This window comes from Lissotriton vulgaris, unplaced genomic scaffold (assembly GCF_964263255.1).
Source record: "Lissotriton vulgaris unplaced genomic scaffold, aLisVul1.2 SCAFFOLD_611, whole genome shotgun sequence".
NCBI lineage: Eukaryota > Metazoa > Chordata > Amphibia > Caudata > Salamandridae > Lissotriton > Lissotriton vulgaris.
The window spans coordinates 721,754-793,842 of NW_028254370.1; the positions used below are offsets into that span (position 1 = coordinate 721,754).

Below are 72,089 nucleotides of genomic sequence, written 5' to 3' on the forward strand. Positions count from 1 at the left end.
TCATGAAGAGACCGACACGTAGCCTTGAGTTTATGATATGAAAACAGTTCGGAAAAAGGCACTTGCCGCTCTTCCATGGGCGACGGAGGCGGTCGGAAAGATCCTTCTGGCTAGAGGTCAGCGAAAGTGTGTAGTTTCTTATTATGTGCAAAGTCTTTTCCAAACCCCTCTCCCATGGGGAACAGCATTGGGTAAATTGCTATGGGCATTGCAGGGGCATATAGGATGAAGCGCCTGCTCTCTTCCACAATTCGTTCCAGGCCTAACGCATAGTCTCTACCGTATCAATATCTTCCCTGGGGCGCGTGTACTCCTTATACAGGGCAAACTGTAGGGGAAGGGGTGCCGCAACAGCAGCTTCCACTGCCACATGGGGCTGAAAAGGAGTGGGATTTGCCCAGTAATGTAAGAACTGCGCTTGTGCGCTCCACGCATATATTTGCATGACTGGAGCTCCAAGTCCACCCTGTCGCAAGGGAAGTGACAAAAGTTCCCAGGAAAGTCTAGCTTGTCTACCTGCCCATATCAGGGAAATTAACAGGGACCGTAGGTTTTAAAAAAGGCTTGCATAAGGGGGAGTGGAATATTAACAAATAAATAAAGACATTTGGGAAGTACCACCATCTTACCCAATGCTATCCTCCCGGCCATGTAAAGGGGAACTCAGATGGAGCTTGAACATTGGTGTCAGTCCAAGGGAAAATCACAGGTTGAGCCCAATTGATTTATATACCGGAGAGGCCACCGAATTTGATGAACTCCCTCAATAACGGATCTAAATTTGCTTCTGGATCTGACACATACAGGGTGACGTCATCTGCATAGAGTGAAATTAGAAGACTACGGGCACTAAATCCAATCCCCTTGGCAGTATCCCCGGGAGATCAACATCCCAAAATCTCAGGACCTTATTCTCGGTGCTACATTATTTGCACCCAGAGTTCCAGGCAGCCGCTGTATTTTTAGATGCCACAAATGCATTTGATACTTTGGAATGGGAATACTTATTTGCAATACTTGGTCGTATGGGCTTTAGTTCGTTGCTTATAAATTTAATACGTCTGCTATACACACAACCGACGAAACGTGTGAGAGTGAATGGTCTCCTCTCTGCACCCTTTAACATTTCGCGAGGCACCAGACAGGGATGCCCACTATCCCCCTTACTCTTTGCCATTGAGATGGAACCACTAGCGGTGCGTATACAGCAACATCATACCCGATTGGTCCGGACGGGCCATCAGTGGGAGAAAGGGCTGCAGCCTATTAGCGACCGGCCTGTCTTGCTATGCAGTTCCCTCTTACTACAGTTTTAAAAGCTTCCCATAGTGTAGCCACTGTGTCCACAGCACACCTGTTGAGGGACAAATAGTCATTTATGTCTCCTCTAATTTCATCTTTAAAAGCTTTGTCTAAGAGGGCGTCTTGGGGCAATCTCCAGGTATACATCCTTGGTATGGAATGTGGTAATTCCAAGCGCAATATACAGGGTGCATGATCTGATAGGGATCGGGGAAGATGTTGGACCTCCCTCGTTCATGTAGCTACATCTCCAGAAACCAACCAATAATCCAGCCTTGACCACGCCTTATGATATTCTGAAATGCATGTTCCCTCCCTAACCACTGGATGCACACTCCTCCAGATGTCTACCAAGTCTCCATCTGATAGTATGGCTTGCAGCGTACCGCTAGCTAAAGGATGTAGTGTGCAAGATACCCCTTTCCTATCCAGTACATCATCTAGAAAGGCATTAATGTCCCCTCCCCAAATAATAGTGTCGCAATTTGTCGCTCTCACTTTAGCTAATACATTTTGAAAAAATTCAGGTGTGTCAGCATTGGGTCCATATACTGCGACTATCACCAAGGGACTGCCAGCTAGAGTACCTTGTAATATTACATATCTACCTTCTGGGTCTAGTTGCTGGTCGCCTACCTTCCAATCCAAGCCGCGTCTGAGCAATACAGTGACTCCTCTAGCATAGTTGAAATAAATAGAGGAGTACACCAATCCTCATCTGCTGTGGCGCAATCTAGGTGAGGTGGGAATACTTAGATGTGTCTCCTGCAGCAGGCAAATATCCATCTTATGTCTAAGCAAACAAGAATGCACCAACCTGGCCTTCCTACCATCATTTAACCCTCGAATGTTCCAGGTAAGAAAATTTAAAGAGGTCATCGGGCGGCTACATCAATATAATACAATGATTCATTAGGAGCGGAGCATAATGGCGTATACATTTCCATATGACACGTAGCATAAAAATTGTAAAGCATAGATATGGCAAACAATAAAACATCCCCAACCCACCACCCACTCCAACCACCAATCAGGTTGCAGAATACTGTAGTAATCTTGTCCACGCAGGTAGGTGTGATTCAAGATAATTTATTTAAGTTGGTTACAAGATCAATATTACAGCCCCACCAGGAGCAGCCATCAAGGCGCTCAGCCCTTCTCCAACTGTGGATTTCATCCATCAACATTCTATGTTACATCATATCTAGAGTGTTCCACTGGTGGAGCAGTGGATGACATGTAAAGCATAACAACCAAGATACTACATATCCTCCTTTCTCTAGAAAGAGAACAGAAAAGAGAAATATGTATAAGATGTAGAAGCTAGTAGAACAAAATAGAGAGGAGAGTACTAGAGAGAAACAAAGCAAAAGTAGAGACAAAGAAAGCAACCAAAAATCTTAAAGAAACAGATAAACATAACCAGTTTCCCATTCACCTTTCTATTAAATGAGAGAAATAAAGAAAAGAAAAAGAAACCATCAATGAGTACTCTCTGTACACCAACTGGCCAGGTAAGTATGCAAGAGAGCAATCCACATCAGGAGAATAGAAGATGACAGAGAAGAAGAGAAATACATTATAAAACTCATTCTTCTCAATAATATAACAAACAATGAAGTTAAAACAAAATAGAAAAGTACTGGGCTACAGTGTTGAGCATACAAAGGAAAACAGAGTAGAGACAAAAACGCCCAGTCTAACGTGAACCAATGCACTATAGTTAATGGACAAGAACCAAAACTATACACCCATGTGGGTAACAATATGAACGTGCAGAGGAAACAACAAAAGGAGATCAAAATATTGTTCACTGTAGAATAAAACAAACCACCCACACTAGACACCTTAAGAAAGGTAAGAGCGTGCACTGTAGTGAAGGTATAAAACATGTAATGTCATGTGTAATGACATGTCCGTGTAAGGACGCACCTCGACTGAAGGTCATTTGTTATGCACAGGATGATGGGAAGACCCAACAAACACACCTCACGGAGAGGTCAAACACACCTCGCGGAGAGGTCAAGAGACAATGTTCATTGTAAATGCAGGACAAAAATCCTTCGTAACATGTGAGCCATGAAGTGTAGGTGTGCACTGTAATTAAATAAACAAACCTCAGGGAGAGATCAGTGTTGTGCACTAAAAAAAAAAGAAAATACAACTCACGTGAAACCCCTTGGGAAGAGGTAAAAACATTGTGCACTCTACGAAAAGACACATCCCTCATGAGGAGGACAACTGAAACCTAGAAATTGTGCACTGTTGAAGGTAAAAACCTTAGACACCCTAAGTAGAGTGCATTGTAAACGTGAACCAAGACTGAAACCTAGACATTGTGCACTGTGTAGAGGTAAAATAGATTGTGCACCATACAGCACTTAAAATTATTGTGCACAATTAACTAAGTAAGACATTGTGCACTGTAGTGAAGGTAAGATTATTGTGCAACATACTATACTAAAAATATTGTGCACAGTGCAAAAGGGACGACACCCAAGAAACACACCCCATGTGGAGGTAGGAAACGTTGTGCACTGATCAGGAAACTAAGCAACTGAAAAGAAAACAAAAGCTAAGTTGTAAACCTAACATATACAAAGAAGCTTGTGGACCAATATCATTGTTAAAAAACATGCCTTTTCCCATGACAAACGTTTTTTTTAGTTTTTTTTTTAGTAACTGAATGCCATGCGTGGTCTGAGATGTCCGGTAAATAAAATGAAAAGTCTCAAAACCAATTAGCCCACAAGATGACAGCATAACTCTGGCAATAAATACAGAATAATGATAAAATAAGTCCTTGTCCATGTCGTCCATATCGTAACGTCACCATCGCTCATTCCCATTGGTTCATGTTTGAAATACACAACTTTATTTCCCAGACAGGAACGTGGTTGGCAGAACACAGAATCGTGGTTGGCAGAGCACAGAATAATACTCACCGTTGACTGTACACCACTAAAGTCTGGAATATGTGAGCCACAATCCAGAAAAATAAATCTTTCGTTTCTTTAGGAAGCTGAAAACAGAATTGCACCAGAGTCTCATTAGGAAATATGAAAAAGGCTGCATAAAATGATCCAGTGAAAGACAACGACATTTCAATTAGCTGTGTTGTGGTTGTGGTTGGCAATGAAGCGTGGTTGTCAGAACACAAATGCAAAATTCCAAAATGGCGGCACACAAACTCACGGCGAGCCGGATGGCTCTGGGCACGTCTGTGCAGCAGAGTGTCCGTAAGCAGCAGCCCGGAACGAAGAAGCAAAGACATCATGGGGAGAACACTGAGGAACCAGGAGACACGTGTAGCCAAGTGAGTGGCACGTGCAGTGTGTATGTGTGCAGCAGGCAGCTCGTGCCAGGTTTGAAAAAGGCAGAACGGCTCAACTGCCAAGATTTAAAAGGCAAAAAAAATAATGTAAAGTACTCACAGCCCAGCATGGAAAAGCGTGTGTGAGTCAGTGGTCGAAGTGGGAAAAAAAAAGTAGGGGAACTGTGGGTGGAGAATCAGGGGGCGGGAATAACTGAAGATTGAATCAGTGGGCGGAGTCAGGGGTGTGGCTAGAAATAGCAAAACATACCAATTTTTAGTACGTTTAGCATTTCACTGACCAGTTACAGCTTATAACGTTATTTAATTAAAACAATGGATAAACATGTTTATTGAGGTTTAATTCAGGAAAAAGCAAACACTCATAGCGAATACAGGTTTATGTAAAGCTTGTGAAATATAAGCAGGAACAACATGTTACCTTAATGCTTTTACTCTCATTGATCAGAAATCCATGATTATTTTTTGTCTCAAACATTGAGGTCATGAATACAGGGCTCCTCCTGTACACATGTGTTAAGCAGGGCTCAGAAGAGAAAGGGACTTTTCAGGAGAATCTAGACTCACGGAAACCCACAAAGACTCCTTCATATTCATGTCAGCCAGCTAGCTGCTCAATAATAATATAGCAAAAAGAACAACTGGTGGACAGAATGCAGAACAATATCATACATTCACCCCAGTACAGAGATCTAGGCCTAAATCCATTGTTTCTTTGCTCACCATGCCATTCCAGTTTGGAGCCAGCCATATTCAAATCAGCCTTGATCCTGCACCCAATGGGAACAGTCCAGCCCGAACTGCCAGGCCAGGTCCTCCCTGGACTGGAAACAAGCATCCTGGGACCGGTTTCGGGCTTTCAGCCTTCATCAGCCAGGATAGCTTGATTCCAGTGGCATGGAGAGCACGGGACTCATGTCTGAGCATACCTGTCCCATTCGGGGTGACAAATGCAAAAAGAACAATTGATGGACAGAATGCAGAACAATGTCATACATTCACCCCAGTACAGAGATCTAGGCCTAAATCCATTGTTTTTTGGCTCACCTTGCCATTCCAGTTTGGACCCAGCCATATGCAAATCAGTCTTGATCCTGCGCCCAATGTGAACAGTCCAGCCCGAACTGCCAGGCCATATGTATTCAGGTGTCCTTTAATTCGGGAAGTGAACACAAAGCAGTACCCACTGAACTATGCACATAACATATTGCTCTTTGATATGCATGGTACATGTTCTTGCAGCAGGCATATTACCCCTCTGCACTACTGTACCGAGGAATGAGAGGCTGGAGGCAGAAAGTCTTCAGTTTAAAGTAGAGACTTTTATTTAAGTCTTATCACGGACCCACAGCAGAGCCGTCCATCTCAGTAGCAGAGCAGATAAGAATGATAGAATAAGAGTTCTAGAATAGAAGGGGTAGAAAGAGTAAGATAGAAATAGAAGAAAGAAGAGAGAGACAGTAAAAGAGAATATTACACATCTTCCCTTTTTTGGGGAATATGAAATAATACTTTGAATTAAACAATGTAATAGAATACAACATAAAAGGAAATAAATATTAAGATAAAACAAAATCTTTAAAACGAACAGGTAATTTACAAATCCTTTTTGAGGGTACTTTTAAAGTAGAAACAGAAACCACATCAGAAGCATCAACAACATTTTCTGAAGTTGAGACATCAACAACATTTTCAGAAGTTGGAATGGAGACCACATTTCCTCCCGGAGTAGAAGATGTGGAGGCGACAACATTACAATGCAAATTAGATGATGTAACATTTGAGGAAGAACCAGCAGCTTCAAACAAAATATAATCATCCAAACTCCGAGTAATATCAGTTTTGTTATAAATCGCAGCTTGCTCATCAGAAATAGGAACAAGTCTATTCTTGTTCCACCATCTCCCATCATGAAGTAAACAAGAACTGAGACCAACCTTTGAAATTTTATAAGGAGAAGAAAAAGAAGATTCCCCTTTCTTGACAAGAAAAGGTTTCTTGATGAGGACATACGAACCAGAATTAACCCATTCCCAGCGTCGAACGTTCAGCGCCCAGTGCTGAACGTTCGGAGAACGAATGCTGGCCCGTCGGCCAACGGTCGCACGCAGCACTGGGGAGGTAGCGCTCGTGACGACCGTTGGCCGACGGCAGCAATTAAAGGGTTAAATTGTGTTAATTTAGCATGTTTGCGAATATCAAAATGATATTTTTGTTTGCTTTGAGCTAAAGCAACAGTTTGACCTAAAACAGCCTTGTCATTACTGGTTATACAACTTGAAGAAGAGCTAGGAGAATGTCGCTCCAACCAAGAAGGAAGAAGCAAAGTGCGACATTTTCTACCTCTTAACAACTCAAAAGGAGTAACATTAGTTGCTGAATGAGGTGAGTTGTGATATGCATTAACCTTGTTTTTAAGAAAAAGATTCACATCTAATCCAGAGGATAGAGCAGTCTGAACCCCTTCTTTGAGAAAACGATTCGCTCTCTCAACAAGTCCATTAGCAGCAGGACTGTACAAAGCTACTTGAACATGTTTGATATCCATGAGTTTTAAGAAATCTTGCATAGAATTTGATACAAAATGAGTACCATTGTCCGTAACAAGCTCTCTTGGAGGACCTTCAGCAGAAAAACAATTTTTAAGGAATTGCAAAACAGAATTGGTCGAGGCTGATTCAACAAAAGAAAAATAAATCCAGTTGGAGAAATAATCAATCAGGACCAATAAAAATCTTGATGATATAGGTAGTAGAATAAAAGGTCCAGCAAAATCCAAGGCTACTTTTATCCAGGGACCATCAGGTAAAGAAACAGGACGTAGAGGATTTTGTGTCGTCTTCCAATGTTTGTCAGAGACAGCGCATTGAGGACACAAATCAACAAAGGAATTAACTTGGGCATTTAGAGAAGGCCACCAGTAATTTTCTCTCAGTTTCTTACAAGTAGCAGTAACTCCTAAATGTCCTGTGTGTGCAATTGAGATTAATTTATTCCTAAGAGAAATTGGAGGAATAATATAGCCATTCCTAGTGCAAATACCATTTTCTAGTGACAACTCCGAAGAAATTTGTGCAAAAGGTCTTAAATTATGTTGAACATTCCGAATTGGAGGCCATCCCTTGACAATAAAATCAGAAACTTTCATTAAATCATGATCTGTAGAGGTGGCTTCAAACCAATCTTTCTCAGATATGACACCATTGGATGAAGAGGAAACATCCATGGAGGCTACAACACAGTCAAATTCATCAATAACATCATCAGTTGAAGGTAAACGGAGTCGAGAGAGACAATCCGCTCTGAAATTCTTACCACCTTGGATATATTTAATGGTAAAATTGTATTCCTGTAATTTAGATAAAATGCGTACTAGTCGAGCAGAAGCTTTGCCCAAACCATCTCCTTGTAAAAGATAAACAAGAGGTTTATGATTTGTGTATAATGTAAAAGAATTACCCCAAAGATAAGTTTTAAATTTGGACACAGCCCAAACACAGGCCAAAGCCTCCCTTTCAATTGTCGAATATTTGGACTCCGCACTGGATAAGGATCTTGAAGCAAAAGAAATTGTATGATCCTTTCCTAAATTTTGTTGTCCAAAAATTGCACCAAGACCATTCAAACTGACATCAACAGTAATTGTGCAATAATGCCCATGAACAATTGGACTGAGCGCAGGAGCATTTACAACCAATTTCTTAATATTTTGAAAAGCAGTATTGGCATCATTTGACCAAACAAAGGTAGTACCTTTCTTGAGCAGATTCCTCAAAGGCTGGACACAAGTAGAATATTCAGGAACAAAACGAGCATAGTACTCGCAAAGACCCAGGAAAGATCTAAGGGTATCTTTATCAGATGGATGCGGAGCTTTAACAATAGCCTCAACATTGCAGAATTTAGGTTTAATACCTGCTGGAGTGATGGTATGTCCCAGATAATCAATTTGTTCAACCAGAAATTTGCATTTCTCGGGTTGAACTGTGACCCCTCTTGAGTTTAGGATGGAAAAAACTTTATGTAACATTTGTAAATGTTCTTCCTTCGTTTCTGTGAAGACAAGAATGTCATCTTGATATGCTTGAACGTTTTTCATGTCAGCAAAAAGAACATCTATGACTTTTTGAAAAACTGAGGCTGCCGAAGATAAGCCAAACGGCAGCCTCAAAAATTTGTAAGCTCCAAAAGGAGTAACAAATGTGGTGAGGTCTTGAGAATCATTGCTAAGAGATATCTGGTGATAAGCAGAACGAAGATCAATGCTAGAAAAATATTTAGAATGACCAATATTAGCAAGCATTTGCTGTATATGTGGAAGGGGATGACAGTCGACGATAATATTGCGATTTAGAGACCTGAGGTCCACACAAAGACGAAGATCGCCATTTTTCTTTTTTGCAAGAACAATGGGAGATACCCACTGAGAGGAGTCAGTTGAAGTGATGACACCATCTGCAACAAGTTTCTCCAATTGTTTTTTAAGATCGTCCATGACACTAATAGGGACTGTTCTGACCTTGTGAGTGACTGGTGTAGCATTGGATATGAGTTTGATAACATGTTCAAAACCCTTAATAGTACCAATCCTATCACTAATAAGCATGGGCGAATTTTGCGAATCTCGCGTTCGCGAATTTTGCGGATTTGCGAACTCGCAATCTGCAAAATCCGCGAATTCTCGCGAATTTGCGGATTTTTTTTTTTGTGTTTGCGCGGGTTTCTGCCAGTTCGCGAGGGTTTTGTACAATGTCGCAAATTGCGAACTTACCTGTCGGGTCGCAAGTTTCGCGAACTTGTTGTTTCTACGTGTCCAGCCTGTTTGGGACACTCTTCTTCATCACTGCCACTCTCTGTCACCACTGCCACTCTCTGACTACTCATGCCACCCTCTGGCCCACCCATGCCACCCTCTGTTTCATCACAGCACCCTCTGGTTGTCCAGTCAGTGTACATTATTGTGGCAACGCAAGCACACCTTCCCTGCCTCAAGTGACCTGAATTAATTTGGGGCTGATTAATGTGTCACAGAATATTTTTTTAGCTGGCACCTGCTTCCTTAGTGCTTCCTGATTAGTGAACTTTTGCACTTGCTAAGTGCTTTCATTGTTGCAAAATTAGTTACAACACCTGCCCTGCCCCAACTGACAATAATGAATTAGGGGCTGGTTAATGGATTTGAACTGCCAGCCTGGCTCCTGCTTGTCTCCCTTAGCTGTAATTCAGGACCTTTGTGGCATATGTGTAACTATTCTGAGGTTCAGAGCAGGGTCACATAATAGTTGCAACTGGCAACTGAACTCTGGAGGGGCCCCTCAGCAAGCACTACAGGAAATGGCTACTAATGATGAGCCTGAACTTTTGAACCTGGTAAGTAGTTTCAGTTTTGATTAGATCGTATTTCTGCAATTTTGCACTTATTCGCGGGGCGCGAAGTTGTACTGGGAAGCCGCGAACTCACGCGAACAGTGCGAGCAGTGCGAGCAAAATCCGCTGCTCGCGGATTTGCGGATTTTGCGGGAGATTCGCGAATCTCGCGGATTGCGAATTTCCCGAAAATCCGCAAAATCCGCGAGCGAAACGGATTTTCCGCCCACACCTAATCACTAAAGACAGAAGAAAATTCTTTTTTTAATAATTCAATAGGAGAAGAATCATTATTAATGGATAAGATAGGAAGATCTCCTAATACAATTGGATTTTTGTGGCCAGGTTTCAAATAAATACCTAACTTCCCTAAGTCTCTCCAACCAACCAAGTCTCTGCCTTTGAGTGCAACGTAAATCTTGGTTTCAGTAGATCTACCAAGAATGTTAAGGGAGCCAATGAAGAAACCAAGAAGATCAATATCTTTGTCGCCAAAGGCCTTGGGACAAATATCAGGGGCTTGTAATGATATGGAGTGACCCCAAATATTGAAAAAGGTAGTGTCAGCCAGTATGGTAATAGGGGCGCCCGAATCAGCCATAACTTGTAAAGATTTATTATTAATAAGGGCTTGACACAATGGTTTTTCACAATCAGATGGTTCATCAATAGATAAAAGCATGTTGGAAAAGGTATTTGTGCACTCACGAACAGGATGATCAGAGACTGGGTTGAGAGAAGACTGTACAGGAGACTCTAATTCAACACTATGAATTCTCACATTTTGATTCACATTTTTATAGAAGCGACGAGATTTACAAAATTCCTGGAAATGACCTGTCCTTTTGCATTTACCACATTTTTTAGTTAGAGCAGGCCATGAAGGAAAATTAGCAATGTGGTTTTTAGAACCACACCTAAAACAAAAGCTACTTTTAAAATCTTTGTTAACTTTGATAGCTGAAATGGAGAACTCAGCATTCTCAGAAATATATGAAATAGGCGAATGACCTTCATTTCCAGCTAAAGCTTGAGATGAAACTATGGAACGCTCAATGCTTTTTCCAATATCAATTACTTCTGAAAGAGTTGGATTGCGACAAGTCAACAATCGTTCTTGCATCTTTTTTGAAAAGCAATTAAAAACAAACTGATCTCTTATGGCAGTGTCAGTATAGCTTTCAAATTCACAAGTTGAAGCAAGAACTCGGAGAGCGCCGGTATATTCTTCAACAGTTTCATCACTTCCTTGTTTTCTCTTGAAAAAACTATGTCTTTCTAGCATAACATTTGGCTCATCAGAGAATTGCTTTTTTAATTTTGCTTTTGATTCAATGTATAAATTCCACGTGCCATCACCAGAAGGTCTAGGACAGGAAGGTAGATTGTTAAAAAATTTCTGCGCTGCAACACCCAAATGATTGTAAAGCAAAGCATTTTTCCTTACAGGTGAATAATCCACTCCATCGATGGCGACAAGGTAATTCTCAAAAATGTTAATCCATTGTTTCCAAACAATTTCAGGTTTTCCTGGTTTGTGTAGGAACGGTGGAGGATGTAAAGCACTTTCTGAAGAAGACATTGTAATATGTTGTCGCCTCCACATCTTCTACTCCGGGAGGAAATGTGGTCTCCATTCCAACTTCTGAAAATGTTGTTGATGTCTCAACTTCAGAAAATGTTGTTGATGCTTCTGATGTGGTTTCTGTTGGAGGAATTTCACTGCCAGTAGAAATCCTCATGAATCAAATTGACAGCGAGTTGTTTATTCAAGCTTTTAAAGCTTAAAGCATAAAGGTCACAAGCGCAGCAGAAGCGATAAATAAATGAGACAGACCTGCTTGTAGACAAACTGTCAGCTGGTGAAGATGAATGCCGTGGGTCCGATGCAGAGAAACAAAATATCTGCCAGCCAGCTAGCAGAGCTCTGTTACGCGTTAATGAAATGAAAAATAAACGCATTTAACATATCAATTCAGAAAGAGCTTCAGACATCAGCTGGGCAAGAATCCTCAATGAAAAAAAAAGAATGGGAGTAAGCAGAATGTGTTATCTGCCTTCCTGCCTCCAGCCTCTCATTCCTCAGTACATATTTTCTCTCTTCTTTCTTCTATTTCTATCTTACTCTTTCTACCCCTTCTATTCTAGAACTCTTATTCTATCATTCTTATCTGCTCTGCTACTGAGATGGACGGCTCTGCTGTGGGTCCGTGATAAGACTTAAATAAAAGTCTCTACTTTAAACTGAAGACTTCCTGCCTCCAGCCTCTCATTCCTCGGTACATATTTTGGTACCAGGAGTGGGGTAGAAAGAGTAAGATAGAAATAGAAGAAAGAAGAGAGAGACAGTAAAAGAGAATATTACAACTACCTTAGATGAGTAAAACAGCCCCTAGACAAAACATGCTCCCATCTCTTTCCAGCAGGTACATTGATCACCAAAGTTATCTTGGCACTTGTATTGTTAACTGAAACATGATGAATATACAAATAACTTTGCAGTGTTTTTAAAACTCCTGCACTTGTACAAAACCGGTCCCCCCAAACTAAACTGGGCCCCTACCCTTCCAGTCGCCCTGGGAAATGCCTGCTCCTACCCTTCCACTGCTCCTGCTCATGCTCGATCAACACTCCTGCTTCGTCAATTCCCCTGCCCCCTCCCTTCTCCTGGCCCGTCACTTCTCCTGGCCCGTCACTTCTCCTGGCCCGTCACTTCTCCTGCCCCGTTCACTGCTCCTGCCCCGTTCACTGCTCCTGCCCTGTTCACTGCTCCTGCCCTGTTCACTGCTCCCGCCCGTTCACTGCTCCTGCCCTGTTCACTGCTCCTGCCCCGTTCACTGCTCCTGCCCTGTTCACTGCTCCTGCCTGGTTACCACTCCTGCTCATGCCTAATCACCGCTCCTGCCCCAATACTTCTACTGCTTCTCACTTCTCCTGCCCCGTTACCTCTCCTGCCCGTTACCTCCCCTGCCCCATCACATCTCCTGTTCCGTCATCTCTCCTGCCCCGTCACCTCTCCTGCCCCGTCACCTCTCCTGCCCCGTCACCTCTCCTGCCCCGTCACCTCTCCTGCCCCGTCACCTCTCCTGCCCGTCACCTCTCCTGCCCCGTCACCTCTCCTGCTTCGTCACCTCTCCTGCCCCGTCACCTCTCCTGCCCCGTCACCTCTCCTCCCCCGTCACCTCTCCTGCCGCGTCACTTCTCCTCCCCGTCACCTCTCCTGCCCCGTCACTTCTGCTGCCCCATCACCTCTCCTGCCCGGTCACCTCTCCTGCCCGGTCACCTCTCCTGCCCAGTCACCTCTCCTGCCCAGTCACCTCTCCTTTCCTGTTGCCTCTCCTGCCCCGTCACTGCTCTTGGCCATTCACTTTTCCTGCCTCGTCACATTTCCTACCCCGTCACTTTTCCTGCCCCGTCACCGCTCCTGCCCATTCACTGCTCCTGCCCGTTCACTGCTCCTGCCCATTCACTGCTCCTGTCCAGTCAGTACTCCTGCTCATGCTCGATCAACACTCCTGCTTCGTCAATTCCCCTGCCCCATCCCTTCTCCTGGCCCGTCACTTCTCCTCCCCTGTTCACTGCTCCTGCCCCGTTCACTGCTCCTGCCCGGTTCACTGCTCCTGCTCCGTTCACTGCTCCTGACCCGTTCACTGCTCCTGCCCCTTTCACTGCTCCTGCCCCTTTCACTGCTCCTGCCCCGTTCACTGCTCCCGCCCCGTTACCACTCCTGCTCATGCCTAATCACCGCTCCTGCCCCAATACTTCTACTGCTTCTCACTTCTCCTGCCCCGTCACCTCTCCTGCCCGTTACCTCCCCTGCCCCATCACATCTCCTGTTCCGTCATCTCTCCTGCCCCGTCACCTCTCCTGCCCCGTCACCTCTCCTGCCCCGTCACCTCTCCTGCCCCGTCACCTCTCCTGCCCCGTCACCTCTCCTGCCCGTCACCTCTCCTGCCCCGTCACCTCTCCTGCTTCGTCACCTCTCCTGCCCCGTCACCTCTCCTGCCCCGTCACCTCTCCTTCCCCGTCACCTCTCCTGCCGCGTCACTTCTCCTCCCCTGTCACCTCTCCTGCCCCGTCACTTCTGCTGCCCCATCACCTCTCCTGCCCGGTCACCTCTCCTGCCCGGTCACCTCTCCTGCCCAGTCACCTCTCCTGCCTAGTCACCTCTCCTTTCCTGTTGCCTCTCCTGCCCCGTCACTGCTCTTGGCCATTCACTTTTCCTGCCTCGTCACATTTCCTACCCCGTCACTTTTCCTGCCCCGTCACCGCTCCTGCCCATTCACTGCTCCTGCCCGTGCACTGCTCCTGCCCATTCACTGCTCCTGTCCAGTCAGTACTCCTGCTCATGCTCGATCAACACTCCTGCTTCGTCAATTCCCCTGCCCCATCCCTTCTCCTGGCCCGTCACTTCTCCTGCCCTGTTCACTGCTCCTGCCTCGTTCACTGCTCCTGCCCCGTTCACTGCTCCTGCCCCGTTCACTGCTCCTGCCCCGTTCACTGATCCTGCCCCGTTCACTGCTCCTGCCCCTTTCACTGCTCCTGCCCCTTTCACTGCTCCTGCCCCGTTCACTGCTCCTGCCCCGTTACCACTCCTGCTCATGCCTAATCACCACTCCTGCCCCAATACTTCTACTGCTTCTCACTTCTCCTGCCCCGTCACCTCTCCTGCCCGTTACCTCCCCTGCCCCATCACATCTCCTGTTCCGTCATCTCTCCTGCCCCGTCACCTCTCCTGCCCCGTCACCTCTCCTGCCCCGTCACCTCTCCTGCCCCGTCACCTCTCCTGCCCCGTCACCTCTCCTGCCCATCACCTCTCCTGCCCCGTCACCTCTCCTGCCCGTTCACCTCTCCTGCCCGTCACATCTCCTGCTGCGTCACCTCTCCTGCCCCGTCACCTCTCCTGCCCGTCACCTCTCCTGCCCCGTCACCTCTCCTGCCCATCACCTCTCCTGCCCCGTCACCTCTCCTGCCCCGTCACCTCTCCTGCCCCGTCACCTCTCCTGCCCCGTCACCTCTCCTGCCCCGTCACCTCTCCTGCCCCGTCACCTCTCTTTTCCTGTCACCTCTCCTGGCCATAGTTTCTAAAGAAATCGCTATGTAAAGTAATCAACATGAAGAGGGTCAATGACCCAAAGCAGCACCTTGGTTAATCAATGATCCTTGCGTTACCAGCCCCATGTGCAGCATGTGAGGTGATGACCAAACTGAAGCATTCAAAATAATCTTTGTAAATAAAATTTGTTCAAAACAAATATTTATGTAAAGCGCCCACTATAATTTGTGCTGGTCTGGCTGGAATGATCTTCTCTGGGCAGACATTTCCCCATTGTGGTCCTGCTCCATTTACCTGCGGCCACTGAAATAGTAAACCTAGCATTTTATTAGAGAGGGAAGTTTCCCTTCCTGATACCTGTTCACTCAAGTGGTACTTTTCACACTGCTCCCCAAAAGTTTCGTTAGGCATATTTACTTTCAGCCAAGTTGCAAGTGCCAATTGAATCATTAAACTGAAATGCAACAGTCATTGATAACTTGCCACATTGTAGGAACAACAAACACTGGTCAAAACAAATTTGAACACACTGTTTCCTCAAATACCGGTGCAGCGCTGGCAGGAAAATCGTTAAAAAGGTGACAATCTAATCCCTTAGAAAAGCAAAGAATGGCACACTCAAGCAGTCACAAATGAGCCCCACTGTGAAGAAAAGCAAAGTTCTTCACACTGGAGGCTAAAACAACAAGAGCCACTGGTTACCTTAGTTAAAGAGGCACTGTAAATCCTTTCAGAGGCAGTGCAGATATCTGTAGAAGCAGCTTAGACATGCAGAAACAGATGCTGTGGGGACAGCAGGCAGAGACTTGAGTTGCATAAAGACTGGAACTGGCACTTTTACGTAGAGGGCGACCAATGGAGGCCACTGGTGGGGCTGATGTGTGCCAGTAGTTGAATAAACACAGCTGTAGTTTAAGAAGATGCTTGAGGTTGAGAGTAGGTCCTCCAGACTTGAAATTGAAGGTCTTAAAATGTAAACACGCGTGGTTCTTTGAAGTCCTCGTCGCCATAAAAATGTGGTAATCTTGTCCACGCAGGTAGGTGTGATTCAAGATGATTTATTCAAGTTGGTTACAAGATCAATAATACAGCCCCACCAGGAGCAGCCATCAAGGTGCTCAGCCCTTCTCCAACTGTGGATTTCATCCATCAACATTCTATGTTACATCATATATAGAGTGTTCAACTGGTGGAGCAGTGGATGACATGTAAAGCATAACAACCAAGATACCACAAATACCCATTCCAAACATCACAAAAGCTACAACTACTAGTGAGAGCTCTCCCGTATGGGCGTAGTATTGCCCGCATACTCCCCTGATTACTCAGGGTGGCCAAGAACACTTCAGTGAGCCATACCTTTCTCTTCGTAATATTAAAAACCAAATACCCAAATCCACTAGAATGAATGTAGTAGGTGTGTATTGTCCCCATTAGGTCCTAACCTATACCAAATCACTAAGCCTCAGATTGCCCCAGTAATCTGTACAAGCAGACGTAAAACTCACAGAACCACAATCAATCACAACATTGTTGTATATCAAAAACCAGTGACAAAAAATATGAAGGCAAAGCCAACCTCCCATCTTCAAAAATTAGAAACCAAACCATATCGATAAAAGCTATTGCAATGTAGTCCAGGGGGCTTTCAGGATTAAGAGCGGTATAAGTCATTGTCGCTTAAACTGTTCTCTTCAGTAGTCAACCGCTTAGAACATTGTTTTGGTGCCTTCCCCCCGATATGCTTCGCGAATTTGAGGCCAGATTTAGCATCCCTGAAAAAATGGGCAGACCCATCATATGTTACTTTAAGTTTGGCAGGATAAAGAAGCGCATACGGAATCTGTGCTTGCAGCAGAAGACGTTTAGCTGGGAGAAATTCCCGCAGCGCCTCCTGAACAGCGGGGGTAAAGTCTGGGTAGAAGGAGATTGTATTGCCTCCATAGGTGATCGTCCCTTTGCCCCGGGCTTAGCGTAGGACTGTGTCTCGATTTTGGTAATTTAGGATCTTGGCCAAGATGGGTCTGGGGTAGCGCCAACTGGAGGTCCAGGACCCAGAGCATGGTGCGCCCTCTCCAAGGCGAAGACTGAGGAAAGGTGTTGGTCAAATAGCTCGTGTAGGAGGTCTGCTACGTAGGTCTCCATCTTCACAATGGCTGTTGTCTCCGGTATGCCAGTAATACGGAGGTTGTTTCAGCGAGACCTGGCCTCCAAATCCTCGTACGGATGATGCCAAGCACTTTGTCCATCTGGAGGAGTTGCTCTTTCGTCTCCACTTGAAAGTCATGATAGTCTGAAGCCCTGTTCTCCAGCACATCCAGCAAAGTCTCATGTGCCCCCAGTTGCGTTTTAACAGTGTCCAATTGGGAAGTCAGCGCATCCAGTTTGGTGTCTATATTTCAAAGACTGGACCTCATTTCTAGCATCAAGGTGCGTAGATCTTCCCCCTGGTCTTCCGTCTGCTGCTCCGGTGGCTTCTCCATTCCTGCCTCCGAATCTTGTTCTCCGAGCCTCGTGTTCCTTCACTGCTGAAAGTTGAACTTTTGTTGCTTCGCGTCCTGTTTGCCCATGGTTCAATTGACCTCAGTCTCGGACTCAATACGTGCGTTGTATTATTCTGTCGCGGTTCGAGCAGATAGTAGAGTAACCACATAATCCGCAACCAGAGCCCCCTGCACCGGAGTGTCACCACCCTCTCCCTATTGTCAATAGGGCTTTAGTGTCGGGGGGTGTAGTGGCGAGTCTAGGCAGCGCGTTGGAGGCCTCACTTCCAGGCCATCAGTTGCCTGTAGGCTGTGAGATACCGGACAAACATATTCACAGGAGTGGTCGACCACCCTTCCCGTAGGCCTCTAGGGGTAGGCGCAGTGGCTCTCTGTCCTAAACTGCATTGCAGCGCTGTCCTCATCCATGAACTGCTATGGACTGGAGGTTGCAGGCCCCACACTGAGCAGTCCTGCCCCGTCTCGAATCACCGACCCACAGCCACCTTGATCCCACCAGGGTAGCGTCATGCCCGGCTATCTCCCAATATATGCCTTTGCAGAGCCTCCCTCTTTTGAATGGGCGCAGTTATTTCCAGTTACAAATCGTCATGCTGGCCGCTCCAGCCGCGAGGGCCCGCCTCACCTTCGCCGTCTCCCTACCGTCCGGGGCTGGCCACTGGGTGATTGATGTCGGGTGTAGGTGCCTCTAAATGCCCGGCGTCGTCGATCGGGCAATCTGTCTCTCCCGGGGACAGACAATCATCTGCCGCTGTATATAGAGGCTCCGGCCTACCGCACTCGTAACGCCGCGGCCTAGATTTACGTGCAGTCCCCCACCCACGCACTCTACCGGAGATAAGCGATCAGCCACCGCAGGCCAGAACTCGCTCGTCTGCTTCAAGGGCTTATCCAACAGTTATCATCGGCTCAACGTGTTCCGGACACCTTGGGCTGAAGACGAGGGGTATTTTAGCACAGAATGTGCCCACCAGTTGTCCGGGTTTTGCAAGGATGATGCCTCGGCCGGCGGAGCTCACCTAGCTAGCGGCCATTTCGCAGCTCGGCAAGCCACGCCCCCAACAGGGAACCAGACTTGATACCATTTAGCAACTGATCTGTGTCCTCTAGCTGTAAAGGCGGGAAGGAAACTAAATTACCTTCCTTTACAGATGTAACCAAATTATCCACCACCAAAAAGTGCAATGGAGGGCCTACACTAATTCCCCCGGCATTAAGGAGCTCCAGGGAGGGATATATGTCCATGATTTTAGACTGGAAAAAATCTGCCATTCTGTAAAGAGTTCCCTCGAAGACCTTTAAGATTCAGTCACCTTAGAATAAAATAAAACGTTTTCGTCTGTGATGGCACTTTTGTTTTCCCTGAATTTAAGTTTGTACAAATCTCTTTCGGCTGGTTTGAGATCATGCCACCATTTCCTTTCTTGATGTTGGCATCCTTGTCTAAGTTTCCTCGGTCTCTCAGAGTACCTAGTGGCCGAGGGCGGACGTTTTCTGGCCGCATAATGCTCCTTAAGAGGAGCAAGGAGATCCAAGGCTGCTAAAAGCCATTTTGAAAACTCTGAATAAGCTGAGTTAGCATCCAAATGGGAAGGCCATACATAATTGTTAAGTGTGTTAAGAAGGGCCTCCTTATTATTAAGCTGGAGGTTTCTCTTCTTCTCTACCTTATTCTTAATGTTGGGAGCTATAGGGGATGTTGCAATTTCCAACTGGACTGGGATAGCATAGTGGTCAGACAAAGAGAGTTGAATAGGTTCCTCCACCCTAATGCGGGAGTCGTTGGAAAAAATGCCATCCAGTGTATGTCCTGCTATATGAGCGTGGCTCATAACCAACTGGGAGAGGCCACAACAGTTCATAGGTTCTAAAAACACCTGCGTATCAGTGCATAGGGTCTTCTCCAGGTAAAAATTAAAATCACCCAGGAGTGTTATCTTAATCTGGCCAAATAGGGCTCTATTAAATTACTAAAGTCCTGGCTGAACATCACTCTCGGTCCTGGTGGCCGATAGATCACCACTCCAATAAAGTGTTCAGTCCTCGGAGTACGTAGGAGCTCAGGAGAAGCAGACATGTACTTCGGGCTGTGGTGCCTGCGGATGCAGAGCGGCAACTACTTCACCCAAAGGGAGATGTCTTCAGTTGTCCTTGATGATCCACAGGTGCTGCATGGAGCCTGTATGGTACACGGGCACAGACAATGCTTTGGATGGAGTGGGAGATGAAGTCGAGCCCAAACGAAGTCCAGCAAAGTCTAGAGTATCCAGACTGTTGAAGGTCAGTGGTTTATTGTTTTAGAATCTTGTCCAAGTTGAATCTAGGGTCCTACAGCCAGGTAAGCCCTTAAGTACCCACGAGAGAAGGTTGGACAGATTCAGGGGACCCTTCCAGGGGAGGGTCTGGACAATAGGGAGGATACTCCCCTGTCCTTTGTCCAGTTTTGCACCAGAGCGGGAGCCAGCGGCTCCCAGGACTGATTTGAACGGGTCTATGCACAGGGACACCAAATGTGCCCCTCATGCAGACTTTGGGTCGCTGGCCAGCACACCAACCCAGCCCTAATACACTAAATCCTGTATGGGAGGTGGTCACACATCCCCGTGACAGGATGCCTATTGTTCCACCTTCCTCCGCCCAAGCTTGGCTCTGCAGAAGGAGGGCAAAAATGTGTCTCTGGTTGGAAGCAGCCATTTTGTACTGCCGGGGACTAGAAGGCTGGTACCGGGAACACCATGGCCCCAACAAAGCTCGCTTCTGAGGGCTGGAATCATACCTCCCACACTGGTTACCGGTGTGGGAGGTATGATTCCCCAATGTTTGATACCAAACACGACAGGGTTACTTTCAGCCGTTTTAGAGTTGGTCATCACGCGGTCGAGTAATGCCACTCTATATGTCGTAAATGGCTGATACACTGACAACCAGGGAGAATGGACTCCGTAGGCTGCAGGGGAATTATGCTCATGCAGTGGCACCCTCTCACATAGAACCAAGCACCCTGACCTCAGGATTGTAAAGGCCTGCTAGAGGGGTGACTTATAGGTCTTAAGTGCAGTGACCCATAGATATAGTAAACTTATATCTAAAGCAAGTGGTGCATGCACCATCTTAGACAGGTTGCGATGGCAGGCCTGTAGTTCTATTTTGCATGACCTCTCATGGGTGGCATAATAAATGATTCAGCCCATGGGAGGCCACTGGGGTACCTATGCCCTGGGTACACGTGTAACATATACTAGGGACTGACTAGGGTACCCCAGTATCCAATCTGGAGTGTACCTGAGTACATAACATTCAGTTTAGGGGGAAAGCAGAGAGACCTGGGTCCGGATTAGCAGGATCCCAGTCAAAAACAGTGTCACACGAAGCAAAAAGTGAGGGTAATCATAGGAAACAGATCCTACTTTCCTATAGGGGTGATGCCCCGAAACCAGTCCCAGCATGCTTGTTTGCGGTCTGTGGAGGACCTGGCTTGGCAGTTCGGGCTAAACAATTCTCATGAGGAGCTGATTTGCATATGTCTGGGTCCAAGCTGGGGCAGCATGTTGAGCAAAAGAACAATGGATCAAACCCAGATCTTTGTGACTGGAGGTGAATGTTTGCATTGTTTTGTATTCTGTCCATCATTTGTTCCTTTTGCATTTGTACAGCATAAAAATGAAGGTATTCAGTTCCAATAAAGTTTTGAACGGAAAAAGGAAAAAACTAGTCGGTTTAGATATATGTCCAAAAAGGGGAGACAATGTCTCCCACTTTAGGAACTAGGGCCCTCACACACCCGGATGAGTGTCTTGCCTCATCTTGGAGCACATTCCTTGTCAGGCCATCGCTGCAATGCCTGATGGGCACCCTATGTGGGGCTTTTTGTCGGGGATCTTTTATTCCCAAAGTTTCCCTAATTAGTATCCAGGGTAAACCAAATGCACAAACAACTTAACAGTGAGGTACCATGTTTGTAGATCGACCCATCTGGGGTGGATCACCAGCAGCATCAAATGCTGGTAGAGGGGACATTAAGGAGTTCCTAATGTCGGTTGTGCAGCATTAGCTGTTCGACCTACCATCGGTCCACCAGTTCGGCAGAGCTCACTGTTAGGTTGTTTGTGTGTTTGGTTTACCCTGGATACTAATTAAGGAAACCAACCACTGGGTTGATAGGCGTGAACTCATAGGACATTCAAACCAGGAAGCAGAAAGGATGAAGATAAGATCGGAGCGCAACAAGCCATCTAGTGGTACAAAATTGTATCTATGATGATTTACTAAATAACAGGAGCCAACACTGGGTGGATGACAACAGTGGGATATTGATCAAGCCCTGATGAAGTCCCACAGGGACGAAACGCCTAGGCTGGGCCAAATAGGTTGCTTTTGTCAAATTGGATTTTTTTTTAATAAAATTGGAATCAAAGCAACTCGCAAGACTCCTAAATAACTTTTATTCATCACATCATGACTACTTGATCTATTGCTGGAGAACAGTATAACCATCTTTTGATTTTGTAACAGGTAATCCTGTATAGAATTTAATGCTTCTTTTCATTTGTTATTGCTTGACCCTGTGTAGATAGGTATTTTTTATTCATTTGTTTGGTCTTGAAGAATTGCCAATTGATCTTGTGACAACCCAGGCAAGAAACATGTTGATCTTTAGACTGTAGCCACCGCTGAACATTACATCAGTAGTGTACCATTATCGTTTTTAACTGAGATCAGTGGACTCGCTGATTAAAATTAATTTAGAGTACCACTAGATCCCATTTTATTATCCCCCTTACCCTGCACCCACATCTTTTACACTCATCTACACCACAAGGCCCTATACCAGCACCGCATCTCACAGCTTTGGGAGTAAAAGATCCCTTGGAGAGAGCCCCTCATAGGGTGCCCATCAGGCACTGCAGCTTCAGCCTGATGAGGAGCACGCCCTATGATGAAGCGTGACACACAGCCGGGTGTGTGAGGGCCCTAGTTCCTAAAGTGGGAGACACCTTCTCCCCTTTTTGGACATTTATCTACACTGAATAGTCCTCTCCATTTCCATTCAGCACTTTCTAGGAACTACATACCTTTGTTTTTCATAAATTTACCTTGGGGCATGTATGCCAGACCTATAATTGCTCCCATTCCCCCTTTTGTTTGATATAACAACTACAGCATGCCATTCACATGAATAAAAAACTCTGCAATATTTCACAAAATCTTCACAGTAGGAGTTTCTTATCTTGCCATTTGAAAATTTCCATCAAAACGATTTTTGTTGAATATTTGGCATGAGCAAAGTATTTAAGAGTGAATTTCTCCTGCAAATCATAAATACTGAGGCTGTTTCTTCCTGCAATACAGTTATTTCCACCTTTGTGTTTACATACTTTGAGAAACTTTATCACAAGCCCAAATTTGGAGAAGCTATTAATAAAGTTCAGATTTGATCAAGTCCAATCTAAAAGTAATTATTAACAATGTAAAATACTGGGGCTTGTCATGATCATCTGTCATATGTTGTTTGACAACTTTATAGATCATGGGGATTGGAGTGAAATTAATAGAGTTTAGTTTGTCAGGTGTGTGTGTCGCCAAGCATCAGTTAGTGCCCAGTGGTTTGACCATGCATGGAAGCGGGGTGCCTGCGCGTGGGCATGTGAGGTTGGGATGGGAGGATGAGATCTGTCTAAGTTGAGATCTAGTGTACAGTTGTAATCTTCCCCTAAAATCGAGGGTGAGGTAGTGAATAGGGCTACGTTTTTTGAGAGGGTCTCCCAGAACGCTGCTTGCTCTGTGTTTGGTGCATAGATACTGTCTATTAACACAGGTTGGCAGTATCTCCCGTCAGTGTCTACCCTCCTACAGGTCAGAGCCAAATTAGTACCAAATTAGCGTTCCTCACATGTATGCTGAGTATGTAGTTGCGCAGAAAATGCCTCACCATCTCTTTTGAAGTTTTCCGAGTTCCCCTTTAGTGAGGTGTGTCTCCTGCAGGAGTATGATTTACGCTTGTTGGCGCTTGATGTAAGCGTGGAGAGCGTATCGCTTCCGGGCTGTGTGGATGCCCCAGTTGTTTAGAGTGAGAAACTTAGGGGGTCATTAGGATGGCGGGCGGACATACTATCGGTTAATGGGACCGCCCACGCTTATAAGGGCGGGGGTCCCATGGGGGGTATTAGGATGCGCCCGCCACTATGGCGGGCGCCTCCTGCATTTTTAGCATTGTGGCGGGCGGTGCTCTCAGCACCACCCGCCACAATGCTAAAAATGCACTTATGCATTTGCATAAACAAAGCGGCAGGCAATGCGCGGTGCCTGCCGCTTTGTTTATGCACATGCAGGGGTGCCACAGGTACCCCCCGTGTGCACCCCCCACCTCTCCTTCACTAAGTGAAGACCGCATGCCTTTCTGTGGCGGCATCACCGCAACGGAAAGGCATCTAAAAAAGCCCATGTTAATATGTCTGGAGGTGTCTATTAGACACCGCCACCATATTGGACCTTTTCCGGCCCTGTCGCAAGGCACCGAGGCGGAAAAGCGGCGGACGAACTTTCTGTCCGCCGCGGTCCTCCGCCAGCCTGGCTGGGGCAATCCACCCGCCATCCTAATGAACCCCTTAATGTCTGTTGTGCGGGCCATAGGGGCTTGCGGAGTGCACGATGGGAGGAAGGGGGGATCACGGGAAACCCACCCAGTGCCCTTTGGCAGGGAGCGACTGCAACTGGTGTGTGGGGTTGGGATGTAATACAGGATTAAACCACAACTGCTGCGGGTAGTAGACCCAATACATGGGCTCTGCTGCAAAACATCCAAACTTGTACTAACGTGTACCCTCTAGTGTTTCGTGCGTGGGGGTTCTTTGAACGTCTGTTACATGCACATCTCTGAGACTCCTGCGCGAGATGGGGGGATTGTGGGCTTTGTGGGTCTGCACGTGTAGTTAGCGGGGGCTGTTGGGTGCAAGTGGTCTAATGGCATGGTTGCACATGTCCCGTACTGCGTATTCGAGGTGATGGGACGAGTGTTGTTACTGTGGAGGTGCATAGTGTGGGTCATTGCACAGCATCCCTATATGAGTGCGTCTGCTGTTTGCGGGGTAACTGTAGGTAATGTCTCTGAGTCCACGTCTTAGCTGCAGGATGCGTGAGTTCTTCTTCTGGCGTGAAAATGTGTGGGCCGTCTTCATTGTCCGATACTGAGAGGTGTGCTTCCAGCTCCCCTGCCACCTGGATAGCTTTCCGCCTCTCTGCTATAATCTGCTCCATGTTCGGGGATGTCAATGTCTTATTTTGCATCAGTGTTCCTGTTCTGTTCCGGGTGCCCTATTACTTACTCAGCAGGGATTTGGAGACATCTGGCTTTCTTGAACAGGCATTTTGTAGGCCTTGATTAACTTGCTGGTGCAATTCTAGCCAGTCCAGGGCTTCTTGCGGGTCTGTAAAGAAATTTGATACCTCGTTATGAATGATTTTGAGCTGCGCCGGGAATCAAAGAGAGCAATGCAGATTGTTCTCCATCAGCAGCCGCTTTACTTCCAGAAATGATGATCTCTTCCGTTGCACTGCCCTGGAGTAGTCTGGGAAGGTTATAACCTGTCTGTCTTCTACTGTGATGGGGCTGTTCTGCCTGGCAGCCCTAAGTATGGCTTCTCTGTCCCGTAAGTGGAGAAGTTGAACTATCATGGGACGTGGGAGCGATCCAGGGGGTGGGCGTCTCGCTGGTACTTGGTGTGCTCTCCTGATCGAGAAGAAGGCAGTCAGATCTCCGTGCGGTGTGAAGGATTGGAGCCAGGTCTCTACATAATAGATCAATTCTTTCCCTTCCACTCCCTCCGGTAGGTTCAGTATGCGCAAGATACTGCGCCTGGAGCGCCCTTCCAGGTCATCTGTCTTGTCTTACAGCAGCTCCACTCACATCTGTAGCTCTTTCAAGGAGTCCTGTTGTGCTTTAGCTTAGGGTTGAAGGACCTCAATGGTCTTTTCTCCATCCGCCACTTTGTCTGCCGGCTTCTGGTGATCATCTTGTAGCAGGTTGAGGTCAGTGGCTAGGGTACCGAACCTCTCCTCCATGGTGACACAGGAGTGTTCTATGGCAACTAGGACTTTGTTGAGTTTGTCTGACATAGCGGTGTTGGTGACAGGGTCTGTGGGTTGGACGTCTTGTGTTGGTGATTTTGATCGCACCACGTTGAGAGCTGGGGTCCCCAGTCATTTTTGGGCGTCCCATGGCTGCGTCTTTATGGCACTGTTGCTGCTGTCTTGTGAGGTCTCTGGGCTCAAGGTGCCCATGGTGTTCTGCTATTTGACTGGCACAGGTATTGGTGAGTCGCTGGATACCCTCCGTCAGCTTCTTGGATGGTGTGGTTTAAACAGGCGAGGCTTTCTAGTCATGGTGTAATGTTTCCCTCTGTGAGTGGGTGCTACAGTTCCTGGGGCACTGGAGGGGAGGGGAAGGGGGAGCGATGCTTGATCTGGACGTGTCTTTGCTGCTTTGAGCTGTCCGTTCCAAGGTCTGGCTCGGCTGAGTTGTCTCTGTTCTGTGGTTATTTGGGTGAGGGCCAGTACTTCCCTGTTTGTTGGCCTGCACCCAGTTATAATGGTGTCATTTTCTCTACCTGCCTGTTGTTTCCCTCCGCCTGTTCCTGCTGAGGGGCTAGCACCTCTCGGTTGGCTCCTCTCTGCTTCCTAGAGTTTATACTGTGGCTTGTGCTTATGGGAGCTCACTCACTGCCGATCCTACTCTGGTGGCGGCAAGCATCCGGGGCCCCCAGTTGCCCTGCTTCTTATGTGATGGGGGGTTGATATCCCCTTTATTGGCAGTGACAGTCTTGTCTTTTGGGGCAATTTGGTGAGGCCTGATGTGCAGGATTATGGTCCTGTTGGCCCCCTCCACTCTTCCAGCGTCTACCTGTCCGATAGGCCCCCCCTGGGTCCCCAGATGTCTACTACCTGTGGGATGCCAAGTGTTCAGTAATTGGGGTGTGCTGGATTTGCTTGGGATGTGGGCAGAGGGGGGGAAGAGGTGCAGACTCACCGGTTGCCTGTCGCTGTCCCTGGCGGTGTCTCTCTTGCGGCCTCTTTCTAGGCCTGCACTTCTGGTGTCAATCTGAGCCTGCTCAGGGGCTCCAGGCCTCTTGGTGCAGCCGAGAGCTGTCTGTCCGCAGCTTCTTTGAGTGCCTCTTGCGGTTAGCCCTTCTCACCTTTGGCATAGAGGAACGATCAAGCTTGTGGAGTCACGATCCGCTGGGTGCCCCCACCTCCGCGCCTTTCCCCAGGGGCCTCACGTTGGATTCCCAGTGTCAGAATCGGCAGCAGCTGCACCTTAGTTTCTGAGATGCCAGTCTTGTATGTGTGTTTTTGGGCTGTGCTGCCTTCAATAAATGCGCCTTCCCGGGCTCTCGGCTCTCAGAAATAAGATGCTGCATGCAGCAGTCACCAGACGAGGGCCATGTTGGAATTAGGCGTCCGACCTCGCGGCTGCCCGATAGTGCCTGCGTGCGTCCGTGCCTCTCCCTTGGGGCCCCACATTGTATTCCCCGTGTCGGAATCTGCAGCAGCCAAGCCTCTGTGTCTGAATTTCCGGTCTTGTGAGAGTGCTTTCCTCCGGTCTGTGTTGCCTTCGATAGATGTGTTTTCCCGGGCCCTCGGCCCTCAGTGTTACAAAGCTCTTTGCGCCGGGTACCAGGCGGGCGCCATGTTGGGTTCAGGTGAAAAGACCTAGCAGCTGCTTGAGAGTGCCTGCCCATGCCTGTCCTCTACCCACTGTGGGTTCACCCTTGGCACAGTTAGAGGCTCTGGTTTGTGGATTCATGATCCGCAGGGTCCCCCCCGCAACATCAGTGTTTCTCTCTCGGGCCCCAAGTTGGGTTCTCAGTGTCGGAGTCAGCAACAGCCAAACCTCTGCTTCTGAATTGCGGATCTTGTGTGTGTACTTTTCGCCGGCTGTGCTGCCTTCACTAAATCAATCTTCCTGGGCTCTCGGCTCTCTGAGGCAGGGCCAGCTTTAGCGTTGGTGGCACCCACTGCGACAATGTTTTTTTGGGCGTCCCCCCCAATGATCACCTCCGCCACGGATTCCCTCCCTACCACGCTTTAACAGTCTCCATAACCACTCTCTCTGATATCTGTACATAACACACACATTACACAGAGACTGTCAATCATAGGTGTGTAACTCAGTGTATAGACATGTTACATAAGGCAACGGACAACAAGGGGTGAATTCACATGTCATCCATATTGGTAGACAGTATAGTTGAAGAGTACTTGGTCTGGAGAAGCAAAAACTCTGAACTTAAAATTTAAAATGTAACACAATGAATTGGGACTCTCTTTAATAACAAGAACTGATTTGTACCCAAGTGAACCCTTTTCGCAATATTAGAATAATGAAAGTCTGGGGAAAAAACCCACACACATTCGAATCTATACCTTGAAGTCTGCAGGCAGTTCTTTGATGACAGTTAATAGCTCACTGTAAACTGCAACTAACAAAAGGAAGTCTCTGATAAGCGCAGTAACCTACTTACCTGTTTACATTACATTCATTTTGTGATCTGCATGGTACATGTTCTGTGCAGCAGGCAAATTAACCCTCTGCACTGCCTAACCAAGAATCAAAACTTCCTCGAGTCAAAACTTTTATTAGACAAAATTCTGATCTTGCCTGGCCCTGCTCTGAGGCACGATACTGCTTACGGCGGCTATCAGACAGGTGCCATGTTGGGATCAGGCACCCGACCCCACGGCTGTCCAAGAGTGCCTGTCCAAGCCTGTCCTCCGCCCAACAGCAGTTTTAGCCGGTGCCTCTGGTTGATATGCAAGCCCCCATTGTAGTGGATGGATGACGCTTATCAGGCCCTCGCGCGGAGCCTTAGCAGAACGCGTCCGCCATCATGGCTGGTTAGGCCACGCCCCTCAGGATTTTGTCTCAGTTAAACTTAAGTTTTGGTCTTAAGTTAAACTTGGAACAAACTTAGGTTTAACTGAGACAAAATCCTAACTTTATGACTTTCGGTATTCACAAAGGGCATTTAGTAGTAGTAAAGTTAGGATTTTGTTTCAGTTTAACCTACGTTTGTCTGAAGTTTAACTTAAGACCACACTTAAGTTTAACTGAGACAAAATCCTTAGTTTACTATTACTAAATGCCCGTTGGGAACACCAAAAGTCGTAAAGTTAGGATTTTGTCTGAGATTACTTTTGTGAATTTGGCCCTTAGCATCTAACATGTATTGAGGGCACAATTTTGATTTACCACACTACTAGTCTTTGTTGTTGATGTGGCATATGAGATGAAATAGTGAGTAGCTGGAGGATATATTTCTCCCTTCAACACATACTTATCATTGTCATCCTAATATAAAACTAACCTTTGATATGTGACTACACGTTTCTATTTCAGATGCCCCTCACAAATGAATGGAAGTCAGAAAAGTCTACCAACAGACCAATGTCTCAGTAACTGAGTTCATCTTATTTGGGTTTCCAAGTCTGCAGAAATTTCATGGGTTGCTCTTTGGGATTTTTCTCCCCATTTACCTTCTCACTGTAGCAGGTAATGGGGTTGTATTTCTTCTCACCAGCCTCGATCATAAACTTCAAACCCCCATGTACTTCTTCGTCAGTCACCTCTCCTTCTTGGATCTGAGCATCTCCACAGTGACTGTGCCAAAAATGTTGGCCAAGTTTTTAATGAACAGCAACTCCATTTCCTTTAGTGGCTGTTTCTTGCAGATGTACATCTTTCTTTCTCTGTGTGCTACAGAATGTTACCTGCTGACTGTGATGTCTTTTGATCGCTATTTTGCCATTTGCCATCCTCTCCAATATGGAAAATACATGACTACAAAACTCTGCATTCTGCTTGCTCTTTTTTCCTGGATTGGGGGATTCCTCGCCCCCTTCATACAAGCAGTTTTAGCCTCAAGACTGCCCTTCTGTGGACCAAATGTGATTCATCATTACTACTGCGACCACCCACCCCTGCTCCATCTGGCCTGTGCCGACACATCCCTCAACGTTGCCATAGGTTCCTCCATTAGTTTCCTTATAATAAGCTCATCATTTTTTCTTATTCTAATTTCTTACCTCAAAATTCTGTTGTCAATTCTGAAAATCCGTTCAACCAGGGGTAGAAGAAAAACATTCTCTACCTGTGCTTCTCATTTAATTGTGGTAAATATGTTTTACTTGCCAATCATTTTCATGTACATTCGTCCTGCTGCATCTGTTGTCTCTGAGGTAGACTCACTTGTTGCTGTTCTTTATTCTGTATTAACACCCATGCTCAATCCTATGATATACACTCTGAGAAATAAAGATATCAAGGAGGCATTCAAGAGGAAACTCAATGCTTTCATCTTCTCCCTAGTTTGATTCTCTATGGGGCATATTTACAATAACTGACGCATCCCTGCAAATCAGCAGGGATGCGCCAGTTATTATGCGCCACAGCTCCGCCATTATGGATGCGCCGCATTTACAATGCGACGCACCATGGGGCAAAAACGGCAGATATGCGTGACGCATCTGTGCCATAAAAGTGACGCATTGCTGGAGTTGCGTCGCAAGCGCGATGCAGCTCCAGCAATGCTCTGGGACCCTATCTAGTTAATGCTGCGTCAATCCTTACGCCTGCTTCAGGCAGGCACAGGGTTTTGACGCAGCATGGGCCTAAAAGTGGCAGAGTGAAATCTTGTAGATTTCACTCAGCCACTTTTAGGAGGCGTTCCTGCGCCGGAACGCCCCCCCACTGCACAGGAACGCCTACATGTGGCGCAGGGCATTACAACGTGACGCATCTCCCAGATGCGTCATGTTGTAAGTACCCCCGCACCATGGAGCAGGATTTGCGCCGCCGCTGCGTCACAAAAGTGACGCAACAGCGGCGTAAATGAGGCGCAAGGGGCTTGTAAATCTGCCCCTATATGTTTAAATTGACGATTCTAACATGTCTGAGCCTGGTTTTGATCCTCGTAGTTCCACATACATCGTGAAAGAGATGTGACTAAATCCAGGAGTGGGCGTAGCTCGCATCATTCTGTATAGCGTAAGCATGCAAAATTACCGAAAAATTCCACATGTTTATGTGAGAACAGTAATTCTGGGTTGAGCACTATTTCCTTAGCGTACAAATGCCCCCTCCTGTCCAAAATGGACGTGAGGATGCATTTTGGACTATGAAATAGTGCTAAATGCAACAGAATTGGAATAGTGAGCGCCAGCAGCAGCGCAGAATCGGTAAATATGCGCTTAAGGTAGGATTTTCCCCCAAGTGACGCTTAGCATTTAGTGACATTTTCTTAGTGCAAAATGCACCCTTGCATCGAAAATGGACACGAGGATGCATTTCGTGCTACGAAAATAGCACTAAATGCAACAGAAAATAAACAGCAATGCTAGCACCTGCTCATGCTTTCTAAATGTGCTCTTGCAGCAGAACTATTTCCCTCAAATTGCTCTTCACAATGCAAGCGGGCATAATCTCATTATTTTCATCTAGGTAGATGCGTCACTTTGTAAACCCCTGCGCCACATTATCCCTGCGCCAGGTATAATGTATGCAAGGGGGGCGTTCTGACGCAAGAAAGGGAAGCTAATGCGTCAAAATCTTACGCCTGCTTCATGGCAGGCGTAAGACTGACGCAGGCACTAACAACATGGGACTTGCCCTTGTGAAAGTACACATTGCTGGAGTTGCGTCACTTTTGTGACACACTCCAGCAATGCGTCACTTTTGCGCCTACAGATACGTCAGAAATACTGACGTATCTGTAACTCCTTGCGACATGATGCGTCATATTATATATATGACGCATCAATCATGACGCAAGGAGTGCGCACTGAGAAGTGACGCATTGCTACTTTCACGCAGCGATGCGTCATTTCTCATAAATGAGGCCCCAGATGTTTTAGGTTATTAAGAAAGTCTTCCACAATCCATTACAACCATCAAAAACTTTTGAAATCTCACAGGATCATGAGTAAATCCAATTCGAAGGATTGGAACATCTCCTAAATTGCTTAGGTGTGTACAGGAAGGGGGGGTTTCTAAAGATAACCAGTTAAGCAGGGCACTTGCCGAGGTAAAATGCTAGGCGAGTATAGACACATGCATATTTTCTGAGGTGAAAATTTAATTCACCAGAACTATTGATATGTAGACCTAAAAACGTTAGTGAATTTCTGAAACGTATAAATCTGCACCCAAGAGTGACCTAAGACATGTTTGTGGGTATATATTTATGACTTTCTTTAATAATCCCCCCTTATCTTTTTTGCACCTTCTCCTCCCTGGAATGTTTGAGTTATGCATGAAAGGGGCACATATATAATATAGGATGCCTCTCAGCTACAGAATGAGCTATTGGCTATATTCAGTGAAAGTTTCTGTTGTTTGAAGATGTTCAATGACTAAAGTCCAGAAAATAAGCAAAGGTACCAAGTGTAGGCAGGACTCTAAGGAAGTGGAAAATAAACTGTTTGGAATGACCTAAATGTCATTTTAGATGTGACCCAGCACAATATGTTGTCATTGAGCAAATACATATAGACATAGAAGTGCATCGGTTGAACACCTTCAGCCATTGCTTTAAGAAAGTGTCTTTCACATTTTGGATCAGCTCCAGACTTATATAATTTTCACAGGCAAGTTGCTATTTGATTGGGTATTGGGGGCAAGACACTGCCTCAGGAGGGGTTCCTTTGCAATACTATTGAAATGTCCCTGGCTGCAATGGAAGGTCATTGATTTTAGCATTCACGCACATGGCAAAGTATGTGAGAAGCACCGCCAGGCACACAACCATGCCAGCTGCTGCTGTTCGATTATACTTACCTGTCAGTGAATGTTCTCAACTGTGCATAGATTTAACCGATATCTCCAAAAAGAGCAGTGAAACAAATTTGAACTGATGGTAAGTGTAGGAAGTCTGGAGGGTACTCAGATTCATCATCTGTGTCTCTTCATGCCTTTGTTCTATGTGTTACCAAGTTCTTTCAGACTCTCTAGTGATCCAATGGGAACTTTGCTTTACACATGATACATCACAGGGTAAGGGCACCGCTGAGGCGACCCAAATTTAGGTTCATTGGTTCCCACCTAATCTCTGCATGTTGTTGCCTTCAGTGCACAAGTCATTAGCTACGCCTGTAGTCCTGTAGTGTCACCAAAGTGATTGTATGCCCAACCCACCATCTCATTTATAAGAAAATATGTGCCAGACTGAACACAGTAAAATCACACACTGAACAGAAGGGAAATAATGCTTGTTCGCCTTATCTACACAATACTTAAGATTGTTTGTGCATAAGCATATGGTGAGAGTGATAATGCATCACTACAGCATTCAGAAGAACAAATGAAGCTGCAAATGCACAGTGGACTGTTAATGCATGTTGGTTAGTGAAATATTTTTTCTTGGCAAAAGGCAACCTCTACACACATGCAAAATACAAACCAACACTCTATGAAAAGATGCTACAGCTTCAGAAGGAACCTGGATCTCTCTCGCATAAAGGATCACAAGAATGCATTTATATTACCACAAGTCTGGCTTGTCTTTTCAATGTGACCATTTCTCAAAGTTGTCCACCTCTGCAGTGGTTTGGAGTGGATTAAAGTGGACTGGAGTTGGTTATTGTGGCGTAGATTGGAGTGAAGTGGATTAGAGCGGAGTAGAGCCAGCGCAGGATTTAAGTATAAGCTACACAAGCTATAGCTTGGGGCCCCCACTTTCTTGGGGGCCCCCAAAAAATATTATTAGTCCCAATGCTGCACATCCGGGATGTCCCATACTCTTCACCCAAGCGTCTTTTCGAAGAGCAAAGCGCTATTTGCCTAGGGCAGGGCAGGGTCTCCAACTCCAACCGGTCGATCGCGAGCTACCGGTAGTAGCTTGCCGACCATCTGAGAGTAGCTCGGGCTGCTATCTAATTATTGAGACGTCATATAAGGCTTTATAAGTATTGTATTTTGTAATCCTTCATTGTCTTTCACAGCTATCATCGCCCCATGCCCGCCCTCATACAAACCAGCTGCTCAGATTGGCTGAAGTGAGCTTAGCTGGGGTGGGGCGGGCTGAAGAATGTGATGTTCTTCCCCTTAGTAATGCACCACCTGTCATTTCCGGGCTGGCACCGTGATTTGCAGCCTGAAACAGTACATCGCAGCCTGGAACCGCACTTCGCATTTGTTTTTGATCTGGGCCTCCCGGAGCAGCTGTGAGTTAAATGGGCCCCTAATCGAGCAGTTGCAGAGTCTGTAAAATCGGGCAGTTATGAGGTAAGTGGGCCACTAACTCAGCCCTAGCACAGCATTGATAAAATCGAAGGAATGCCTGAAAGGCCCCTTGATTTTAACGTTGGCTGCCTCTGCGCTTTAGATCTGCCTTCAGTAATAGAGCGCAGGGGCAGGCAACGTTAAAATTAAACGTCCTTTTAGGTACTGGGCATCCGATGTTAAATGCAAGTTTCTTGCCTGCACTAATCCGCTTTCACTGACTTAACCACGCTTTCATCTGCCTTTGCGTAGTAGTCGGTGAAAGCGGCTCAGTGCATGCAAGTACCTTGGATTTTAACATCAGCTGTCATGCCACCGTGCATTACATTTGCGTTAAGGAATAAAGCATGGTGGGAGCAGAGGTTAACATCAAAGGTCCTTACAGCCAGGCACTTTCCGTTAACACGGTGGCCGCCAATGTTAAATCCAAAGTGCTTGCCTGCTCTTATAGCATATATATTTTTAACGTTTTTTTTGTCAGTATAATAACAAATTGTAAGTTTAATATATAAACTTACAATTTGTTATTATTAAATATATATTTGAAAGAACTGCACATTAAAACGTACATATTATTTTGTTTTGATTGTATTAAATTAAGTATTAATGTATATGTTGATTGTTTTTTTCTTCGTTAATTTAATTAATTAAACTAATATTAAAACTTGAGAGGATATTGTTAATTTTCTCTTTGCATGTTTATTTATTATAAAAATATCGCTTGCTGGTAAGTAGTGGTAATATCACAGGAAATGGTCAATGAAAAAAAAATGTCATGCATTATATTACTTTTAAATGTAGTATGTTTATAGTTATATTAAATATTCTGCCCACAGTTTGCAAGATGTCAACCAGAAGTTATAAAAGTGGAGCTCAAAAGAGGAAAAAGAAGCAGAGAGCTGAAGAAGAGCTTAGCAAGTTAACAAAATTAGATAGTTTCTTAACTAAGAAGAAGATAGATATGGGGCCTGATGAACCAAAAGCCTCTACCACAGTGAGTCAGTCACGGGATATTCACCCTATTCCTGATACAGAGCCTGGTACATCGAGTTGTATAGAATCTACTTCAACGAATGAAGCAACAAATATTAAGATTTATAAACCAGAGAGTAGTACAAGCACAGAAGATTCAGCATAAAAAAACAAACAGAATGATGTTGGGATATGGGGTGATTTAGGTAAAGATGAGATTTTATACTGGGTAGAAAAAGGTCCGTCAGAATGTCAGCACTCAAATGGCTCATTTGAAAAATCAAAGAAGCTTTTTGCAAACCAAGACAGATATTGCTCGAAAAGCTTGTTCTATCCCAAACGGGCTAATGGTGAAAAATATTGCAGAGAATGGTTAGTATATTCGCCAGCAACTGGTCGTGTATACTGTTTCGTGTGTAAACTCTTTTCAAATTCTTCTACACCATTATCATCCGATGGATGTTGTGATTGGCGCAACACCTATTTAGTTCAAAGTCATGAAAACTCTGTAGACCATAGAACAGCTTCGGTAACATATCTTACAAGAAAACGTGGCTCAACAATTGACTGCCAACTAGTAGAACAGATACATAATAAACAGCAGTACTGGAAAAATGTTCTTGAACGAGTTGTGGCAGTCATAATTACTATGGCAGAGCGTGGTTTACCTTTCAGAGGAGATAAGGAAATATTTGGTTCTCCTCACAATGGCAATTTCCTTGGATTACTTGAATTTATAGCAAAATTTGATCCTTTTCTAGCATGCCATATAAAAACATTTGGGAATAAAGGATCAGGTGTCACATCTTATCTTTCTAAAACAATATGTGATGAATTTATCCAAATTATGGCACATAAAGTAAGAGACTCAATCTTGTATGATTTAAGAACTGCAGGGTACTTCAGTTTATCTGTAGATTCCACTCCAGACCGGTCCCATATTGATCAGCTCACTGTTATTGTGAGGTATGTTTCACCAGATGATGGGCTCCCTATTGAACGTTTTCTAACTTTCCTAAAGATGGGTAGCCACACAGGAGAAAGTATGGCTAAGATGGTGCACAACTACCTTACAAATGAGTGCAAAATAGATTTTAGTAAGTGTTGAGGCCAGTCATATGATAATGCTGCCAATATGTCTGGCAAATACAAGGGTATGCAAGAAATAATATTGAAGATTAACAAGTATGCTATGTATATTCCATGAATCTTGTTGGTAGAGCAGCAGTTGACTGTTGTTTAGATGCAGTAAACTTTTTGGCAATTGTTCAAGAAATATATAATTTATTTTCATCATCTACACATAGATGGGCAGTAGTAGTAGTAGTAGTAAAATCAAAGTTTATTTAGACAATAGTCTATAAACCATACACAAGACCATGGATCCACTTAGCAATAGAAATTTTACATCGATGGGCAGTACTGTTGTTATTCTTCAAAGATGATTCAAAAGTTCCAAAGTCTTTGTCAAAGACTAGATGGGAAGCACATTCAATGGCCACAAGTGCAATACTTGATAGTTATGATGGAATAAGTTCTGCATTGCATCAGCTGCATATTGATACTACAGAGAAAGGCGAAACAAGAAATCAAGCCATAAACATTTTGAATAAAATAGAGGAGTTTGAATTTATGGTATTGTTATATTTGTGGAGTTACTTGCTGGATGAATTTCACAAGACTAGTCAATCACTGCAAGACCCCCAAATTAGTCTAGATGTATGTAGGAAATTGTATGCTTCACTTTCGGATTTTGTTAAAGGTTCCAGGGATCTTTTCGATCATTTTGAAGAAGAAGCAAAGAAAAAATTGCCTGATGTTGATTACAAGAAAAGAAGATATAGAAGAAGGCATATCAATGATGATGAAGATGATGTTTTAGAGAACCTTGAGCCAAGAGACAAGTTCAGAATCAAAACATTTATACCTGTGATGGATGCATTAGAGTCAAGTCTGGCACAGAGGGCCTCAGTAAACAATGATGCTGCAAAAAAGTTTTCATTCTTAACAAAACTAGAAGCTACAGAAGAAGAGATTCATGAAGGAGTTAGTGCTTTATGCCAAACATATCCTGAAGATGTGGACATGAATCTTGTAGGAGAAGTCAAGCATTTTCATCAATATGTTAGACATAGTCAAGCCCATGGTTCAGCAGAACAAGATAGTCTAACACATCAGGATCTGTATGGGGTAATATTTAACGATCGTGTCCAATCAGCATTCCCTAATGTAGAAGCAATTTTGAGATTGTTTCTTAGTATGATGGTTGCAAATTGCTCTGGAGAAAGATATTTTTCTCAGCTGAAGAGGATAAAAAATGAATTTAGAACAACAATGACTCAAGATAAATTATGTTCCCTCGTCTCATGTGCATAGAAAGTGACAAACTACGCAGTTTATCATTTGATGATGTCATCAGTGACTTTGCTCTGGCAAAGGCAAGAAAGAAAATATTTTAGTTTAATATAATTTCTTAATCCTTATAACATGTTTCAAGAGATTAGATAATAAGCCTTTGTATTGTGCCTTTTAAAAGAACTTTTGTTTCTCTTTACCAGAGTTTGCATTATTAAGTTTGTTATGAATAAACATGATTTTAAGTTAAAGATTTATTATTTCACTATCAATATACTTCTTAATTGTATTTCAGTTTAACCCTCTAGGTATCCGAAAATAATATTTGTCACTGACATAGTCACATAGAATATTATATCTGGACTTATAAAGGGCCCCATATTTCAAATAGCTTATGGCCTTATCAAGCCTAAATCCGGCACTGAGTAGAGCGGAGTAGAGTGGAGTAGAGTGAAATGGAGTGAATTGGATTGAAGTGGAGTAGAGTGGTTTAGAGTGGGGAGGATTAGTGTTGAGTGCATTAGAGTGGATTGGATTGAATGGATTGGATCGGAGTGAATCAGAGTGTCTCAGAGTCGAGTGGATCAGAGTCAAGTGGGTTAGGTTGGAATGGACTGAAGTAGAGTGAAGTAGAGTGGATTAGAGAGCAGTGGATTAAAGTGGAACAGTTTAGAGGGGATTAGAGTGGAGTGGAGTGGATTAAAGTGGATTAGAGTGGAGTGGTGTGGCATGGAGATGGAAAAACAAATGCAAAACAAGGAAATATCCTTGCATAATTGTTGTCAAGTACAAATCTCCTGAAACTCTGCTCCCAAAAGCACATGCTAAAAATCATGAATGTGACCTTTGTATTGTAACTTGTGCTCAAGTAAAGCACTCCGGCTTGGGTCAAAAGAAGAAATAGTACTTCAATCACACCACAAGCAACAGAGCAGTGGACTGACAATAGGTCACATAGAGATTGTAGCGCATGCATGCTGCCTGCAGGCTTGAACTAACAAAGTGGAGCTAGGACAGTTTCAAAAACAGATCTGCATTACTCGAGAACTGCCTTAAAATACTCAGGCCACCATAGAGAATAGTGTAAGCAGACTTAACACTAGTAGCAGGTGGGCTTCAATTTCCTGCTCAAGATTGCATAGAGTAAGTTTCACTTTGTGAAACAAGCGGCTTCAACTTCTTTGATGAGGGAGAAATCAACTTTCTTCACTTCTATTTTACACATCCTTTCATTTTTAAATCCTGTCCTTTCCAAAACATTCAGCAAAAGAATACTAAACTGTGTGGCATGGTGTAGGCAACTTTGCAGCAAGAAACACAAGTTATGTGAAGTAATGCAGAATTCTGCTCAGTCTCACTGCGCTCAGTCAAAGGATGACAAATAGTTTGGCAGAGACCAAGGAGAAAGCTGGTGACTGTTGACCACTTTCACTTTCACTTTTCTCATGCTAGTGGTCTGTGCACGCTAGTCACAGTAAGGAATACACAGTAAAAAACTGGGAAAGGCACTCAAACCCAGATGCACAAGGATCTGCAAACACCCTGGATCACACAGGAGGCTGTTTTTTCAAATCGAACACCCTGTCCGCATGGGGTTGGATGTTTAATAGCCTTAGAGCTTGCTGTATTTGGTTATACCCACTACTAAATAATATACTTTCTTGTTACAGGCCCTCGTCTTCAGCTCGGGCCCATAACGCTGGAGTGGGACTAGAATGAGTGGTATCGCCCACTGTGGCGGTCTGTAAGGCTATAATAATGTCTTCTAATGCCATGGATAGCTATCACATGCCAGTGATTCAACGCAGCAGGTTTATCATCATGTCAAGACACCTAAAATAAAACAATATTTACCAACATAATGCCAGAATTATATAAGGGGTGGCACCTCCATGCTATAGATCCCCACAGTGTAAGACGCATTTCCACCAATAATTCTGAGTCACATATATACCTGGGGTGGGCAGCATACATGCCATAAATGCCTAGAGTATCTCACAAAACGACCACCACTATACCTTGGTCAGCATTATCAATGGTGTGCATCATAATCCCATGGTTACCAACTCTAAATCATGCAGCAATATTCTAAATGTGTTCACCATCATACAAACAACGACTACACATTGCCAGCAGTTGGCCACAATCAAGCCAAAGGTGACCCCAATATGGAGGCGAACTATTGGTGTCTCACTGAAAAAGTATACAGCAAATGAATCCTTGTTACTTTCAGAGTGATCATACTCAAGTAAGCTCTTCCTCCCCTGGACACTGCACTGTTCTGGCCTCCAGGCTCCTTGTGGGCTTTGAATCTATCAAAATGGGCATTACACACACACAACAGCCCCTGCCCTTCTTCAAGTCAGTAAATGAAGGGGCATCGTTGACAGATAAAGCTAGAAAGGTAGCATGAAAGTGATAGAAAAAATCAATGTGGTGGTTGGCGACAACATGCAATTCTACACGATTATAGAAATGTGGAGATGGTGAACATCTTGACCATATGAATAAATCCTGATAGCTAAAAAGTGGTTCATCCCACATTTAGTTGTAGTGGCCAAAGTTGGGACTTTGACATTTTATTGTAAAACGTGTGTTGAGCTGATGAGCAAGAAAGAGTCCAGGACAGTAAGATTAGCTTCTTTTGAAAGACCCAGAGTGCAATGCAGCAGCGGCTAAATGTAGGGTTAATTAGTCATAAGGTTTGACTGTGCTATTCTCCAGGATTCATTTTCAATCAGTGGAAATTAATGTGCCTTGAACTTTACAGAGATTTTCAAAGAGTACTACCTTCTGCTATAGCTGCAGGTCAGACCCTCTCCGTCCTAGGTTCCTATATTTTCTGTATGACCTTTGAATCATACAGAGTGAAGCAGAGTAAGTATATTTAAGAGGTAGTACTTCTGTGCCCAGGCCACTGAGTGATAAGGCCTCTAATTTATTTTCTCACTTTAATTCGTGACTAGAGATCCAAGGATTGGAAGTGCCTGGCGTGGTCCACAAATTTTTGGTTACGAAAATGACTCAGGGGCAGATTTACAAGGACTGGCGCATCCCTACATATCAGCAGGGATGCGCCAGGTAAGATGCGTCATACAAGTTTACCCTTGCGCCACCACAGATGCGCCGTATTTACAATGCTTGTAGATTTCACTGCGTCACTTTTCCGAGGCTTTTTGAGACGGAACGCCAACCCTGCATACGTTGAAACTGACGCAGGTTTAATGTGGCGCAGGGCTTTACAACGTGATGCATCTCCCTAGATGCGTCACGTTGTAAATAAGGCACAACATGGCGCATGGTTTACGCCGCCGCTGCGTCACAGAAGTGATGCAACAGCGGCGTAAATGTGTCGCAAGGGACTTGTAAATGTGCCCCATAGTATTTGTAATGGCAGATAGAAGCATAGTAGAGACAGGGTGACAATTTTATTTTTACTCTTTTTCCCAGTTGTAATTACCATTGACAATACTATTTTTGTACCATCCTGTTTAATATTTTGTTGCCTAAGACCTAAGATAGTGGCCATCACCCACATTGGGCAACAACTGTGATGCAAGTGGGGGGTGATTTTAGTACCAATGGCCCACAAAGGCCCAAGAAAAACCTTGGACCTAGCACTCAATTATTTCTTTCTTTATTTACATGTATATATATTAAACATCAAAAGCATCTTAGCAGCAGGTATCTTTGAATTCACGACCAGCTCTCCAGCGTGGCGCATGACTAATTAAATGCAGGAAGGCGTTGCATACGTCAATGAATCCAAGAATGATATGCTAGTCTTATGTAGAATGGCAATAGAAAGTGCAAAATGATGGATGGATTCAGAACTGTATTTGCCAATAAATGTTTAATTACCCATTACTTTAAATATAAGAAAGCATCTTTACTTAAGAAATTGCAGCAAGGAGCAGTCACATACCTAGCCCTAATTTCTACAAATATATTACATGTCTTTTTTTTACATTAACTTTAGCATATGATACACATGAATGGAAAATGGATAAATCTTGGTAATTGCTAAGATAGGTAGGCTTGTGAATTTATTAAATACATTTTTTGAAAAAATATCTGGGTCTATAGGTCCTTGGTGTGATTTCAAGACAAGGGCAGAACCAAGTTTTGGAGGTGAAATAGCTCTTCCAATACCTCTTGTTATCAGTGAAAGCCATAGCAGAGGCACACTGGATGGCTAAGCAAGAAAAAACCTAATTTTTAAAAGTTGTATTTTCAAACCCAGTATTTAAAAATGATCCTTACTAAAAGATGCATTTTTAGATTCTGAGTTCAGACATACTAAACTCCCTTTCCCATCTTGTTCCCATGGACAGTTATACTTATAAGATGTTATAAGTAAACTCTCCATTCTATCCTATGGGACAGATAGACTTTCAATAGTGAAAAACGAAATTGGCAGTATTTCACTATCAGGACATGTCACACACATCAAGGCATGTCATAACTTTCACAGACACTGCACCCTGCCCACAGGGGTACCTTGAGCCTACCTAAGGGGTGACTCACATGTAAGAAAAGGGAAGGGTAGAACCTGGCAGTTCCAAACTGCACACAGACACTGCAATGGCAGATCTGGGAACCTATTGCAGGGCTGCTTGTGTGGGTTGCACAATCAGTAGTGCAAACCCACTGGCCGCATTTGATTTACAGGCCTTGGGCACACTCAGTGCTCTGTAGTAGGGACTTAGTAGTAAATCAAATAAGACAATGATGGAAACACTAATCCATGACAATAATTTACAGGGAAAGCATATGCACTTGTTGCACTGATCAATAGTGGTAAAGTGCCCAGAGTCATAAAACCAAAAAAAACAGTGTCCGAAACAGGAGACCAAAAAGTAAAAAAGTCTGGGGAAAACCTGCTGGAAAAGCCAGGTCTAACAAAGCCCAACAAGGATGACATGTGTTAGGGGTGTCTTGTGCTTCCCATTCTGAGGGAACACAGTCTAGTGCGTCACGTTTGGTGTGAGTTCATACTAGAGTTGTATAAGGATAGTCTCCTTCTGTAGTGGCACATAGTCACCAAAATAATGTGGAATGAGTTGCTATCCAGAGGAATCCCTGATGGCTTAGATTAAGTCAAGAATATCATGCAAGTATTTTCTGGTTGGCCATGTATTTTTCTCAAAGTAAGATTGTTTCATTTCTATTGCTGATATGTGAGCCATTTTCCATCAAATAGAAGGTGTCTTTTCTGAAATGCTCTAGGTCTTCACTAATTATCTTTTAGCATGTGCTCATTAGTAAGTATTGGAAGATTTAGCATTCAGTTAATTAATTGTGTTCAGGGATAGGACACAGGTGTTGGAAGGTTGATGGTTGAAACCCAGACTATGGCTCATTATAAGTGTAAAGCAAAATTCCCATTGGATCAGCAGAGAAGTCTATAAAACCCTTTGATAAGATTGAACTAGTGGAGGCAGGGTACAGGTACAGGTACAGAAACTGAAGAAACGGCGCCGCCCCTCCCGCTCCGTGTTTGTGTATCTTGCCTAACCTCACTACTACTTACAACATATACTGACAAGTAAGTATGAGCAAAGTACTTATTAGAATGAATAGACATTGATCATGGGTGCAGTATGACACAATCTCTGCTTGTGAACAGATTTTCCTTAACCTGCATGTTTCAAGGACATCTATCAGCAACCTCAGAGCAGTCCCTTATGCATTCAATTATTGCAGAATTTCCCTGTACCATAATAAATGTGACACATCTCTGTTAATAATGCCTTCCTTAAATGTATTTGTGGGTGTATTTATAATTTTCTGCTGGAAAATGTGGATATATAATTAAGGATCTTTCTCTGCAAGACTTTTTCTTTGAAAAATACTTTTTTGTTTGTTAGTATGTGTGGTGGTGAGCCTGGAATAAGGGGCTCAGTAGACACTTCCAAAAGGCACATTTTTCCTACCCTCAAGTATATGGTTTAATGAACATTGAATACATAATGACAACAATCTTGTAACCAAGACAACAGTGGATATCCATATCATGATTTATAAATGTATTGCTGAATAAATGAGATATAAAATCAACAAATCAATCATGATCACATTTCTAATGTCAATATTTGAAAATGCAATATGGTTTTACTATTTCCCTGTATGCTCCCTTTTATTGCATGTTATAGTTGCACAGTAGTCCCTGACTAAGGAGATCAACAAAATGAACAATGAATATAGGCCTGAAATCAGTGCTATATTAAGGCTGTATAGACGGACAGAGAATTTAATAATGTTTCATTATTATTGGGTTTACCGAGCTCCCCGGAACCCAGAAGGATCCTATGGTCATTGCACCGGCTCGTTGAGTAAGGGCACAACCTCCTATATCTTCTGGGAACGTGTCGGATTTATTCTATATTTAGGTCATCAAGCCTCTCTCTACCGCCACCAATATCTTTCCCTATTTCAATTTCGGCTTGTATCTACGCACCAAGACGCTTGTGTTATACCTCTCGGATTTGCATACGGGCGACAGTTTTAATTTCCTCCCAGGCACTACCCTGGTTGCCTCAGTGCTTGCCCTATACCATCATGCACGGTTTCATTTTTCTCAGGCATGAAAACTTTACGTCCTGATCATGATTCCAATATTTGTTTTACAGGATCGAAACGTTGTCGACCTTATATACACCGCAAACACAATTGAATTAATTATTGATGTGTAACGGTGTTACTACTTATTGTTTGCTTGTATTTCCATTTATAAGTTACAAGTACGTTTTCCTTCCTGCCTGAGCCTGTTTGTGAATTTCTATCTATTAATGTCTTTTGTTATATTTGTTGCATTGGACGCAGGATTGTGTCCCACTTTATTCGTGTTTTTGTAATTTGAAACATTATTAAATTCTCTGTCCGGCTGGACAGCCTTAATATAGCACTGATTTCAGGCTTATATTCATTGTTCGTTATGTTGATCTGCCTAGTCAGGGACTACTGTGTAACTATGACAAACTATATCACCCATAGTCCCTGACCATTATATTGGGTTCCCTTGTTACTTTAAAAACCCTTTTATTGCACAGCACTCCAATCCACATTCGGGGTAACGTTTGCACTAAATAAAAAAATGATATACAAATGTTGTAAGATGGCTCCGTGAGTTATGCGCTATGTCTTGACATCTGTTGAGGGAACATGCAGGTCAGGAGTTGAATTCCTGACATGGTGCGCTCAAACTTCAATCTTTCGAGACTCATAAATTGATTATCCTTACACCTAGTGCTGTTAGCATCTGTCATTTACACCACGGTGAAACAGCAAAAACTGTGGTGTGAAGTGCACTAGAGAAACACGTTATTATGAAATACTTTTCAAAACCAAAAAGGTAATTTAGATGTGCATTCTTACACTTAGCGAATAAAATATCTCATATATAAAATATATAAACAGACGTAAAAATAATTTCTAAAAGTAATCACATTAATACCCTGTGAAAGCATCTCGAGGGTGTTGCATTGGCCATAAAAAAATCACAAGAAAGACTCCTATATAATCGCATTATTCTCCGGAAGGGTTGATTGACCTGAAACTGTTTCTTTTTATAAACAAGAACAAAGAAGGTGCAGTAAAAGAGACTTCTACGTTACTTGTAAAGACAATTACACGACATGCATCATACTAGCCAAACAACTAAAGATTAAAAGCAATCAAAAAGAAACAAAGGAATTGCTATTGTGCCACCCAGTGAAAATTCCAATGTTGTATGTAATCACAAGACAATTTCTACTGTGGATGCTGAAATGGGGGATAACATAAATTATCCATCTCATTATCAATTAAAATGGCATGTTCCCCATTTAAGACATGGGGCCAAATGTACGACCGTCAGGTTTTGCAACTCACAATCTGCGATTTTTAGCAACTCGCAATTTGCAAGTCACAAAACCTGATATACAACAGTGTCTCAGACACTATTTGTGATTCCTAAATGGTTTTCAAGGACCTGCCTCATTAATATTCATGAGGCAGGTCCCAATTTGCGACCCGTTGGGAATGGCCGGGACTCACAGGGATGGTAACCTGCGGAGGTCAGTAGACAACCATGTCTGAGACTGCTTTTTACATAAAGCTGTTTTTTTGGTTTTTGAAAAGCAGCATATTTCCTTGAAGGAAAACTGGATATATTTCAAAATAAAAATGAAAAGCTTATTTTAATTTTTTTAGAGTGGACAGTGGTCCGTGAGACCATTGCCTGCTCTGTGAAAATGTTGGTGCCCCCATTTACAAAAGTGGTCCTTCCTGTTTGCGAACGGCTTACCACCAATTTGAATAGGTGGTAATCTGTAAATGTTTTGCGACCACATTCCAGACCACAAAACAGTCAAACATACCAGTGAGACTCGCTATTAGGAAGAGACATCCTCTGCACTCCTCTTCCTAATAGCACCTCGCAAACGCCATTTTTCAAGTCGGTAATAGATTACCAACTTGCAAAATAGGGTTGGTACATAGGAAAATGCATTTTACCAGTTGCACATCTGGCCCTTGCTTCCCTATATAAACACCTGCAGGTAAAGCATGGAGAAAATTGAGTAGGAAAACATATGAAAGAATTCACAATTTGTGCTGACCTCAAAACACAAAATCCCAAGTTTACTAAATGTTTGCTGAATACAGCACAGCACTAACATTTACTGCACTGCTTTTCAAAGGAAGAAAACACAGCACAGCACCATATTTACTAGGACGGGCCCGCTGTTGATGTCTACCCTTGTGCAGAAGAAGGCTGTTGTGTTATGCACAGATGCAAGATGATACAGTTGTGAGTGTGCACTGCCTAGCATAAGATTTGAACTGAAAGCCTACCCTTCTAGTAAGATTCTTGTGAGCAGACAAAAACAAAAAGGTCAGACACATTGTTTGTGTGCTGTGCACTGCAGCACATATGCAATGTGGATGGTTCTGTTGGAAATCGATCCATTCCCCATTGTTTGCCTGCGTCTAGCAGGCATTTGTTATTGACCCAAAGCCCAGGCTGATTATTTAGTAGATTGCAATTTTCATGGGTATTCATATTGATTCCTGTCCAGGAACAACCTTTGATGTTACATGTTTGGCCCCTGCTGAACCTTTTGCCTAAGTACTGATTTCGCCTTTTGGCCCTGCACCTCTGCCATGTCATAAATGCTGCATTAACGTCTGGTGGGGGCTGATAGGGCAGCCGTGTTGTTCGCAACATTAGTTAGTTAGGCTTGACACCAATCCAATCCAATCCAAGCTATCCACAATAGCCCCTTTTTACCTTATTCTGCTATCCATATAATGGATTGATTTAGGATCAGGTACAAGTACTTTTTCCTGCTTTGCCTCAAAGTATGTGTCCTAGTTCTCATGTTGTGCTAAGGCCTCTAACATGTACAGTTAATGGGAGTCTTCCTCACCCTCCTGACCTCAGCTCCTGTCTCAGAAGTCAGAAATCTGCCCATTGATGGTGCACCCAAGGGTGAATTGGGGAGACCAGATGCAGTCTCTATAGATGTGGTAGAGGCAGGGGTGATGGCAACAGTGATAGATGCAACATGTGTGGTGGTGGCAGAGGAGCTACTGCAGTGTGATGTCCATAGCAGATTTCTGCTACTTATAGTTGAAGGATCTATGTGTCACTGGTCGTCTATAAGTGTCACATTATGACTCTTTGTGTGTGCATGTGCATGTGTGTACATCTTTGAAGAAAGGAAAATCCTTAATTGTCAGTTAGGTCTGTGGATAGTACGCCTTGGTCAGACCTTTGTTGGTTGGTATCCCCCGGAGTCACTTCTCGTGATCTAACGGTTACTTTTCAGTGATCCACCAATTCAGCTTGCCCTTTCTTAATTTAATGTGCTCTGTCTGTGCCTTAAATGCTCATGCACGTCATACATTAATTTGCACTACAGATACATAAATTAGACGTGATATAATAAAGTTATAGTGTAGGCTAGCTTTTCAATGGCTACTTTCCTGATGGCGCATTTTCACAACAAAGATGCTGAATTGCGCTAGACTTCTTCAGTGTGACATTCAGGTTCCACAACACCTGCTAGCCCCTCCTGTCTCTTGGGAATGGTGAGGAATATGGCCTTTTCCTCCCATACTCTAGCTGCAAGTCAGTGGTAGGTGCAGCACCTGTAGTAAGGAATGCATAGACGTGCTTTGCTGTTTGATCCCAGAAATTAAACTTCATGGCACTAAATCATTGTTTACAATCCACTGTTGTTCTAGTAGTAGAGGACAGAGCCTTAACTGTCTTCCACAGTGTGGCCCATATTTCTGCCCTAGTCTCGGTCATAAGGTGTCCCATGAGATATGACTCTTCCCTGATGACTTCCTCAGCATATATCTGGAGCTCAATCTCAGTCCATTCCTTACCCTCGGTGAGGCCATCATGATGTTTGAGGTGGTATGATTGTCTTGAGGCCTGCTGTAGATAGAGCGTTGTTCTCAATCCGGTTCCTAAATGCAACATTTTTTAAGATTTCAGAAAACGTTGGTTTTGTTTTGCTCCAGCGCTAGAAATGGTTTAAAGATGTTTTCCTGTTGTGAGAAAGGTCCCTCCTCTCAAGGAAGTCTTTATCTTTTTTTGACCACTCTTCCAGGTTTATTTCCGATATTCTTTGTCTGCTACTTTTCCTTACATGCATGATAATATTGGTATTTCTAATGCGAAGCCAAATATTTCTTATCAAGAGTTTTTCAGATCTGGAGGCCCAGTATGGTATGGTAACACCTGTTTACAGCAGAACTCATGAGGTTCTGTGCATCTTGCTGCATGTGTTTTTTTATAGGCCATGAGTGTGAGAACAAACAGACAAGAGATTGGTGCACATGAGAGACAAGAGGGGCTTTGCAGTACTTGTGCATGCTGTACGAGGATCTCTCGTGCATGGAAATGCAGCATCAGGGACTTAGATCACAGAATATACAATGAGCTTAGTGAAATGGAGCATGGGTAGTTCTAGGTATGAGAGCAAAGCAAAGGTGTGAAGAGCTTGGCAAGATATACAGTAACATTGTGGAAAGAAATACCCAAGCAACAACTGTCTGACTTAGGCTTTCCATGCGTGACAATCTGATGACAATTAGGTGCCTTATTTGTTCCAGCTGCTCTTCCCCAAACACAGGCACACATACCCACACCCACATAAATAAACTGATTCACAATGGGACCTAATGATAAACCACTCACACATCGCAGTAATTCAGAATGCTGTGTATTCCAGCACACATGGAATTGAGAGAGGTGCTCCAAAACCAGGTATAGTATCTCACCCATGGAAAGAAGAACCAGTGTTACATAGACTTTGCAACCATAACTAGCAGAAAACTACCAGGAACTGAACTTTTGTATGTAGGGGCACCTCTGCCCCACAAATGCAGCACATGCTACCAGTCCCATCTACTTGCCTCAGGTACAACAACATCAATGGACACTACATCTGCTCTTGGAAGCATTAATATAGGCCATTTCTCACAACTCAGGCAGTCTGGAAATAGATGTAAGTAAGCCTGGAGCGTGAAAAACCTCCCAATACGCAATACAGACTCTGCGTCAGACAAGGAAGAAGTACCTGTATCTGCTCCTGAGAGACAACATGGCCAGGGAATTAGAGGGGACTGCAAGGAGCTTGTAGACCAAACTTCCAGACCACTGTGCCTTCCTGTTTGATTCTGGTTCCTGTTCTGCTGCCATGACACCACTTTCAAAAACTCCTGGCAGAATTGGTAACCTTGCAGAGGCACAGCATTGAAAGGGGGGAACATTATTTGGGTGCAAATTACAGGAGAGCACAGGCATCTAAAGTGAAGAGTTGAAGAGGGTCTACAGACAGAGGCAGACCAGGCCAAATGGTACATGAGATGCATGGTAGCAGCTGTCCAGGGAGCTTCAGACAATAAATGGCCAGAGAAAGACAGCCATGTGTGACCTCCTGACACAAATCCCCAAAGAAGGGCATGCAATGGCATTTGCTTTCCATTCACACACACTTGTGCAGCAGAATATTGAGGTGCTGGAGTCCCAATGGCATGCCTCGAGCTGGAACGGAGCACCACCGCTGCATCCATCTAATTACCCTTTCCCACTTCCCTGCAAATCTCACCCATCAGGGCTCCCATGATGTGGGCAATGTTCTGGGATTTGTCAGACAACCGCCAAGAAGGCCTGAAAGTGATCCTCGTTTTTCAATTGAGTTGTTAAATATTTGAGGCTATGGAGGCTGGTTGGAATGGGCTAGCTAAGGGCATATATGTTGCACTTATACGTTTCCTTTCTTGTGTGGGTGGGGGTAGGATGGTGCTATCTTGGGGCAGGGGTAGTTGGAATAGATGATGTAGCTATTAGTTTGCTGCTTTTGTTGTTTGAGGCAGGGGGGTTGTTAAATGTTTCACTGTGTAACTCTATATTCACACATTTCTAGACATTGTTGTACATCTAGGCATTGTCAACAGTAGGCTAGGTGTGTCATGTTGTTATCCAGTAACTACATTCTCTGCGGATGGTTTCTCTAACTGTGGATGGAATCCTGCTTTACCTGAGGGACAGTATCATAAACGTGCCCAGGGAAAAGGGCACGGGAACAGGTAATGGTCAGGTCAGTATCACACATCATCAGTGCTTGTTATATTCTGTTTAGAATCATATTCATTTCCTTTTCATGTAAGTTAGTGTAGTGTGACATATTTCTGTATATGTCTTATTCAATGTAGTATATGTGTTAATATTATCATTCTTTAAGCGGAGTTTTCTTCCTGCTTAAGATCATATTTATCCAGCTACATGATATATAGATTTTGCCATGTATGATATTTATTTAGCGACTTGATTTATTCATTCTTGTGTGTGTTATACTCATTTCAGTATTTGCTATGCATTTAGGAGCTGTCATGTTTGTGTGGCTCTAATTCTGACATAAACAGACTCCCAAACAAACTATTACCAGGTGATATATATTCCTTTTCTGACAATTGAGATACTTGAATTGGATGCCCACCCAATACATCACTGCATACACAGACCTCCACATCTCCTACCTCTGGACCATGCATCTCACAAAAAGCAGGGAAAGGATGAACCAGACCCTACATTGGCAAAACCCACAGCAGCGGTGTACGGCATAGAACATTATATCATCTGCATAGAGGAATAATTAAACAGTCCTGTATCCGAGTGCAGATGTGAAAATGTTTAGTTTGTGCAGAGAAGCTGTAGGAGGGAACACTCAGGTAACAGAGAAGGGATGGCTTGAGGCTGTGGTGGAATTTATAATTTTATTTGAGATTCTATTTTGGGTCCCAACAGTGTCTGTTTCCTTGAGTCTTTATGTAGAAGTGTTGTTCATTTCAACAGTCCTGTAGTAATTCTCAGATTTTTTATGGTCCAACATTAAATAGGGTTGTTGATCATACCAAAGACCAAAAAGAAATCAAAAACTCACATATCCACAAACTCATTTTTATCTACATTTTCTTGTACTAAATTACTAGCATTTGATGATGAAAATGGCATATGGGAAGCACACATAGGTAGCCAAACAAGTTCCATACTGGAGGAAACTAGGATCCTCAAACTAAGGATAATTTAAAAAATAGAAAATAACATGGTTCATGTGTTGGGTGTTAAAGCGTGACAATGTCCTTTGCAATTTCCATATTTTATCTGACTTTTGAGGACAGTTATTTTTGAAGAAAACTCAAAGGTGGTTGGTGAACTACTGAGAGAAATCCCAGCTTCTGATATTTGATGAAGCAGCATTGTAGACTATTGTTTTCTAACCACCATGCCACTCAAGGCAGGGACAAGGTGTACACAAATCAGCAGTGACTTGCTCTAATGAGATCAGTTATGCCTAAACCCAGTGCTTTAAATGGTCCGGTACTCACAGGTACCGAGTACCGGCACTTCTTATTTTTTACACTCTGAGTACCAGCACTTCTCTACTGCCGTGGAGAGTACCCTTACTCATGAAGGGGGTAGGTGCATTGGCCTCTAGTGGTGGTAGCCTGTCTCTACGAAGGAGTCAGTCTTCCTCTGCCAGATGTCTTCTCTGACAGACATCCAAATCACTTTTGGAGCCCTGAGCTGAGCCCCCGGTGAACCATTCTGTGTGGGCTCATTTGCATGATCTCCGGGTGTTCGCTGTCATGCTGTGTTGCAAAGAATCAGGGCAGCCCAGTGATAGCACAATGAGGAAAGCCATGAGAAGTAGGTTGAAAGAGCTGTAATGTTAAAATATCACTGTTTGACTTTTGTTTTGTATAACAAATTAACCTGTTTTATTTATAGAACCACTTTCTTTTCTTTTGATATGTGCTGCAACTAGTATATAAGCTTCGCATGTCTTGCCTTTAGCCCCACCCCTAGCCCTGCCCACTCACCACAGATCTATGACGTTACAACGCATACTTTTACAACGCATACCTTTACAACGCATTTTTTTACAACGCAACATCCATTACAACGCATGCCATTACAATGAATTTTTACAAACTACCTTTACAACGCATTCCATTACAACGCATACTACCTTTACAACGCATACCATTACAAAGCATAACATTACATTGCATGTATTGTAAATATTGGATAGTGTAGGGGTAAAAATTACTATTCTAACTCCAGGGGGGTGCAACAGTAGGGTAAGTGTTGGGTAGTGTAGGGGTAAAAATTACTATTCTAACTCCAGGGGGGTGCAACAGTAGGGTAAGTGTTGGATAGTGTAGGGGTAAAAATTACTATTCTAACTCCAGGGGGTGCAACAGTAGGGTAAATGTTGGATAGTGTAGGGGTAAAAATTACTATTCTAACTCCAGGGAGCTGCAACAGTAGGATAAGTGTTGGATAGTGTAGGGGTAAAAATTACTATTCTAACTCCAGGGGGTGCAACAGTAGGGTAAATGTTGGATAGTGTAGGGGTAAAAATTACTATTCTAACTCCAGGGGGTGCAACAGTAGGGTAAGTGTTGGATAGAGTGGGGGTAAAAAATACTATTCTAACTCCAGGGGGTGCAACAGTAGGGTAAGTGTTGGATAGTGTAGGGGTAAAAATTACTATTCTAACTCCAGGGGGGTGCAACAGTAGGGTAAGTGTTGGATAGTGTAGGGGTAAAAATTACTATTCAAACTCCAGGGGGTGCAATAGTAGGGTAAGTGTTGGATAGTGTAAGGGTACTATGCGTTGTAATGGTATGCGTTGTAATGGTATGCGTTGTAATGACTGTGTTGTAATGACATGCGTTGTAGTGGTATGCGTTGTAGTGTCATGCGTTGTAATGGTTGTGCTGTAATGACATGCGTTGTAATAGATGTTGCGTTGTAAAAGTTTTGTTGTAATGGTAGTGCATTGTAAAAGTTGCGCTGTAAAGGTTGTTTCCCCTCACCACATTTAAATGAGTACCAGTACTATTTATTTCCCATTTAAAGCACTGCCTAAACCACCAGGCCAGGTCTCCTCTTACTGCGAACACAATTAGCCCTATGCCAAATTGCCCTAGTTTGTTCTAATCAGTGAGCGGCACAGGGACAACATGACCTTTGTCTGGGCACACCTGTTGCATTTAGGGCATCTCACTGAGGGTACAGTAAAGTGGATGGTTTCATGTGAAATGGCCAAAGCTACCAGCAAACTCATTGGTAATTATGAAAAACCTAGATAACACCTTTCAAGACGGTGTATGTAAGGTGCTTGTAAGACAATTCTTGCAGATAAATAAATGAAATGAACGAAATGAAAAGAACATTTGTAAAGCACGGTAGCTACCCTGAGGTGTCCTAGCGCTGCAGACATACGCGGGCAAGAAGGCTGCTAAGGGTTTGTTGAAAGGCAGAGTTTTTAGGAGTTTACAGAAAGGTAATAGGGTGGGTTCTGCCCACATGTGGAGGGTAAGAGAGTTCCATAGTTTGGCTGAGTTGTAGGCAAATGAGCGGCCACCACACCTTGTTCTCTTGATTTTGGGGACTAGGGCGAGGAAGGAGGATGCCGATCGAAGCTGCCTGTTAGGTTGGTAGGGAGTGATCAGCGATTGGCTGATCTCTGATTTCTTCCAGAAAGCCCTGTGAGCAATGCACAGGTCCTTAAATTGAATTCCTTCCCTAACCAGGAGCCAATGCAGGCTCTTTAATCCTGGAATGGTTGATTGCAGACAGGGGATCCGAAGGAGTGTGCTAGCTGCACAGTTTTGGATAATCTGGAGATTGCGAGTAGTAGATTGAGAGGCCCCTAAATAGAGGGCATTCCCGTAGTCCAGGCGTGACAGGATGAGGCTCTGGACCATAATTTGTCTTGCCTGAAATGGGAGCAGGGGAAGGATTTTTTGCAATAGCCTGAGCAGTCCATAGCAGGAGGCTGAAAGTTTTGCTGCTTGATGGTTAAAATTAAGGGTTTGGCCCAGCCAGATGCCTAGGCTTTTAATTGTGTTTTTTGGGGCTGAGGCGGGCCGAGGTAAGTAGTGCACAGTAGGTTGGCATTAAATGAGGGAGTGTTTTCTAGTAGCATGAGCTCAGTTTTGTCCCCATTCAATTTTAAACAGGAAAGTGTCATCCAGTTTGCCACCTCCTCTAGACAGCAACTTAGGTTGGTTGGGGAGATGTTTGACTGGTTGAAAGCCACCACCAGCTGAGTGTCGTCGGCATAAGTGATGATTTTTATGCTAAAAGGATGGACAATCTCAGCTAGGGGACTCATATATACATTGAATAGTGTGGGGCTCCGGGAGGAGCCCTGAGGTGCACCACAACTGAGCAGAAAGCTGGTGGAGACAATATCACCCTAGAAAACCTGGAAGGAGCGGTCGGCTAAGAACAATCTGAACCAGGTGATGGCATTTCCTGACACTCCTAAGTTCATAAGTCTGTGTATCAGTATGTTGTGGTTTACAGTGTCGAATGTTGCACTTAAGTCGAGGAGGATACTTGCAGCGGAACCTCCTTGATCGAGGATTTTCTTGGTCTCCTCGGTTACTGTGAGGTTTCGGTTCCATGCTGGGGACGAAAACCAGTCTGGGAGAGATCAGGTAGGTGATTACTTTTCAAGAACTCTACCAGTACCGAGTTGACATGTTTCTCCAGGATCTTACTCAGCCATGGTAGCAGGGAGATCGGCCGATAGTTGCTAGGATTGTCTTGGTCAAGGTTGGGCTTCTTTATGAGAGCCTTGACCATAGCACGCTTCCAGGGGGGCGGGGGGGGACAATGCCAGAGGAGATGGAAGCATTGAGCAGGTTGAGGGTAGTAGGAAGAATGTTTCCTATGACCGGCAGCAAAGCACGTGGGGGTGCCGGGTCAAGGGGGAGCCGGATATGTAGTTTGATCAAGAAGGGAGAGGGTACCAGAGTGGCTGAGGGTTCAGGTCCTGAATTTATGATAGTGGCCAGGGCTGGGTCAAGCTGAGTGGGGGGAAAAGAGATATATTTTCTGTATTTTCTGGAGAAAGAAATCTGCCAGATTGTTGCAGCGTGTTTGAGCATCGATTGGGTTGGGGGGTTTCTGGGGAATTTTGAGGAGAGTTTTGGCAATTCAATAGATTTCCTTGGGGGACGCTGCAACTGCCTTGATTTTTTCTTCATAGGAAACTGCTTGAGAGGCCTTGATTTAATCTTTGTAGGTTTTTATTACCTCCCTATACGCAGATTTGCTGGTAGGGGAGTAGTCAAGTCGCCATTTCCTCTCTAGCTTTTTACAATATCGTTTAATTTCCCGTAATTTGAGAGAATACCAGGGAGAGGTTGTGCCACTACGTTTTGTTTGAGAACATTTCATGGGAAGCACAGGGTCGAAGGAGCTATGGATCCAGCAATTGTAATCCTTGTCAGCTATGATGTGATTGGGGTTGCTAGATGGTCTTGAGGCTTCAAGGGCTGGCATCCAGAGGACCAGGGGAAGTTTAGACCAGTTACGTTCCCGACAAATGATTGTGTTAGTGGGGGAGTGGTAATAGGGAGTAACCCAGGAAAGGGGGATCAGGAAATGGTCGGACCAAGGGAGCAAGGATGGAGTTCCCATTGTAAGTTCTGCGCAGTTGCTAAAGACAGGGTCAAGTAGATGACCTTTGGTATGGGTGGGTTAGAACAGTAACTGTTTGAGTTGTAGTGCATAAAAGCTCATAGTCAGTTCTTTGGTGGTGTGGTCGGAGGAATCATCTAGGTGGATACTGAGATCCCCTAATAGTGAGAAGTTAGATGGCACACATGCCAGATTCGCTATGATAGGGGGGAGGGCATTGAGAAATTGCCCAGGGGACCCAGGTGGGCGATAAATGAGTAGCCCAGAGAAGGTAGTTGTGGGAGGGAAATCAATGGCGAAATATAGACTTTCACAATCTGGTACCAGGTTAGGGAGACTGCAGCAATTATAGAGGTCTTTCAAAATAATCTCTAGGCCTCCTCCTCTGCCCTCTTTGCGATCCTCTAGTTGTATGTGATATCCGTGAGGGAGGGCTTGGATGAGGTCTGGCTCCGAATCTGCGTTGAGCCAAGTCTCTGTCTGTTCTTCTAGGAGCAGGGCGATTTCGGTGGAGTGCTTGGGAAGTGATCTACAATTTAAAAAACTGTTTTGATCTTCTGTTTGTAGACTTGTATAAATGAAACTGTTTAGATTTACTCCACTATCAGCAGGACATATGAGGCAGGATGGCTCTTCCATTCTTTGCATAGTATATCAGACATATGTTATAAATAGAAGCATATTCATTCAAATCGAAAGATCTAAAAAGGTATCTTCATATAATGCTTCAACAATTTTTAGATACTTTTGTGTGGTTGGTGACCTCCTATATTCTGTTTCAGAAACTACTCACAACAATAAGGAAAATCGAAAACTGCACATTCAGACCAATGGCTCAGTAACTGAGTTCATCCTAGTTGGTTTTCCAAGTCAGCAGGGCTTTCAGATTTTGCTCTTCTGGATCTTTCTCCCATCTATATTATCACTGATGCATGTAACTCTATTGTATTCCTACGTACCACCCTCGATCATAGGCTTCAAACCCTATGTACTTCTTCATCAGTCATCTCTCCTTCCTGGATCTCATTTTCTCTACACCAACTGTACTAAAAATGCTGGCCACAATTCTGATGAACAGCAAAACTATTTCCATCAGCGGGTGCATCTTCCAAATGTATGTGTTTCTTTCCTTGAGATTTGCAGATTGTCTTCTCTTCACAGTGACGTCCTTTGATTTCAATTATGCCATTTGGCAACCACGAGAGCATACCATCCACATGAATAAAAAACTCTGCAAACTCTTCGCAAAATCTTCACAGCAGTATTTTTCATTTTGTCATTAAAGAATGTCCCAAAAAATATTTTTTTTGTCGACCATTTAGCCTGAGGAAAGTAGTTCTATCAAGAATCCTTTCTGCAAATCATAGATATTTAGGCAGTTCCTCCTGCAAGACAGTTATTTACATTATTTATTCACCTGTATGTTTATATACATTGAGAAACATTGTCATGATCCCAAATATGAGGAAGTTATTGATAAAGTTCAGATTTTATCTAAGTCCAAAGTAAAAGTAAAATTCAACAATGTAAATAATTGGGACTTATCAAGAGCCTCTTTCATATGCTGTTTGAGCAAGATTGATCCAATATTTAATCTCTAACATGCATTGAGGGCACAATTTAGATTTACCGCACTACTAGCCATTGTTGTTGATGTGGCATATGAGATGAAATAGTAAGTAGAGGCAGGATATTGTTCTCCCGTTAACATATACTTATTATTGCCATCTTAATAAGAGAAAACCAATCTTTGATATGTGACTAACACATTTCTGTTTCAGATGCCACTCACAAAGAAATGGAAGTCCGGAAGGTCTATCAACAGACTAATGTCTCAGTAACTGAGTTCATTTTATTTGGGTTTCCAAGTCTGCAAAAGTTTCATGGTTTGCTCTCTGGGATTTTTCTCCCCATTTACCTTCTCACTGTAGCAGGTAATGGGATTGTATTTCTTCTCACAAGCTTCGATCATAAACTTCAGGCCCCCATGTACTTCTTTGTTAGTCACCTCGCCTTCCTGGATTTGAGCTTCTCCACAGTCACTGTGCCAAAAATGCTGGCCAAATTTCTAATGAACAGCAACTCCATTTCCTTTAGTGGCTGTTTTTTGCAGATGTACATCTTTCTTTCTCTTTGTGGTACAGAATGTTGCCTGTTGGCTGCGATGTCTCTGGATCGCTATTTTGCCATATGCCATCCTCTCCAATATATCACACATATGACCAAAAAACTTTGCATTCAGCTTGCTCTTGTTTCCTGGATTGGGGGATTCCTCGCCCCCTTTATACAAGCAGTTTTAGCCTCAAGACTGCCCTTCTGTGGACCCAATGTAATTCATCATTACTACTGTGACCACCCACCCCTGCTCCATTTGGCCTGTGCCGACACATCCCTCAACGTAGCCATAGGTTCCTCTATTAGCTTTTTTGGAATAATCTCATCATTTTGTCTGATTCTAATTTCTTACATTAAAATTATGTTGTCAATTCTGAAAATCAGCTCACCTGGGGGTAGAAGAAAAACATTTTCTACCTGTGCTTCTCATTTAATTGTGGTAAATATGTTTTACTTGCCAATCATTTTCTTGTACATACGTCCTGCTGCATCCATTGTTTCTGAGGTAGACTCACTCTTTGCCATTCTGTATTCTGCATTAACACCCATGCTCAATCCTATGATATACTCCCTGAGAAACAAAGATATGAAGGACTCATTCAGGAGGAAGTTCAATACATAAATTTTCTCCTCAGTCAAATAGTTTGATTCTGTGGTCCTTTTCTAAAGTACATGCTTAAATTAGCGACCCTAACATTTTTAGGCTTGTTCTGATCCTCTTAGGCCCATGTATATGGTGATAAAGATGTGAATAAATCCTGGGGTGGGCATAACTTGAAAAATTAACTGTAGCGGAATCATGTGAAATGACCTAAACATCCATGTGTTCACAATAGAAGTGTAACTTTGCAATTAGCTCTATTTCCTTAGTGCAAAAATACCCCTTGGTGGCCAAAATGTACATGAGGATGCAATTTACACTAAGAAATAATGCTTAATATATCAGAATATATATAGTGAGTGCAAGCACCAGCTTGTGCTCGCTCAATGTGTAGTTGGGGTAGCATTTTCCCCCAACTTACTCTCAGCATTCAGCTGCATTTTCTTAGCAATAAAATAAAGGCTTGAGTGCAAAATGGAGGACGTGATGAATTTTGCTATACAAAAAAAACACGCTATATGCATCACAACATAAACAGAAGCATGAGCAGCTATTAGCATTTGCTAAATGTATTCTTCCTGGAGAATTGTTTCCTTCAAATTACTCTAAATAATGTGAGTGGGCTTAATCATGTCATTTTCAGTAATTCTGTGTTAGAGAATAAAACTGAATTACCAAAATTACTCAGATTACTTCAGCATAATTAAAATTACTCCCAGCCCCAAATAAATCTATTTCCAGCAGAAGGCAGTGGCTGTGCATATCTAAATGGACTGTGAACTTGTGTACATCTACAGATGTTTAGGCTTATTAAGGAAATTCTCTGGAATCCATTTCGACGAAAACATTTGAAATGTTACAAGGTCATGGAAAAATGTATTTCTAAGGTTTGGAACACTCCAGAATTGCTTAGTTGGGTACAGGGAGGGGTATTTCTAAGAATAACAGTGTTAACAGGGCCCTTGCCCAGCTAATTTCCCAATGGAAAGGAATTCACCAAACTATTGATTAATACAAATGCGAATTCATGAAACGTATTTTTTAGTTGTAGGAGCAAGTTTATTGATGCAAGTTAAAATGCAATACAATAAAATGAAAAAACATTAACATAAGAAAAAATTGAATGCACGTTCGTAAAGTAGGTGAGAAAATAAATGAGAAAGAAGAAAGGGTAAGGATAAACCAAAACCAATATATCATAACTACTATTAAAATCTAGTTATATTGAAAGCAATAAAATGTAAAGGTATAAGGACATTGAGCAAAATGGCTAAAGAGAAAAAACGATAGGAATTAAATATGTATACACATTAGGAAACATTAGTCATGGAGGTTTAGAGACTTCCTCAGTCCGAGGGTCATGAGTTTGGGAGGCATGTGGCGATGTACCAAGAAAATTGGTAATAGGTTACCATAGGAGATCTCTTTTAATGGCAAGGGAGATGGGGTGAACATATGCTCTGTCCAGCCTATGGTTTTAGCAGACACCATACCACCAAGCATAATAGGAAAGATTGGAGGTATTGTTCCATGATTTGGTAATTTGCAGGTAGGCAACTGCAAGGAGTAGATCAATGATAAGGAAATCACCAGGTTGTGAATTCCAATCACCGGAAAGACTACCTAAAAATATGTTAACAAAAGAAAAGGGGATTTGGGTATGGAAAATGGTATTAATCTGTGTCCAGACTTGTTTCCAAAAGCTATGAACTTGAAGACATAGGAAAAGCATATGTTTTAGGTCTGCTGGGTTTGCGTTACAAGACCAACAAGAGGTAGAAAGAGTAGGATTCTTTTTGTGCGGTGAGATGGGAGTAAATACAATGCTGTTGTAGATGTAGAAGAGAGTTTGGGTGGTGTTAGCAGCACGGAAAGATTTTCTAATTTTAATCCAAATTTTATTCCATGTAGACGTAGAAAAGGAGGATTGAGGACCAGTTTCCCAGAGTGTTTTCACTTCAGTTTTATCCCTAATGGTGAAAAAGGTAATAGAGATTGGTAGAGTTGTGATGCTGATGGGGAGAAGGATTGGATGGATAAAACATGTGGGGGTGAAGAGGAGGGGTGAACTGTGGATGTGATGATGAGCTAGGATGTTTGGATTTTAGAAAGTAGGGTGGTATATTTGGAAAGATATGATGAAGGAAAGGAAAAGCGTGATTGAGCAGAGGAGTATCCTCAAGTCGGAGCTGGTAAACCTAATGAAGACCCTTAAGATACCAGTATTTTCAAAATTTACTTTGATATTTAATCTGATATCCGTATTTTACCATATGGAAGATTGAAGAAATGTGTCTTAAGAAGAAAGATGATTGGAAAATAAAGGTTTAAGAAGCGTACAAGAGGTATTGAGTATAGGGAGAGAAAAAAAAGAGCGTTGTTGAGAAAATGATACAGTTTCTCAGAAAGAAAAGGGTTGAAAGAAAGACTTTTCAACGTCAACCCATAATGGTAGAGAACGAGAATCATTGTCTTCTAATAAGAATAAAGAGGTTTGTTTAAGAGAGAATGCATTATGATCGATTCGGAAGTCTGTGAAGTTAACACCTCCTAAAAATTTAGGGCGTTTAAGTTTATGTAAGGAGATGCGGGGTGTTTTGTTATTCCATAGAAATTTAGATAATATAGAATACATAGTTTTAAAATGGGAATAGTCAATAGTTATAGAAATATTGGAAAGATAAAAAAGAATAACAGGGACTAACATAATTCTGGTTGTGTCAAGGCGAACCCACCATGATAAAAATAAAGGATTCCTTTTCTATGTAGCAGACTTCAAAAAGGATTTTAGTTCTTTTAAATGAGTTAAAATAGAATCTTTAATAGAGGATTTAAACCATAAACCCAGATAATTAATGTAGTCAGATTTCCATTTGAAACCAGATGTAGTATAGTCTGCAGAAAAGCAAAAATTATTTAATGGAAGAATTTCATATTTGTCAATATGTAACTTGTAACCAGAAATAGAGACGAAAGATTGCACTTCTGATAAAAAAGCCGGGAAAGATAATTGCGGATGGGATAAAAAAAGCAAAATGTCATCTGCATAAACCAATAATTTCAATTGATGACAGCAATATTTAAAACCTGTGATTTGATAATTTAAGTGAATCTTCATTAAGAAAGGTTCCAAGACAAGAATGAATAGAAGTGGAAAAAAGGAACAACCATGTCGTACATCACCATGTGAATATGTAGTTGAAAATTAGGCGAAAGAAGACCATTTGTGGGAATGGAAGAGACTGGGGAGGAGTAGAGTAAGAAAACATAATTTATAAAAGTAGAAAAAAAAACAGGATAGAGCAGAGAAAATAAAAGGCCATCCCACTCTATCAAATGCTTTCGCAGCAGCTACAGAAATGGTTGCTAATGAATCTTTATATGTTCTAGCTTTAGTGAGAACATTAAAAAAGAGACTGATATTATCGTAAAGGTGCCTACTTTTAATAAAACCACATTGTTCACAACTGATTAACAAAGGGAGAAATTTCTCTAAATAAAACACAAGAATTTTAGCAAAAATGTTATAATCAAGAATAATTAGAGAAATAGGGCGATAATTTTTACACAAATTATGATCCTTACCATCCTTAGGTATTGAACATATTAGAGCTTCTTGAAAAGATCCTCTAGGCTTTTTAGAAGGATAAAGTAGTGAAATAGTTTAAATAGTTTGGGAATAAGGTGGCAAGAAAAATTTGAATACAATTTGATGGTGAAACCATCAAGGGCTTTACCCCATTTAATAGTATGATAGCATCACTGAGGTCAGTCTCTGTGATACCGCCATTTAATGTCGAGAAATATAAATCTGGAGAAGAAGGAGGAGTAATAGAAGAAAGATAATGAGAAATTGTATCGGAAGAAACAGAAACGTCAGGAGTGTAAAGACTGAAAGAAATGAGTGCATTCCGACAAAATGTCTTAACTTTTATAAAGCATACGATTATTGGAGTCAAGGATAGACCTGATCTTGGTACGTTCTTTCCTAATTTTTAAATATTTGGCTAGAAGTTTCCCTGCTTTATTCTGGCCTCCATAGTATTTGGCTGGGGATTTGAGTAGAAATGAGTTGGCATTTTCAGTGGAAAGTTTGTTAAATTTAAATTTAGCTTTAACAAGTTCATCCAAGCACGATTTAGAGTTAGACATAACAAAAGAAGATTCCAAATGTTTAATTTGTGTTAGAAGATGTAATTTAGAGAGAGAAATGTTCTTGCTACGGGATATAAAAGAAATATTAAAATCTCTGGAGGCTGCTATAAAGGAATCCTAAACGATTTGAGGAGACATCGAAGGGGACTCATTTTCAGCAAAGAAAGTAGTAATAAACAATTCAAATTGTTGGGTGAAATTAGGGTCTAGAAGAAGAGAATTATTAAATCTCCACCTTCCGGTTCCTTGTGTTGGAGAAGAGATGTCTAGACTTAAAATAACTGGGGCATGATCAGTAATTAAAATAGAACCAATGTCAGATTGTAGGATATGTTGAGTGAGCGATTTTGAGGTAAAAAGTTAGTCAATGCGAGAATGTGAAGAGTGTGTTGAGGACAAGAAAGTATATTCTAAAAGTGTAGGATTATGTAAGCGCCATGAGTCTACTAATGACCGTTGTTGAATAGTAGAGGTAAAGTGGGAAAACATAGTGGACAGGATGAATTTAGAGTTGGATTTGCGATCAATGATCGAATCTATAACCATATTGCGGTCACCTCCAACTAATAAATAATCATCTTAAAAGGACAATAATATGGATAAAATAGTAGGCCAAAATGTGACATCTGGAGCAGTAGGAGCGTAAAAGTTAAAAAGAGTCATGGGAATGTCATTTATTAAAATGAATCTGCAAGTCAAGACGCTTATGACACAAAATGATACGATTAACTATGCCTCGGGCTGCAAGCATGTTACCTACCCATAATCTTTTAAGTTTAGAAATGTCCTTTTCTACAACATGAGTCTCTTGTAATAAAGCTATATCACAATTCAAACTAGATAAATGGGACCCTTTGACGTTTGATTAGGGAACCTAAACCTTTAACGTTCCATGAAACAACCTTCAACACTATTCACAAGAAATGGCAAAATATAAATGAATAACACAGTAAACATGCATTTATATCAAATAATATTAAATTGCTCAATGAAAGAAGAAGGAATGTAGGTATGAAATGGAATATGAAAATATAAAAAAGAAGAATGACAAAAAAGGAAAAAAAGAAAATAGAGAAGAGAAGAGAAAGAAAAGAAATAAAGAAAGGAAGGAAAGAGGAAAACGAAAAAGGAAAGATGAAGAGAATATAGCAAAGTAAGAAAGATAAATATATTGAAGAGAAAAAGAGTGGAAGAAGATTAAAAAACATACTGACTTACTGCAAATAACATAAAAAGATGAGGGTGGTGAAGCAACATAGGGAAAATGGCACAGCTAACCGGGCAACTCAGGCGGAACAGGGAAGGAGGACATCATCCAGAACAGACCAGGTAGGACATAGATCTCTTATGCAGGATTACTGTACCAATCGTTTTTGGCCACTATAGGTGTGGCAGGGTATACTCAGACATGAGTCCCTTTCTCACTGCACCATCAGGATTCAAGCAAGCCGGGCCGACGACGGCTGAAATGCCAGAAACCGGTCCTCAGTAGTTTGTCTCCTTTCTGGTGAAGAATTGGCTTGGTAGTTTAGTCTGCCTGTTCTCATGATGCACTGGGCCAGGGACAGACTGATTTGCATATAGCCAGGTTCTGAACTGGGATGGTGCAGTGAGATAAATAACGGTGATGGATCAAGCACTGATCTTTGGACTGGGTAAGAGTGGTCTGCTTAATTCAGACACTCTGTTCATCACCACCCCCTTTTCTGAATCGTTTTTGGCCACTATAGGTGTGGCAGGGTATACTCAGACATGAGTCCCTTTCTCACTGCACCATCAGGATTCAAGCAAGCCAGGCCGACGACGGCTGAAATGCCAGAAACCGGTCCCCGGTAGCTTGTCTCCTTTCTGGTGAAGAATTGGCTTGGTAGTTTAGTCTGCCCTGTTCCCATGATGCACTGGGCCAGGGACAGACTGATTTGCATATAGCCAGGTTCTGAACTGGGATGGTGCAGTGAGATAAATAACGGTGATGGATCAAGCCCTGATCTTTGGACTGGGTAAGAGTGGTCTGCTTAATTCAGACACTCTGTTCATCACCACCCCCTTTTCTGAATCGTTTTTGGCCACTATAGGTGTGGCAGGGTATACTCAGACATGAGTCCCTTCTCATTGCACCATCAGGATTCAAGCAAGCCGGGCCGACGACGGCTGAAATGTCAGAAACTAGTCCCCGGTAGCTTGTCTCCTTTCTGGTGAAGAATTGGCTTGGTAGTTTAGTCTGCCCTGTTCCCATGATGCACCGGGCCAGTGACAGACTGATTTGCATATAGCCAGGTTCTGAACTGGGATGGTGCAGTGAGATAAATAACGGTGATGGATCAAGCCCTGATCTTTGGACTGGGTAAGAGTGGTCTGCTTACTTCAGACACTCTGTTCATCACCACGCCCTTTTCTGAATCGTTTTTGGCCACTTTAGGTGTGGCAGGGTATACTCAGACATGAGTCCCTTCTCACTGCACCATCAGGATTCAAGCAAGCCGGGCCGACGACGGCTGAAATGCCAGAAACCGGTCCCAGGTAGCTTGTCTCCTTTCTGGTGAAGAATTGGCTTGGTAGTTTAGTCTGCCCTGTTCCCATGATGCACTGGGCCAGGGACAGACTGATTTGCATATAGCCAGGTTCTGAACTGGGATGGTGCAGTGAGATAAATAACGGTGATGGATCAAGCCCTGATCTTTGGACTGGGTAAGAGTGGTCTGCTTAATTCAGACACTCTGTTCATCACCACCCCCTTTTCTGAATCGTTTTTGGCCACTATAGGTGTGGCAGGGTATACTCAGACATGAGTCCCTTTCTCACTGCACCATCAGGATTCAAGCAAGCCGGGCAGATGACGGCTGAAATGCCAGAAACCGGTCCCCGGTAGCTTGTCTCCTTTCTGGTGAAGAATTGGCTTGGTAGTTTAGTCTGCCCTGTTCCCATGATGCACTGGGCCAGGGACAGACTGATTTGCATATAGCCAGGTTCTGAACTGGGATGGTGCAGTGAGATAAATAACGGTGATGGATCAAGCACTGATCTTTGGACTGGGTAAGAGTGGTCTGCTTAATTCAGACACTCTGTTCATCACCACCCCCTTTTCTGAATCGTTTTTGGCCACTATCGGTGTGGCAGAGTATACTCAGACATGAGTCCCTTTATCACTGCACATTTAGGATTCAAGCAAGCCGGGCCGACGACAGCTGAAATGCCAGAAACCGGTCCCCGGTAGCTTGTATCCTTTCTGGTGAAGAATTGGCTTGGTAGTTTAGTCTGCCCTGTTCCCATGATGCACTGGGCCAGGGACAGACTGATTTGCATATAGCCAGGTTCTGAACTGGGATGGTGCAGTGAGATAAATAACGGTGATGGATCAAGCCCTGATCTTTGGACTGGGTAAGAGTGGTCTGCTTAATTCAGACACTCTGTTCATCACCACCCCCTTTTCTGAATCGTTTTTGACCACTATAGGTGTGGCAGGGTATACTCAGACATGAGTCCCTTTCTCACTGCACCATCAGGATTCAAGCAAGCCGGGCCGACGACGGCTGAAATACCAAAAACCGGTCCCTGGTAGCTTGTCTCCTTTCTGGTGAAGAATTGGCTTGGTAGTTTAGTCTGCCGTGTTCCCATGATGCACTGGGCCAGGGACAGACTGATTTGCATATAGCCAGGTTCTGAACTGGGATGGTGCAGTGAGATAAATAACGGTGATGGATCAAGCCCTGATGTTTGGACTGGGTAAGAGTGGTCTGCTTAATTCAGACACTCTGTTCATCACCACCCCCTTTTCTGAATCGTTTTTGGCCACTATAGGTGTGGCAGGGTATACTCAGACATGAGTCCCTTTCTCACTGCACCATCAGGATTCAAGCAAGCCGGGCCGACGACGGCTGAAATGCCAGAAACCGGTCCCCGGTAGCTTGTCTCCTTTCTGGTGAAGAATTGGCTTGGTAGTTTAGTCTGCCCTGTTCCCATGATGCACTGGGCCAGGGACAGACTGATTTGCATATAGCCAGGTTCTGAACTGGGATGGTGCAGTGAGATAAATAACGGTGATGGATCAAGCCCTGATCTTTGGACTTGGTAAGAGTGGTCTGCTTAATTCAGACACTCTGTTCATCACCACCCCCTTTTCTGAATCGTTTTTGGCCACTATAGGTGTGGCAGGGTATACTCAGACATGAGTCCCTTTCTCACTTCCCCATCAGGATTCAAGCAAGCCGGGCCGACGACGGCTGAAATGCGAGAAACCGGTCCCCGGTAGCTTGTCTCCTTTCTGGTGAAGAATTGGCTTGGTAGTTTAGTCTGCCCTGTTCCCATGATGCACTGGGCCAGGGACAGACTGATTTGCATATAGCCAGGTTCTGAACTGGGATGGTGCAGTGAGATAAATAACGGTGATGGATCAAGCCCTGATCTTTGGACTGGGTAAGAGTGGTCTGCTTAATTCAGACACTCTGTTCATCACCACCCCCTTTTCTGAATCATTTTTGGCCACTATAGGTGTGGCAGGGTATACTCAGACATGAGTCCCTTTCTCACTGCACCATCAGGATTCAAGCAAGCCAGGCCGACGAGGGCTGAAATGCCAGAAACCAGTCCCCGGTAGCTTGTCTCCTTTCTGGTGAAGAATTGGCTTGGTAGTTTAGTCTGCCCTGTTCCCATGATGCACTGGGCCAGGGACAGACTGATTTGCATATAGCCAGGTTCTGAACTGGGATGGTGCAGTGAGATAAATAACGGTGATGGATCAAGCCCTGATCTTTGGACTGAGTAAGAGTGGTCTGCTTAATTCAGACACTCTGTTCATCACCACCCCCTTTTCTGAATCGTTTTTGGCCACTATAGGTGTGGCAGGGTATACTCAGACATGAGTCCCTTTCTCACTGCACCATCAGGATTCAAGCAAGCCGGGCGGACGACGGCTGAAATGCCAGAAACTGGTCCCCGGTAGCTTGTCTCCTTTCTGGTGAAGAATTGGCTTCGTAGTTTAGTCTGCCTTGTTCCCATGATGCACTGGGCCAGGGACAGACTGATTTGCATATAGCCAGGTTCGGAACTGGGATGGTGCAGTGAGATAAATAACGGTGATGGATCAAGCCCTGATCTTTGGACTGGGTAAGAGTGGTCTGCTTAATTCAGACACTCTGTTCATCACCACCCCCTTTTCTGAATCGTTTTTAGCCACTATAGGTGTGGCAGGGTATACTCAGACATGAGTCCTTTCTCACTGCACCATCAGGATTCAAGCAAGCCGGGCCGACGACGGCTGAAATGCCAGAAACCGGTCCCCGGTAGCTTGTCTCCTTTCTGGTGAAGAATTGGCTTGGTAGTTTAGTCTGCCCTGTTCCCATGATGCACTGGGCCAGGGACAGGCTGATTTGCATATAGCCAGGTTCTGAACTGGGATGGTGCAGTGAGATAAATAACGGTGATGGATCAAGCCCTGATCTTTGGACTGGGAAAAAGTGGTCTGCCTAATTCAGACACTCTGTTCATCACCACCCCCTTTTCTGAATCGTTTTTGGCCAATATAGGTGTGGCAGGGTATACTCAGACATGAGTCCCTTTCTCACTGCACCATCAGGATTCAAGCAAGCCGGGCCGACGACGGCTGAAATGCCAGAAACCGGTCCCTGGTAGCTTGTCTCCTTTCTGGTGAAGAATTGGCTTGGTAGTTTAGTCTGCCCTGTTCCCATGATGCACTGGGCCAGGGACAGACTGATTTGCATATAGCCAGGTTCTGAACTGGGATGGTGCAGTGAGATAAATAACGGTGATGGATCAAGCCCTGATCTTTGGACGGGGTAAGAGTGGTCTGCTTAATTCAGACACTCTGTTCATCACTACCCCCTTTTCTGAATCGTTTTTGGCCACTATAGGTGTGGCAGGGTATACTCAGACATGAGTCCCTTTCTCACTGCACCATCAGGATTCAAGCAAGCTGGGCCGACGATGGGTGAAATGCCAGAAACCGGTCCCCGGTAGCTTGTCTCCTTTCTGGTGAAGAATTGGCTTGGTAGTTTAGTCTGCCCTGTTCCCATGATGCACTGGGCCAGGGACAGACTGATTTGCATATAGCGAGGTTCTGAACTGGGATGGTACAGTGAGATAAATAACGGTGATGGATCAAGACCTGATCTTTGGACTGGGTAAGAGTGGTCTGCTTAATTCAGACACTCTGTTCATCACCACCCCCTTTTCTGAATCGTTTTTGGCCACTATAGGTGTGGCAGGGTATACTCAGACATGAGTCCCTTTCTCACTGCACCATCAGGATTCAAGCAAGCCGGGCCGACGACGGCTGAAATGCCAGAAACCGGTCCCCGGTAGCTTGTCTCCTTTCTGGTGAAGAATTGGCTTGGTAGTTTAGTCTGCCCTGTTCCCATGATGCACTGGGCCAGGGACAGACTGATTTGCATATAGCCAGGTTCTGAACTGGGATGGTGCAGTGAGATAAATAACGGTGATGGATCAAGCCCTGATCTTTGGACTGGGTAAGAGTGGTCTGCTTAATTCAGACACTCTGTTCATCACCACCCCCTTTTCTGAATCGTTTTTGGTCACTATAGGTGTGGCAGGGTATACTCAGACATGAGTCCCTTTCTCACTGCACCATCAGGATTCAAGCAAGCCGGGCCGACGACGGCTGAAATGCCAGAAACCGGTCCCCGGTAGCTTGTCTCCTTTCTGGTGAAGAATTGGCTTGGTAGTTTAGTCTGCCCTGTTCCCATGATGCACTGGGCCAGAGACAGACTGATTTGCATATAGCCAGGTTCTGAACTGGGATGGTGCAGTGAGATAAATAACGGTGATGGATCAAGCCCTGATCTTTGGACTGGGTAAGAGTGGTCTGCTTAATTCAGACACTCTGTTCATCACCACCCCCTTTTCTGAATCGTTTTTGGCCACTATAGGTGTGGCAGGGTATACTCAGACATGAGTCCCTTTCTCACTGCACCATCAGGATTCAAGCAAGCCAGGCCGACGAGGGCTGAAATGCCAGAAACCAGTCCCCGGTAGCTTGTCTCCTTTCTGGTGAAGAATTGGCTTGGTAGTTTAGTCTGCCCTGTTCCCATGATGCACTGGGCCAGGGACAGACTGATTTGCATATAGCCAGGTTCTGAACTGGGATGGTGCAGTGAGATAAATAACGGTGATGGATCAAGCCCTGATCTTTGGACTGAGTAAGAGTGGTCTGCTTAATTCAGACACTCTGTTCATCACCACCCCCTTTTCTGAATCGTTTTTGGCCACTATAGGTGTGGCAGGGTATACTCAGACATGAGTCCCTTTCTCACTGCACCATCAGGATTCAAGCAAGCCGGGCGGACGACGGCTGAAATGCCAGAAACTGGTCCCCGGTAGCTTGTCTCCTTTCTGGTGAAGAATTGGCTTCGTAGTTTAGTCTGCCCTGTTCCCATGATGCACTGGGCCAGGGACAGACTGATTTGCATATAGCCAGGTTCGGAACTGGGATGGTGCAGTGAGATAAATAACGGTGATGGATCAAGCCCTGATCTTTGGACTGGGTAAGAGTGGTCTGCTTAATTCAGACACTCTGTTCATCACCACCCCCTTTTCTGAATCGTTTTTAGCCACTATAGGTGTGGCAGGGTATACTCAGACATGAGTCCTTTCTCACTGCACCATCAGGATTCAAGCAAGCCGGGCCGACGACGGCTGAAATGCCAGAAACCGGTCCCCGGTAGCTTGTCTCCTTTCTGGTGAAGAATTGGCTTGGTAGTTTAGTCTGCCCTGTTCCCATGATGCACTGGGCCAGGGACAGACTGATTTGCATATAGCCAGGTTCTGAACTGGGATGGTGCAGTGAGATAAATAACGGTGATGGATCAAGCCCTGATCTTTGGACTGGGTAAAAGTGGTCTGCCTAATTCAGACACTCTGTTCATCACCACCCCCTTTTCTGAATCGTTTTTGGCCAATATAGGTGTGGCAGGGTATACTCAGACATGAGTCCCTTTCTCACTGCACCATCAGGATTCAAGCAAGCCGGGCCGACGACGGCTGAAATGCCAGAAACCGGTCCCTGGTAGCTTGTCTCCTTTCTGGTGGAGAATTGGCTTGGTAGTTTAGTCTGCCCTGTTCCCATGATGCACTGGGCCAGGGACAGACTGATTTGCATATAGCCAGGTTCTGAACTGGGATGGTGCAGTGAGATAAATAACGGTGATGGATCAAGCCCTGATCTTTGGACGGGGTAAGAGTGGTCTGCTTAATTCAGACACTCTGTTAATCACTACCCCCTTTTCTGAATCGTTTTTGGCCACTATAGGTGTGGCAGGGTATACTCAGACATGAGTCCCTTTCTCACTGCACCATCAGGATTCAAGCAAGCTGGGCCGACGATGGGTGAAATGCCAGAAACCGGTCCCCGGTAGCTTGTCTCCTTTCTGGTGAAGAATTGGCTTGGTAGTTTAGTCTGCCCTGTTCCCATGATGCACTGGGCCAGGGACAGACTGATTTGCATATAGCGAGGTTCTGAACTGGGATGGTGGAGTGAGATAAATAACGGTGATGGATCAAGCCCTGATCTTTGGACTGGGTAAGAGTGGTCTGCTTAATTCAGACACTCTGTTCATCACCACCCCCTTTTCTGAATCGTTTTTGGCCACTATAGGTGTGGCAGAGTATACTCAGACATGAGTCCCTTTCTCACTGCACCATCAGGATTCAAGCAAGCCGGGCCGACGACGGCTGAAATGCCAGAAACCGGTCCCCGGTAGCTTGTCTCCTTTCTGGTGAAGAATTGGCTTGGTAGTTTAGTCTGCCCTGTTCCCATGATGCACTGGGCCAGGGACAGACTGATTTGCATATAGCCAGGTTCTGAACTAGGATGGTGCAGTGAGATAAATAACGGTGATGGATCAAGCCCTGATCTTTGGACTGGGTAAGAGTGGTCTGCTTAATTCAGACACTCTGTTCATCACCACCCCCTTTTCTGAATCGTTTTTGGTCACTATAGGTGTGGCAGGGTATACTCAGACATGAGTCCCTTTCTCACTGCACCATCAGGATTCAAGCAAGCCGGGCCGACGACGGCTGAAATGCCAGAAACCGGTCCCCGGTAGCTTGTCTCCTTTCTGGTGAAGAATTGGCTTGGTATTTTAGTCTGCCCTGTTCCCATGATGCACTGGGCCAGGGACAGACTGATTTGCATATAGCCAGGTTCTGAACTGGGATGGTGCAGTGAGATAAATAACGGTGATGGATCAAGCCCTGATCTTTGGACTGGGTAAGAGTGGTCTGCTTAATTCAGACACTCTGTTCATCACCACCCCCTTTTCTGAATCGTTTTTAGCCACTATAGGTGTGGCAGGGTATACTCAGACATGAGTCCTCTCTCACTGCACCATCAGGATTCAAGCAAGCCGGGCCGACGACGGCTGAAATGCCAGAAACCGGTCCCCGGTAGCTTGTCTCCTTTCTGGTGAAGAATTGGCTTGGTAGTTTAGTCTGCCCTGTTCCCATGATGCACTGGGCCAGGGACAGACTGATTTGCATATAGCCAGGTTCTGAACTGGGATGGTGCAGTGAGATAAATAACGGTGATGGATCAAGCCCTGATCTTTGGACTGGGTAAGAGTGGTCTGCCTAATTCAGACACTCTGTTCATCACCACCCCCTTTTCTGAATCGTTTTTGGCCAATATAGGTGTGGCCGGGTATACTCAGACATGAGTCCCTTTCTCACTGCACCATCAGGATTCAAGCAAGCCGGGCCGACGACGGCTGAAATGCCAGAAACCGGTCCCTGGTAGCTTGTCTCCTTTCTGGTGAAGAATTGGCTTGGTAGTTTAGTCTGCCCTGTTCCCATGATGCACTGGGCCAGGGACAGACTGATTTGCATATAGCCAGGTTCTGAACTGGGATGGTGCAGTGAGATAAATAACGGTGATGGATCAAGCCCTGATCTTTGGACGGGGTAAGAGTGGTCTGCTTAATTCAGACACTCTGTTTATCACTACCCCCTTTTCTGAATCGTTTTTGGCCACTATAGGTGTGGCAGGGTATACTCAGACATGAGTCCCTTTCTCACTGCACCATCA

At 43.9% G+C, this 72,089-nt stretch overlaps 2 protein-coding genes across 2 annotated transcripts; both read left to right on the forward strand.

The window, feature by feature from the left end:
• Nucleotides 1-28,972: 28,972 nt before the first annotated feature.
• Nucleotides 28,973-29,929, forward strand: LOC147659564 (olfactory receptor 6N1-like). The gene has a single exon (XM_086951647.1). The coding sequence runs from the start codon at nt 28,973-28,975 to the stop codon at nt 29,927-29,929; it is 957 nt and encodes a 318-aa protein (XP_086807773.1).
• Nucleotides 29,930-56,962: 27,033 nt separating this feature from the next.
• LOC147659565 (olfactory receptor 6N1-like) lies at nt 56,963-57,901 on the forward strand. The gene has a single exon (XM_086951648.1). The coding sequence runs from the start codon at nt 56,963-56,965 to the stop codon at nt 57,899-57,901; it is 939 nt and encodes a 312-aa protein (XP_086807774.1).
• Nucleotides 57,902-72,089: the final 14,188 nt, after the last annotated feature.

Bases quoted from the DNA above. Each gene is read 5' to 3' on its own strand.
- LOC147659564 (XM_086951647.1), top strand. From the start codon at position 28,973: ATGGAAGTCAGAAAAGTCTACCAACAGACCAATGTCTCAGTAACTGAG.
- LOC147659565 (XM_086951648.1), top strand. From the start codon at position 56,963: ATGGAAGTCCGGAAGGTCTATCAACAGACTAATGTCTCAGTAACTGAG.